At 37.0% G+C, this 72,089-nt stretch overlaps 5 protein-coding genes and 1 pseudogene across 5 annotated transcripts; 3 read left to right on the forward strand and 3 right to left on the reverse strand.

Moving 5' to 3' along the window:
* Positions 1-21,647: 21,647 nt before the first annotated feature.
* On the forward strand, positions 21,648-24,021 carry LOC107826031 (galactoside 2-alpha-L-fucosyltransferase-like; annotated as a pseudogene).
* A 5,928-nt stretch (positions 24,022-29,949) lies between these two features.
* Positions 29,950-31,067, forward strand: LOC107826033 (uncharacterized). The gene has a single exon (XM_075219231.1). It carries the CDS (start codon positions 30,000-30,002, stop codon positions 30,837-30,839), a length of 840 nt encoding a protein of 279 aa, XP_075075332.1. The 5' UTR covers positions 29,950-29,999; the 3' UTR covers positions 30,840-31,067.
* A 1,984-nt stretch (positions 31,068-33,051) lies between these two features.
* Positions 33,052-34,170, forward strand: LOC107826032 (uncharacterized). Its single transcript, XM_016652968.2, has one exon. The coding sequence runs from the start codon at positions 33,104-33,106 to the stop codon at positions 33,959-33,961; it is 858 nt and encodes a 285-aa protein (XP_016508454.2). The 5' UTR covers positions 33,052-33,103; the 3' UTR covers positions 33,962-34,170.
* Positions 34,171-37,584: 3,414 nt separating this feature from the next.
* LOC142163078 (secreted RxLR effector protein 161-like) lies at positions 37,585-38,433 on the reverse strand. The gene is made up of 2 exons (XM_075220331.1): positions 38,395-38,433; positions 37,585-38,265 (listed from the first exon to the last, which is right to left on the reverse strand). Exons 1-2 carry the CDS (start codon positions 38,431-38,433, stop codon positions 37,585-37,587), a joined length of 720 nt encoding a protein of 239 aa, XP_075076432.1.
* Positions 38,434-61,991: 23,558 nt separating this feature from the next.
* On the reverse strand, positions 61,992-63,020 carry LOC142163079 (uncharacterized). Its single transcript, XM_075220332.1, has one exon. It carries the CDS (start codon positions 63,018-63,020, stop codon positions 61,992-61,994), a length of 1,029 nt encoding a protein of 342 aa, XP_075076433.1.
* A 585-nt stretch (positions 63,021-63,605) lies between these two features.
* LOC142163080 (uncharacterized) lies at positions 63,606-64,151 on the reverse strand. The gene has a single exon (XM_075220333.1). The coding sequence runs from the start codon at positions 64,149-64,151 to the stop codon at positions 63,606-63,608; it is 546 nt and encodes a 181-aa protein (XP_075076434.1).
* Between the last annotated feature and the right edge of the window lie 7,938 nt (positions 64,152-72,089).

The raw sequence follows: 72,089 nt of genomic DNA on the forward strand, positions 1-72,089 counted from the left end.
AATTTGCATTGATTATAGGCAATTGAACAAGGTAACAATTAAGAACAAGTATCTTTTGCCTCGTATTGATGATTTATTTGACCAGCTTCAGAGAGCGAGAGTGTTCTCCAAGATTGATATCCAATCGGGTTATCACCGGTTGAATATCAGGGATTCAGATATTCTTAAGACTGCTTTCGGGACCAGATATAGTCATTGTTCTTTGTGATGTCTTTCAGGCTAACCAATGCCCCAGCAGCGTTCATGTATTTGATGAACAGCGTGTTCTGGTCTTATCTTGATTCATTCGTTATAGTATTCATTGATGATATTTTGGTGTACTCGCGTAGTCAGAAGGAGCACGCAGAGCATTTAAGAGTTGTGTTGCAGAGATTGAGGGAGGAGAAGCTTTATGCAAAATTCTCCAAGTGTGAGTTTTGGCTAAGTTCAGTGGCTTTCTTGGGGCACGTGGTGTCCAGTGAGGGTATTCAGGTTGATCCAAAGAAGATAGAGGTAGTTCAGAGTTAACCCAGACCGTCCTCAGCCACAGAGATTCGTAGCTTTCTTGGTTTGGTAGGCTATTATCGCCGGTTTGTTCAAGGATTCTCATCTATCACATTTCCCTTGACCAAGTTGACTCAGAAGGTTGTTTCATTTGTATGGTCGGACAAGTGTGAAGAGAGCTTTCAGAAGCTCAAGACAGCTTTGACCACAGCTTCAGTATTGGTTTTGCCATCAGCTTTAAGTTCATATATTATGTATTGTGATGCTTCGAGAGTTGGGATTGGTTATGTATTGATGCAGGAAGGTAGGGTTATTGCGTATGTTTCTCGTTAGTTGAAGCCCCATGAGAAGAACTACCCCGTTCATGATTTGGAGTTGGCTGCCATAGTTCATGCATTGAAGATTTGGAGGCATTATTTGTATGGCGTATCTTGTGAGGTATTCACCGATCATCGCAGTCTTCAGCATTTGTTCAAGCAAAAGGATCTTAATTTGAGGCATCGGAGATGGTTGGAGTTGCTTAAGGATTATGATATCACTATAGAATACCATCCGAGAAAGGCCAACGTGGTGGCCGATGCTTTGAGCCGAAAGGTAGTGAGTATGGGGAGTTTGGCATACATTCCAGTTAGGGAGAGACCTCTTGTAGTTGATGTTCAGGCCTTGGCCAATCGGTTCGTGAGGTTGGATATTTCGGAGCCCAGTCGGGTATTGGCATGTGTGATTTCTTGGTCTTCCTTATATGATTGTATCAGAGAGCGCCAGCATGATGATCCGCATTTTCTTGTCCTTAAGGATAGAGTTTAGCATGATGATGCTAGAGATGTGACCATTGGTGATGATGGGGTATTGAGGATGCAGGGCCGGATTTGTGTGACCAATGTGGATGGGCTTAGAGAGTTTATTCTGGAGGAGGCCCATAGCTCGCGGTATTCCATTCATCCAGGTGCCGCGAAGATGTATGAGGATTTGAGGCAGCACTATTGGTGGAGAAGAATGAAGAAAGATATTGTGGGATTTGTAGCTCGGTGTCTCAATTGTCAACAGGTGAAATATGAGCATTAGAGACCGGGTGGCTTGCTTCAGCAGATGGTTATTCCTGAGTGGAAGTGGGAAAGGATCACTATGGACTTTGTTGTTGGACTTCCACGGACTTTGAAGAAGTTCGATGTTGTTTGCGTGATTGTGGATCGGCTGACCAAGTCCGCACACTTCATTCCTCTGTGTACTACCTATTCTTCAAAGCAGATAGTAGAGTTATACATTTGGGAGATTGTTCGGCTTCATGGTGTTCCAGTTTCTATTATTTCAAATCGGGATACTTAGTTTACTTCCCAGTTTAGGAAGTCTGTTCAGCGAGAGTTGGGTACTCAGGTAGAGTTGAGCACAGCTTTTCATCCTAAGACGGACGGGCAGTCCGAGCGTACTATTCAGATATTGGAGGACATGTTACGTGCTTGGGTTATTGATTTCAGAGGTTCATGGGATAAGTTTCTACCGCTTGCAGAGTTTGCTTACAACAACAGCTACTAGTCGAGTATTTAGATGGCTTCATATGAGGCTTTGTATGGGAGGCGGTGTAGATCTCCAGTTGGTTGGGTCGAGCCCGGCGAGGCTAGGCTATTAGGGACAGATTTGGTTTAGGATGCCTTAGAGAAGGTGAAGGTGATTCAGGAGAGGCTTTGTACGGCGCATTCGCGATAGAAGAGTTATGCGGACCGGAAGGTTCGAGATGTGTCCTACATGGTTGGCGAGAAGGTTCTGTTGAAGGTTTCACCCATGAAGGGTGTTATGAGATTTGGGAAGAAAGGAAATTGAGTCCTCGGTTCATTGGTCCTTTTGAGGTGCTTCAGAGGATTGGGAAGGTGGCTTATGAGCTTGCTTTGCCACCCAGCCTATCGAGTATGCATCCGGTATTTCATGTTTCTATGCTCCGAAAGTATATTGGGGATCCGTCTCATGTTTTGGACTTCAGCACGGTTCAGTTGGATGAAACATTGACCTATGATGTGGAGCCAGTAGCTATTTTGGGTCGTCAGATTCGGAAATTGAGGTCAAAGGATATAGCTTCAGTGAAAGTGCAGTGGAGAGGTCGGCCCGTGGAGGAGGCTACTTGGGAGACCAAGCGGGATATGCGGAGCAGATATCCTCACCTATTCGAGGCTTCAGGTACATTTCTTGACTCGTTCGAGGACGAACGTTTGTTTAAGTTGGGGAGGATATGACGACCCGGCCAATCGTCTCATGAGTTACCACTCCGTTTCCCCTATTTCTGCTTCCTTATGTTTCGTTATCCGCATTTTATGTGATCGAGTTGATTAGTTTGCGTTTGGGGTGGATTTGGTAAGAAATGAGACACTTAGTCTCTTTTAAGAAGGTTTAAGTTGAAAATGACAACCGGATGTTGACTTATATGTTAGAGAGATCGAATGTGAGTTCCAATGGTTCGGTTAGCTTCGAGAGGTGATTTATGACTTAGGAGTATGATCAAAATTGGTTTAGGAGGTCCGGTGTAGAATTAGGCTTGAATTGGCGAAGTTAGTATTTTGGTGATTTCCGGTTGGTAGGTGAGATTTTGATCTGAGGGTCGGAATAAAATTCTGAGAGTTGTTGTAGCTTCATTATGTCATTTGTGATGTGTGTGCAAAATTTCAGGTCATTCGTACGTGGTTTGGTTGGGTTTTTGATCGAAAGCGTATTTCGGAAGTTTTTAGAAAACATAGTCTTGAATTCAATGTGAATTGATAGATTTTGTGTTGTTTGAGGTGTTTTGATGATTGGAACAAGTTTGAATGAGGTTTTATGATGTGTTGGTGCTTTTGGTTGAGGTCCCGGGGGCCTCGGGTGAGTTTCGAATGGTCAATCAGACCATTTTGGAGTTTGAAAGTTGCAGAAAACAATCTACCCAGCTGTTGCAAAGAACTATCTCTTCGCGTTCGCGTAGAAGAATTTGAGGAAGGCCAGAATTAAGCCTTCACATTCGTGAGAGGTGCCTCGCATTCGCGGAAGGTTAGGAGTTTGTGTTACGCGAACGCGAGAGGGTGACCGCATTCGCGAAGAAGGAAGGGTCAGACCTGGGCAGAAAGTTTATAAGTTATTTCATCCGCAATTTTGGGCCATTTTTACTCCACAGTTGATCATTTTGGGAGCTCTTTGAGGGAGATTGAAGAGGGATTCAAGGAGAACTGATTGGAGGTAAAAAGTTTGAACCTAAAACGTGATTCTACTATGAAATTAACCTAAAAATTCATGGAACTTAAGCTAAAAATGGAAGAACTAGGGCTTGGGATTTTGAACTTTGGAATTGGGATTTGTAGGACCATTTGAGGTCGGATTTGAGAACTTTTGATATGTATGAACTCGTGGAAGGATAAGGAACCCGTTGATGTAAAAATTTCTGAGTTTTGAGAAGTGGGCTCGGGGCTCGGGTTTTGCTAATTTCGAGATTTTTGATATTTTTCGATTGTTTTTGCTTGGGCTTTGTTCCCTTAGCATATTGTGACGTATTCGTTCTGCTTTTGGTTAGATTTGACGCACGTGGAGGCCAATTTGAGGGGCAAAGGCATCGTGAGCTAGAGTTGTAGCCGGTTCGAGGTGAGTAATGATTGTAAATGATGTCCTGAGGGTTTGAAACCCCGGATTGTACATCGTAGTGCTATGTTGAGGTGAGACACGTGCTTGATGATGAGCGTGGGGTCGTTTACTATTGGGGATTGATGATTTTACCGCGTATTTGACTAAAATTTACTTGTTATCATCATGATTGTGGTTGATTGCCATATTTGGGTTTCGTGTCAATTATTTGAACTCTTCGGGGATTTGTTTTCACTAATTCCTCATTGTTTTGACTTATTACTTGAACTCAGTCCTGTTGATATTTACTGTTTTACAAACTCAGCCGTTGTTACTCATATTTGAAACTTAAATGATATTTCTAAATGATGTTTTAGGCTGAGAACTATTGTTTTACTAATGCCCGAGGGGCTTGTGATAATTTTTGGACTGAGTAAGGCCGAGGGCCATATGTGAGGATATGTTGAGTGATGTGAGGTCGAGTGCCGAGTGATGTGAGGCCGAGTGCCGAGAGATGATGCCATGAGGTGGCTTGATATAGTGCTTGGGCCGTAAGGGGCCCCTCCGGAGTCTACACACCCACAGTGAGTACGGGTACCCATTATGATCTGAGAGTGAGCCCGAGAGGCTGATACTGTACTGAGAGTGAGCCTGAGGGGCTGATATTGTTCTGAGCGATTGTTACTGTGCTCGAGGGGCGAATTTCTACTTGTTAATTACCTGCTAAATTACCTGTTTTACTTGGTTTAAAGGGATTCCATTTGACTTCTTCATTGATTTACTGTTTTAAGTGATTTTACTGCTTGATATAGAACTGTTTTGTGCCTTTACGTGTTTTCTTGCTTTCAGCCATTATTTATGATTATTACTCACTGGGTCAGAGTACTTACATTACTCCCTACACTGCGTGTGCAGATTCAAGCATCGCAGAGTCCTCTCCTAAGAGTTGATCCTCCCAGTCCAGGCAGTGTTTTTCGCAGACTACGAGGTAGTGTTGGCATCCGCAGCCCCCGTGCCTCCCTTTTCTTATTACTTTTATATTCTTCAAACAGTTGTACTAGATATTATATCTAGTAAACTCGTATCAGGATCCTTAGTTGCTCATGATTTGTGACACCCAGGTTTGGGCTGTGTCGGGATGGTTTCTACTGTTGTTATCGTAAATTTTGCAAATTATGGTCATTATATTATGTTTTAGAACTATTTATGGTATTTAACTATTTAAAAGAGGTGTTCTGTTTTGGTCTGGCTGGCCTTGTCTTCACGAGAGGCGCCATCACGACCGGGTTCGGGGTTAGGGTCGTGACACTGAGTTAGTGTACTTACGTTACCCCCTGCACCTTAAGTGCAGATCCAAGTATCTCAGGTCGCGGTAGCAGCTGTTGACTAATCCAGACGCGGATTTCACCAGAGATAGCGAGGTAGCTGCTTGACGTTCGCGATCTCGTCTTTCTCCTTCTCTATCTTCCTTCTAGTATATTTTGGCTACTTCTAGACTATTTTGGTCTTGTTATGTTTCGGAACAATTGTAGTATTGCTCATGACTTAGTGACACCCTAGGTCGGGCTTTTATTTCCGCATTTTGGTTTTTTTTACCTTATATCTTTTATGGAAATTTTAGTTGAAAAAGGTTATTATTTAAGTTTTAATGAAATGTTGAATTATTTTGGGAATGTGTCAACTGTCCTAGTTTGTAACGACCCAGCCGGTCATTTTGAGAATTAACGCCCCGATCCCCTATTAACTATTTTCCCATGTCTATTTTTGTTATTATGATTTTTCGGGATGGTTCATCTTGAGTTTTGAAGTGTTTTAGGACACTTAGTCCCTAAATGAGAGTTTAAGTATTAGAAATTGGACCGTAGTCGGAACAGTGTGAAGACGGGTCCAGAATGGAATTCCATCGATTCCGTTAGCTCTATTAGATGATTTCGGGCTTAGGGGCGTGTCCGGATTGTATTTTGGAGGTCCGTAGCTTATTTAGGCTTGAAATGCCAAAAGTTGAATTTTTTAAGTTTCCGGATCGATAGTGAGATTTTGATATCGGGGTCGGAATCTGATTCCGAAAGTTGGAATAGTTCTGTAGTGTTGAATGTGACTTGTGTGCAAAATTTGAGGTCAATCGGACATGGTTTAGTTGGTTTCGGCATCGGTTGTAGAATTCTTGAGATTTCAAGTTCATTAGGCTTGGATTGGAAGGTGATTCGTGGTTTTAGCATTGTTTGATGTGATTTGAGGGTTTTACTGAGTCCGTATGATGTTTTAGGATTGGTTGGTATTTTTGGTTGAGGTCTCGGGGGCCTCGAGTGGGTTTCGGATGCTCAACAGATCATTTTTGGACTTAAGAAGATGGCAAATTTTGCTGGTATTTTATTGGTTTGTTCTTCGCGTTTGCGAAGAAGAGCTTGTTCAGGGGGAGAAGATGCTCTTCGCGTTCGCGAGTCAGAGGACACATTGGCGTAGGTTCGGACTCCAGTGAATCGTGAATGCGTGAGTGGCGTCGAGTTCGCGTAGGGAAGTTGCAGCACCTGGGACCCTAGGAGTTTGCTCATCGCGTTCGCGTAGGAAGGGTCGCGTTCGTGAAGGCTCTAGCAGCTGAAGCTTCGCATTCGCAAGAAGGAGCTCGCATTCGCGAAAGAGGAAAAAGTGAGCAGTGGAGTTTTGTTCTACGCGAACGTGAGGTGGTGGATGCGTTCGTGATGAAGGACACATCTAGTCAGAATTTAATTCCAAAATCGAGGGTTTGAGTTCATAATTCAAAAATTGGATTGAGAGCTCGGTAGGAGGCGAAATTTGGAGAGATTTTCGAAGGAAGTTTGTGGGTAATGATTCCTAACTCTTTTTTGATTATATCTCATTAATCTAAACATGAATTCATCATTTAATTTCGGATTTAGGGTGAAAATTTGGGGAAAATTGAGAAAAGTTCTTAGGCCTAATTTTGGGATTTTGATCGAGACTCTGGTATCGGATTTGAGTGAATTTGGTATGGGTAGACCTATGAGTGAATGAGTATTCATAATTTATAATTTTTATCCGATTTCGTGTTGTGGGCCCAGGGAGGATTTTTGGCCATTTTCTTATTTCTCGTTGTAGCTTCAAATTCATTAGTTAAATTAGTTGCTTGTAGTTTTATTTACGTTATGTAATTGGTTTGTTTAGATTTGGGCGACTCAGAGTTGGATACTCGTGGCAAGAGCATGATATCGGGTTGATTTTTGAGCTGGTTCGAGGTAGGTGGCTTGCCTAACCTTGTGTGGGGGAACTCCCCTTAGGATTTTGGTACTGTTGCTATATGAATGTTGTGTACGTGAGATGACGAGTGCGTATATGTGCTAATTATTAAAAAACCCAATTTTCATTAAGTAAATATATTTTTTTCTTTTAACTGAGCAACACTAGTATATGAAGTCTCCTGTTTAGCTTAGGAAAGCATGCTTATATGACTTAACTGTCTTACCTGCTTTAACTGCTTACTTGGATTTTGTGTAGCATGTTTAGAGTATAAATTTCTTGTTTTCCTTATACGAACTTGAATAGAATTGTAGGATTCTTTCTTGAGATTGCTGTGTATTTACTTTGGGACTACGAATCTGTATTCCGGGAGATCCCTCTGCATGTTTACTTTGGGACTACGGATCGGTATTCCGAAAGATCCCCCTACACATTTATAATTGGGACTACGGGATAATATTCTGGGAGATCCCCCTGTAGTGGATATTTACTTTGGGACTACGGATCGGTATTTCGGGAGATTCTCCTACATATTTACGATTTGGACTATGGGACGATATCCCGGGAGAACATCTACGTTTGGGATTACGGGACGTTATCCTAGGAGATCCCATGTTGCTATATCTGTATACTGAGTTATTTCTTTCTGTGATTTTATTCTTTATCAACTATTAGTATTTTAATTATACTGTCACATTTCATACTATTTTACCTTGTTATATATATATATATAACCACTAGGGCCCTGACCTTCCTCGTCACTACTCGACCGAGGTTAGGCTTGGCACTTACTAGGTATCGTTGTGGTGTATTCATGCCCTTTTCTGCACATGTTTTTCATGTGCAGATCCAGGTTCTTCTGCTCAACCATACTATCCGTGAGGCGAGGCGATTCAGAGACTACAAGGTATATCTGCTACGTCTGCAGACCTAGAAGTCCATCTCTATTCTCCCTTCAGTTATAGGCTTTTCAGACCTAGAAACCTTATGTATTTTTCTTAGCTTGTGATTCATGAGATTCCGGGTTTTGAGAGTGTTATTATTGGTCGAGAGTGTTGTTATTGTATATGCCGAGCGGCATTTTAAACACTTTATTTATATTTACCTGTTAGATGGATAGTTTGTACTTTTAAATTCCTTTTTCCGCAAATTATTAGGCTTACCTAGTCGTAGAGACTAGGTGCCATGACGACAGTTCACGGAGGGAGAACTTGGGTCGTGACATAGTTCCAAGATAGGTGCCATCACGACCGGGTTGGTTTTAGGGTCGTGACATTCCCATCATAACGGGTTTCACTAGTTGAACTATCCTGTTAATTTCCATCATAGAGGTTGTCTACGGGCTCGTCATTGTTGTTTGTCCCAACATTGAGTGAGTTATTGACATCACTAGGTGCCATAACTATTTTGCTTATAAAAGAAAAATTTCAAAGTACGTTAGTAAAAGATGAGCAGATCAAAATAACACCACAATTGTCTAGGCTCCGTTGTGGATGCCAAACTGTCCCGTAAAACGCTACAGTTGTATTTATATCGTGATTTATAGACACATGGATTAAATCGATCCGATAAAATAAAATATCGAAGAGCAAAATTGAGTAAAATAAGATAATTAAAGAAGAGACAAACCTGAGCTTCAGAATATCCCTATCGGGATTAATAATAATTGGAAAATCTTGAACCCACTTGTATAAAGCTTAAAAGAATGAGAGAAAGAATATTAGTCTTTTGCTATCAGTATTTTTTGATGTCTTACAATAGAATGAAAGGCTCTATTTATACTAGAGCTATGGGGTGTATGATCTACAAATTATGTCCATTAATTATCAATATTAGTACTGCAATAAAAGTTAATTAAAAGGTGGTAAATAATAAAAGGTAAGAAAGCCTAATGAAGGCCGGAAAAATCTTGGGTTTTTTTGTAACGTTTCTATAACAATCATAGTTTGAATTGCTTCTTATCCGACCATAGGTTTTGTATCCGATATCATCATGGTTGAGTCATTGTTATGATTATCCTTGACGCGTGTCGCTTCCTAATTCACCCGACTCTTAAGATTGGTTTTTTACCGTATACAAATATATCGTCACATCCATCTGATAACCAAAAAACAATTCTCTTTCCTCTTAGTTCGCAGATAAACAAAATAATTGCATTTAATGGACAGTTCAATGAGAGATTAACAATCAATTATAAGATGATCTGCTCTTATTTTAATTATATGTGAATGAACTCAGAGGAGCACGTGTTGGGCTTGCTTTAGTTCATAATGATGCCACAGGATTATTTGAATCAAGTTGTCATTTTTTATTCAAATCAATTAGTGCGATGATCTGCGAACATAATCTTAGTACTTTCTAATACTGCTGAAGGGCCATGTTTCAAAATATAGTAGTTAAAATACAATGCTGTTTCCAACTAATATGATAGTTTTACCGTTATTAATTAATACGGAGTATGAGTTAATTAATAGAGAGCATCACTTGTATTGGCTGCCGTGATTCTTATTATATTCCTACCATATGCTATATAGACACCCGTATTGATCTAAAGCTGGATTCGTATTTCTCAAAAGATAGCATTGCACACTAGACTGCTTTATGAACTATATATATATATATATATATATATATATATATATATATATATATATATATATATATATTGCGGCCAAACGCACACGCAAGTATACACGATCGTCAAGTAATAAAGTGATTAAAAAGTTTGATGTCGAACTCACAGAGACTTAGATTAACCGGTAACTAAGCAAACTAAAATCAATTTAATGTCCAAGATAATCAAAAGTTGGTTTTTTCTATTATAACTACTATTGCGAAATTTAAACACGTAATCGAGGGAGATATAGATTTCAGGGTTGTGGTTGGTTTATTAATCCTAATGAGTTTGTACTTACACATGTTAATCCGAATTATCTATGATTGCTAGTTGACCGGATCATTTATATAAATAGCATGTGCCCACAATACTATCCGTCTATCCATAATATATCAACCCTATATTCCTATGATCTTGAATCTATCATGAACGAATATAATATGACATTGAACTAAGCAAGACTGTTAGGTATATTCCTATCCTAACCGCAAAATCTTTCCCCAAGCCACGGGTTCAGAAACAAGCTCTCTCTAATTCTACTCTAATCTAAACACGGTTTTCCCTGGCATAGCATAGATAGTAAATAGAACTCAACTGCTGGCCAAACAATTAAGTAATTATGCACAGGATTAGAGAAACAACCAAAGATGATAACTCGAATTAATGGTAATATAATTAATAAACTTCAATATTCATGACAGCGCCACAACCCTAGAGCGCGAAGTTTAGCTCCACATAGACATGGTGGCAAAACAATAATTCATCTAAAGAAACATAAAGATTGCTAAGTTTGATGGAAGAAAAATAGAATCTGATGAATTCTGTCCTCCACGGCGGCTTCGTGCTCTCCCTAGGTCTAAAGCATATCAAAAGTCCTCCAAATAATATTTTTACATGTATTTATACTAAGTAGGGTCGCGCCCAAATAAAAACACTTTTTCCTTCGCGAATTGGGCTAGTAACTCTGTAAAACTTTCACAGGCACGCCGCATGGGGCGACGCGCCAGGCGGGGCAGTAGTGGACTTTATCAGAGAGCATGCAAAATCATCCAGTAGCAAAAATGGGCAGCCACGGCGCGCCACGCGCGCGACTGTGGGTTCTTCTCAGAGTCTGCCTTTTTGCTTCGTTTTTGAAGTCCAGACGTGGTTCTCAACTCCCGAACGAGATCTCGGCTTAATCCCTTGGGATTTTACTCAAACTTCAAAGCTCAAATAGCTTGAATTTGTTCCATAACATCTACATAGCTCGAAATCACTCCTACAAGGCATAAAATATGTAATTAGTGCAAAACACTAGAGATTAAAGCTCAAACTCAATTAAAGTGCAGTAAATTAAAGTGTGATAAGAGACTAAAATATATAATTATAGTCTATCATCAACACTCCACACTTAAATAATTTCCCGTCCTCGAGCAGTCAAACTACACTTTATATACACACGACCTTTTTAAGCAATTCTCCTAACTCATCACACCAAGAATATTTAAAATAGACTAAGCACAAGAGTGTAACATCTTCACCTCAAGATTTGACTCACAAGTACCACGCATTATTCACAACTCACTCACTTACTCTAACCTAGAGGTCAATGACATTACCTTTCCTTCATGAATCGAGTGCCCTCACACAACAAAAGAGAGTAGTTCCACACACAATAAAATTTAAGAACAATTAAAAACTCAAGATAGAATGAATTCACTCACTCTCAGAAATAACATTCATATGCCACAAATGATGCATCATAGGCTTTTCCATAGTGTACTACTCTACTAATCGAGCTCATTCAGTCTAGGATCAAGTAGGACTTTAATTAGTTGTAATATAGGTTGCGGGTCGGGTAGAATACATTTGAATATAAGAGTGAATACAACTCTCTAAGTACTTTAATACATATACTTTAACATTTAAAACCCCACACTTATGTCAAATCATAACTCCATCTTCACATCAATGTATATTAACTCCCTACTTCTTTAAGCACAACTACATCAAGAGTCACCACTATCAATGAATATTTTTCATAACAATACAACTATTTTTCTTTCTTTTTCAATTCAAGTGGCTCTTACTTTTTTAAAATAGTGTATTTTTTTCCTTATTTTATTAGTTCCACTCAAAAGTCAAACCAACCACCCCACACTTTAACTTTTACAAAGTTCATAACAATTCAAGTGCTCATGAGAGGTGAAAAGGTTCAAATAGATGGCTAACTGAAACAAATGGGTAAGGCTTGTAATGTAGTTGCCAAAGAAATAGGATTACAGGCTTAAAAGGTTAACTACGATACATAACAATTAGACGGGTAAACTATATATATCTGGCTCAACAAAAAAATACCTATATCACTTCCAAGACAGAACAAAACTACTATTTCGCTTTGCAAACACATGGGGCAAGTTCTAGACATCAAATGAAATGCACAGAATAACACACAAACCTCACACACACATGGCACATAACTCACTCAGAATTGAACTCATCAAGACACTCTAGTCAAAGCAGTTAAGCAAAGTTAAGATCATACAATTTAAGGTACTTATATAAGAGTCAAAAAACTGAGCATACACATCACCACCAAAGTACTCACTATTCTCAAGGCATATCAAAGTCAAAAGATATTGCTTTAATTCCAATCACACATAATAGCTCATACTCCCAAAAAACTTAACTACACCCAGTTCAAACGAAACCCTTGGAAAAGAATCGCGACACAAAGAAAAACCAAGGGATAATTACTATACTACCAACAGAGAAAATCTTTTTGTCCTTTTTCGTTAGACTTAAATTCCTCAATAAAACTGTCTAGGAGATCCATCGTCGGGAAAAGTCAAATTTTTCTACTTTTTTTTTTGATTTTTCTTAGGAGCTACTAAAATACTGCACAACTACGAAAATAAAAAATAAGAAGTTAACATTTTTCTAACATACTACTACTAATTATCTAGAGAAATTCTCTCACCCCATACTTGAAGGAGTGCAGTATCCCCAATGCACAAATAAAACAAAACAATAACGAGGGTGGACAAGAAACTCCCTAAAAGGCCAAAAGCCGAAGCAATAGCGGGTCACGGGCACTCAGACATCCCTCAGGCATGGTCCTTTATATGGGCACCCCACACTTAGTTCTCGCCATCTAGCTCGCTTTTGCACTCTTCCAATGGCTTTGTTTCCTATGCTTATAATCCTACAAAATCAAAACAAACACTACAAAAATAATATAATAAAAATAATAATAAAAGAAAGCAGTAAAGCTGGGTTGCCTCCCAACAAGTGCCTGATTTAACGTCGCGGCACGAAGTGAATGACTTTTTTTCCTCCACCTCGAACTTATGAATTGTGCCCCCAATTTGGCTTCAAGATTTTTACTATGCTCTCGGGGTGGTGGGACAAATGTAATTGGGCCAAGTAACCAATTTCGTATTCTACACTTCTTGACCTTCGGATGAGGTATGTAATTCTGTCTCTCTGGCACAACAAATTCCAGAATGTAAGCACCTTGCTCCCCGTCCGTTGGCTCCTCCAAAGGCTCGAATGACTCAATTTCCATATCATCATCCAGACACAATATCGAAAAATGCATGGAATGAGGACCAGTACGCCCCAACTCTAAAATTGCGTTACTATTTACATCCTCGTATGTACACACTAGAGTCTTCAAATATAATATTATATACTTCCTCACATGACTCTAGAGTGTTTTCCTCAACATGGAAATCATCAATATAAGTATGGTCGAATGTATGACTCTCCACTTTTAGCTCATCAATTTGGTGTATAAGCTCCTTTTCAGTTTTACACAACTCAGAACTATTTTGTTGGGCGCTAGACGCATCACCCTTTGCAATAAATTGAGCTCCCAAGTCGTGAATAGCAGTGCCAAATTTTCCGATCTCTTATCCCAGTTCAGTTCTTCCTTCTATTAAGTCTTTTATTCCATCTGTAATTTTCTCACGTTGAGCTTCATATATTTCTAGTTGTTCAGCTTGTTCCATTAGCCAGGTTTGGTTCAAAATCACCTCTTCTTTGAAAGTTTCCTCTAACTGGAACTCACTCTCTTGTCCAATTTTAGGCTCTTCCTAACTATCAACTAATGTTGTAGCTTGTTGATCATTAGATATTTCAGCCCATTCTTCTACTTTGAAATTCATTCTCTTCATTGTGGCCTTGAGAATTTCTATCTTTTTTTGACATTCATGAGTTTGCTCCATTAATTGCCTCAACAGGTCCGTAGTCTGAGCATAATATTCCACATTCTCCACTTTGTTCCTATCAAACTCACAAAAGTTATTAGAAACATCACAATAAGGGCTCGAAGACGGATAAAAAGAATTAGGACAGTCATCCCAATGGACACCTTGACCACCACACGTATTATAAATATTTCACTCATAAAATTGAGATGGTGTACCGAACTCGCTCTCAGGAATATTTTGATAATTTTTCCAACAGTAGTGTCCTCCACAATATGGACAAGGATCATTATAGTAAGAATAACCATCATTCAAAATAATTTTCATTTCAAGATGCCATGTGAAAATAAGTTAAAAAAAGATATTAACTAAATAAGAAAACAAAAAACTTGAATAAAAAATCAACTAAAAGCTGAACATAGATAAACAATCAATACTAAGTCCCCGGCAATGGCGCCAAAAACATGTTGCGGCCAAACGCACACACAAGTATACGCGGTCGTCAAGTAATAAAGTGATTAAAAAGTCAGATGTCAAACCCATAGAGACTTAGATTAACCGTTAACTAAGCAAACTAAAATCAATTTAATGTCCAAGATAATCAAAAGTTGGTTTTTTCTATTACAACTACTATTGCGAAATTTAAACACGTAACCAAGGGAGATATAGATTCCAGGGTTATGATCGGTTTATCAATTCTATTGAGTTCGTAATTATACCTGTTAATCCGAATTATCTATGATTGCTAGTTGACTGGATCGTTTATATAAATAGCATGTTCCCACAATACTATTTGTCTATCCATAATATATCAACTCTATATTCCTATGGTCTTGAATCTATCATGAACGAATATAATACAGTATTCAACTAAGCAAGACTGTTAGGTATATTCTTTTCCTAACCGCGAAATCTTTCCCCGAGCCACGGGTCCAGAAACAAGCTCTCTCTAATTCTACTCTAATCTAAACACGGCTTTCCCAAGTATAGCATAGATAGTAAATAAAACTCAACTGCTGGCCAAACAATTAAGCAATTATGCACAGGATTAGAGAAACAACCAAAGATGATAACTCGAATTAACGGTAATATAATTAATAAACTTCAATATTCATGACAACCACAACTCTAGAACGCGAAGTTTAGCTCCACATAGACATGGTAGCAAAACAACAAATCATCAAGAAAAAGTAAAGATTATGGAAGAAAGATGGAATCTAAAGATGGAATCTGATGAATTCCGGCCTCCACGGCGGCTCTGTGCTCTCCCTAGGTCTAAAGTATGTCAAAAGTCCTCCAAATAACGTTTTTACATGTATTTATACTAAGTAGGGTCGGGCCCAGACGAAAACACCTTTTCTTGCGCGAATTGGGATAATAACTCTGTAAAAATTTCACAGGCGCCGCCCCATGCGGGGCAATAGTGGACTTTATCAAAGAGCATGCAAAATCAACCAGCAGCAAAATGGGCAGCCGCGGCTGTGAGTTCTTCTCAGAGTCTTCCTTTTTGCTTCGTTTTTAAAGTCCAGACGTGGTTCTCGACCTCCGAATGTGATCCCGGCTAAATCCCTTGGGATTTTACTCAGACTTCAAAGCTCCAAATAGCTCGAATTCGTTTCATAACATCTACATAGCTCGGAATCACTCCTACAAGGTATAAAACAGGTAATTAGTGCAAAACACTAGCGATTAAAACTCAAACTCAATTAAAATGCATTAACTTAGAGTGCGATAAGTGACTAAAATACGTAGTTATAGCCTATCATCAATATATATATATATATATATATATATATATATATATATATATATATATATATATATATATATATATATATATATCTTAAGATGTATATTTTGACAATTAGATCAGAGGTTTCCTGATTAGCATCGCTTCAGCGATCAGAATCTTCCCAACAATTGAATTTAAAAACCAATAGGATCAAACATGGCGCTAGATGCATTCATCACAAGAGCAGCACTTGTTATCTTTATCTTTGCGAGGGTATTGAATTAGTAATGGGGTTAACCAACAGGTAGAGAATTAATCGTTTGAAAAAATTTACAAAATGCAAAAATGTATTAAAGACTTCTTTAACGTCCAGCATATCTGCACTAGAAACCAACCATTTCTTCGCTTTCCAAAATTTATCATATATAAATCAGGGAGACATGAGCATTAAATATTATAAGCTGAACATATGGAAAGTCCTCTATTTGAAGTAAGTCACACCAATTAATGGGATTTATTCATTTAATTGCCAAACCACCATAAATTATGGATCTTGATTAACAATAATGAAGCAAAATATTTTCAAATTTTTTTTTAAACCACATATACAACCGACATGATCAACAGAATTCGATGAAGAGGCTGTTGAAGTTTGGCAAAATGCCAAAGTCCCACATTGGTTGGGAGTTAAGTTTGGAGGGGATTTTTCCCCTATAAAAGAAGGCCTAATGTTTAGGATTGAGATACACCTCTCATTTGCCTTCTCATCTGTTTAAGGCATTTGTATCTTCTCTCTTTAGTATTATTTCACTTGTATTTTTGGAGTGGAATAAAATATTGGTTGTGTCCGAGGAGTAGGCAAAATTAGCCGAACCTCGTAAATTCTGGTGTTTCCTTTATTGTTGTTTTATTGTCTTATTTATTATTTGGTGGCTGTCATAATTTTTGGTATAGTAGTTGTGACTTATTCACACTATATACATTTGGCTTCCGCAACAATTGGTATCAGAGCCAAGGTACTGTCTAAGTATGCTCTGTGGTTGCAGCATAGTCTGATCTTCCATATCAGAAAAGATTTATCTTGGTAACTGAGTCAAGGTTCTGTCTGAGTATGCTCTGTAGTTGCAGCTTAGTCTGATCTTCTACATCAGAAAGGAAATAATCTTGATTTGTGTCGTCAGCTATTAAATAATATTTGTGTCAAATATGGGAGACAATAAACAAGAAGAATCTACATCAAATGTCAACAATACGTCATCATTGGCATCTTCGCTTATGACAAGAATTGTGTCAAATGCGAAATTTGCGGTAGAAATTTTTGACGGGTCCGGACATTTTGGGATGTGGCAAGGCGAGGTTCTAGATGTCCTTTTTCAACAAGGGCTAGATCTGGCCATTGAAGAAAAGAAACCAGATGTTATTGGAGAAGAAGATTGGAGAATTATCAACCGTGTTGCTTGCAGTACCATTCGATCCTACCTTGCTAGAGAGCAGAAATATCCATACACAAAGGAAACTTCTGCAAGTAAATTATGGAAAGCACTAGAGGATAAATTTTTGAAGAAAAACAGTCAAAATAAATTGTACATGAAGAAGAGACTGTTTCACTTCACCTATGTTCCTGGTACCACGATGAATGAACATATCACCAGTTTCAATAAGTTGGTCACAGATTTGCAAAATATGGATACAACTTATGATGATGGTGACTTGGCCTTAATGTTGTTGGCGTCACTTCCTGATGAGTACGAGCACCTTGAAACTACTCTACTCCATGGAAATGACGAAATTTCTCTCAGAGAAGTTTGTTCAGCTTTGTACAGCTATGAACAAAGAAAGCGAGAAAAACAGAAGGGCGGAGAAGGAGAAGCACTGTTTGTGAGGGGTCGTCCTCAAAATCAAACGAGGACAAAGAAGGGAAGATCCAAGTCAAGATCCAGACCCAGCAAAGATGAATGTGCCTTTTGTCGAGAAAAAGGGCACTGGAAGAAAGACTGTCCGAAGTTGAAGAATAAGGCCAAACATAACAATGGAAAGGCTATTATGGATTCAAATGTAGCTGATTGTGATGATTCAGACTTCTCATTAGTTACAACAGAGTCATCAACATCATCAGACATATGGTTGATGGACTCGGCTTGTAGCTATCATATGTGTCCCAACAGGGACTGGTTCATGGAATTTCAAGAAGGAGAATATGGAGTCATCCACACAGCGGATAACAGCCCTCTTACCTCATATGGCATTGGTTCAATACGATTAAGGAACCATGATGGAATGATCAGAACATTGATATATGTTCGATATGTACCGGATTTGAAGAAGAATCTCATCTCTGTGGGAGCCCTAGAATCAAAAGGGTTCAAAATCATTGCAGAAAATGGAGTGATGAGAGTATGCTCTGGTGCACTAGTGGTAATGAAGGCTAATCGGAAGAATAATAATATGTACCGCTATCGTGGCAGTACAGTTATTGGGACAGCGACAGTAACATCCAGTGACGACAAAGAGGCAGAAGCAACCAAGCTATGGCACATGCGCTTGGGACATGCTGGAGGAAAATCCTTGAAAACTCTATCAGATCAAGGATTGTTAAAAGGAGTAAAGGCTTGCAACTTGGAGTTTTGTGAGCATTGTGTTAAAGGGAAACAGACAAGGGTTAAATTTGGTACAGCGATCCATAATACTAAAGGCATTTTGGATTATGTACACTCTGATGTTTGGGGTCCTTCCAAAGAACCTTCATTGGGTGGGAAGCACTATTTTGTAACCTTTGTTGATGATTTTTCCCGAAGAGTATGGGTGTATACAATGAAGAGCAAAGATGAAGTGTTGGGAATTTTTCTCAAATGGAAGATGATGGTGGAGAATCAGACAGGCAGGAGAATCAAGTGTATTCGCACAGACAATGGAGGTGAATACAAAAATGATCATTTCAATAAGGTCTGTGAAAATGATGGCATCATCTGACACTTCACTGTTAGACATACACCACAACAGAATGGAGTGGCAGAACGTATGAACCGGACCTTGCTGGAGAAGGTACGGTGTATGTTGTCCAATGCTGGCTTGGGCAAAGAATTTTGGGCTGAGGCAATTACATATGCATGCCACCTCATTAATCGTCTACCATCTGCTGCTATTGATGGCAAAACACCATTTGAAAAATGGTACGGAAAACCTGCTGTAGATTATAACTCTTTGCACGTGTTTGGCTCAACTGCATATTATCATGTGACGGAGTCAAAATTGGATCCAAGGGCAAAGAAGGCTATTTTATGGGAATTACTTCTGGAGTCAAAGGATATCGCTTATGGTGTCCTATGACAAAGAAAGTAATGTTCAGCAGAGATGTTACCTTTGATGAATTTGCTATGGTAAATAAGGTAACAGAAGATACCAAACAAAATGAAGGTGCTTCTAAGCAGGTGGAGTTTGAGGGAAAATTTATTTTTCCTACACAAGAAGCAGAGGAGGAAACAAATGAAAATTACCCTCTGGAAGGAGAGCCAGTAGAGGAGATTCCAACTCAGGAATCTCAACAACAACTTGAATCAATAGCAACCAGCAGGCCAAAAAGAACAATAACGAAACCTGTTCGTCTCATAGAGACGATTGCTTGTGCAACCTCAATTGTAGCTGATGATGTTCCTACTACTTACAAAGACGCTGTCCAAAGTTTAGAAGAAGATAAGTGGAGGATTGCCATGAATGATGAAATACAGTCCCTTCATCAGAATCATACATGGAGATTGGCCAATCTCCCGAAGGGAAAGAAAGCAATTGGGTGCAAATGGGTATTTGCAAAGAAAGAAGGATTTCCTAACCAATTAGATGTTCGCTACAAAGCAAGATTGGTGGCCAAAGGATATGCTCAAAAGGAGGGAATTGATTACAATGAAGTGTTTTCTCCAGTTGTAAAACATTCCTCCATTAGAATTATGTTGGCTTTGGTAGCACAATTGGATTTGGAACTAGTTCAGATGGATGTAAAAACTGCGTTTTTACATGGAAACTTGGAGGAGGAAATCTACATGACTCAGCCAGAAGGATTCAAAGTTGCTGGAAAAGAAAATATGGTGTGCAAACTTGAAAAATCGTTGTACGGATTGAAACAATCTTCTAGACAATGGTACAAGCGATTTGACGAGTTTATGTTGCAGCAAGGGTACAAGAGAAGCAAATACGATCATTGTGTGTATTTGCACAAGCTTAAAGATGGTTCCTTTGTATATCTTCTCCTATATGTTGATGATATGTTGATAGCTTCCAAGAATTTGGAAGAAATTGATAAGTTGAAGATTCAACTGAAGAAGGAGTTCGAGATGAAGGATTTGGGTGAGGCAAAGAAAATTCTTGGCATGGAGATAATTAGAGATAGACGTTCAAAGAAACTCTGTTTATCTCAAAAGGAATATTTGAAGAGAGTACTTCAACGTTTTGGCATAGATGACAAGACTAAGCCAGTTAGTACTCCACTTGCTTCCCATTTTAAGCTAAGTACTACTATGTCGCCAATGGATGAAGCTGAACGAGAGTATATGTCAAAGGTACCATACGCAAATGTTGTTGGTAGCTTGATGTATGCAATGGTTTGCACAAGGCCTGACATTTTACAAGCTGTTGGAGTTATTAGCAGATATATGCACAATCCAGGGAAGGAGCATTGGCAAGCTGTGAAGTGGATTCTATGGTATATTCATAATACTGTAGATGTCGGGTTAGTTTTTGAGCAGGAAGACAATCAGTCTGTAGTTGGATATTGTGACTCAGATTTTGCGGGTGATATGGACAAATGAAGATCAACTACTGGTTATGTGTTTACTTTTGCAAAGGCACCAGTTAGTTGGAAGTCTACTTTGCAGTCAACAGTTGCTTTGTCTACAACAGAGGCAGAGTACATGGCTATTACAGATGCTGTGAAAGAGGCAATTTGGCTTCAAGGATTGCTAAAGGAGCTTGGTGTTGAACAAAAAGGTATCACAATTTTTGTGATAGTCAAAGTGCTATTCAATTAGCGAAGAACCAAGTTTATCATGCAAGGACGAAGCACATTGATGTTCGGTATCATTTCGTACGAGAAATCATAGAAGAAGGTGGAGTCACGGTGAAGAAAATTCATACTACAGAGAATCCTGCTTATATGCTGACAAAGGTGGTGACTGCGGTCAAGTTTCAACATTGTTTGGATTTGATCAACATTGTTGAACACTGAAGATTGAAGATGAAGACACAACCAAAATTTGTTATTGAGAGAGAATTGAAAATGTGGAATTTTGCCAAGGTGGAGATTTGTTGAAGTTTGGCAAAATGCCAAAGTCCCACATTGGTTGGGAGTTAAGTTTGGAGGAGATTTTTCCCCTATAAAAGAAGGCCTAATGTTTAGGATTGAGACACACCTCTCATTTGCCTTCTCATCTGTTTAAGGCATTTGTATCTTCTCTCTTTAGTATTATTTCACTTGTATTTTTGGAGTGGAATAAAATATTGGTTGTGTCCGAGGAGTAGGCAAAATTAGCCGAACCTCGTAAATTCTGGTGTTTCCTTTATTGTTGTTTTATTGTCTTATTTATTATTTGGTGGCTGTCATAATTTTTGGTATAGTAGTTGTGACTTATTCACACTATATACATTTGGCTTCCGCAACAGAGGCCATATTTGCTAAACATATTAAAAGGTAGAAGTAGTTAAATTCTAAATACTAGTCACTTAAGTGGCTGCCCCGTGCAAATACCATATTAACAACGAAGAGGTTGAGTAAAAGCTTCAGTGATCAGCCACAGCAAGTGGCTTTACATCGGAAGAATAACCTGTTTCTATGAGTTCAGAAGCGAGATGGGATCTGAATCCCATCAAATTTATTGGTGTTCTAATTGTTTGTGTAACGGTTTTGACAGTTCTGTTGACGGCCTCTGTTATACTCAGGGCCTTTGCTTCTGATAGCCTTGAGACTTCGACTGAAGCTCGAATCTTTGATGTTAAACCTCCAAATGGTACTTCATTTTTCCATTCTTTAGCTTTTTGTTTAACTTATAGTAAATTCTACCTGTTTTGGGTGAATCAAGCTTGCCATAAGTAGAATAGCTACAACACATATACATATGGACTTTCAGCGTACTTATGCAGCCTGTTTATGTGCTTTTGGTTTTTATTTCCTAATTACTAGTTACAGGTGCGCGCTCTCTCTCTCTCCCTGTGTCTGTGTGCATGTGTGCGTGTGTCTGTGTGCATGTTTTGCGTGCAAGCTTGCTCTTCTAGTTTGATTGTGGATCTAACAGTTGGATACATGCTTGTGATCTGTTTGTTATACTGATAAAGTATGTAATCACGTTTCTTAATTGTTTAATTTCTTTCATCTTTTTTTTGTTTTTTTAAGTCACAGTTTCTGAAGAATATGGTAGTCATCAGCCAGTCACGGTGCAAAAGGATAAACTGCTCGGTGGACTTCTTCCTGCTGGAATTGATGAAAAATCTTGTCTGAGTAGATACGAGTCAGCCTTATATTATAAAGAACTGCGTCACAAGCCATCGTCTTACCTCATCTCAAGGTTACGAAACTACGAGGCTCTTCATAAGCAATGTGGACCTCATACAGAATTATACAATAAAAGTGTCGAGCTTATCAAGTCTGGTCAATACATATCAGGTTCTGCAGATTGTAATTACTTGGTTTGGATTTCCTACAGTGGTTTAGGAAATAGGATACTAACCTTAGCTTCTGCTTTCTTATATGCTATTCTTACAAACCGAGTCCTACTTGTTGATCGTGGAGTTAATATGCCTGGTCTCTTCTGTGAACCTTTTCCCGAGGCTTCCTGGTTTCTTCCTCAAGATTTCCCAATACTTAATCAGTTTAATACCTTTGATCAGAAATCTCCTCATTCCTATGGTTATATGGTGAAGAATGATATCATTATAGGCAATTATTCAACTGGCTCAATATTACCTCCTTCCGTCTACCTCTATTTAGCTCATGACTACGATGATCAAGATAAATTATATTTCTGTGACCAGGACCAAGGTTTTCTCCAGAAAATTCCTTGGCTGGTCATGAAGTCAGATGAATATTTCGTGCCTTTTCTTTTCTTGGTACCATCGTTCGAGCAAGAATTAAGTAATCTTTTTCCAGAAAAAGAAACAATATTCCATTTTCTAGGTAGATACCTGTTACATCCCACAAATTCTGTATGGGGGCTTGTTTTGAGATACTATCAAGCTTATTTAGTCCAAGCTGATGAAAAATTAGGCATTCAAATTAGAGTCTTTGAATCAGATGTTGGCCCTTTAAAGTATGTATTGGATCAGATATTAGATTGTACAATGAAGGAGAATCTACTGCCACAAATGAATCAGGGGAGCCAATAGTACTCAACCCGACGGGGAACAAACAGAAGAAGAAAATAGCCGTCCTGATGACTTCTCTAAGCCCCGGATACGCTGAAGAGTTCGGCAACATGTATTGGGAGCATCCTACCGCGACAGGAGAGATTGTTGGTGTTTACCAGCCGAGTAAGGAGATATATCAGCAAAGTGAGAATCTCATGCACGAAAGAAAGGCGTTGGCAGAAATGTATCTACTGAGTTTAACTGATAAATTGGTTACAAGTGCGCGGTCCACTTTTGGATATGTGGCTCAGGGACTTGGAGGTATGAAGCCCTGTATCCTATACAAGCCTGAGAACAGGACAGCGCATAATCCGCCTTGTGTTCGAGCTGCATCGTTGGAGCCATGTTTCCATTCCCCACCTAGCTATGATTGCAAAAAGAAAACGGGAACAGATACGAGCGAAATTGTTCCTCATGTTAGGCACTGCGAGGATGTGAGCTGGGGCTTAAAGCTATTTGACCAAAATGGTGAATTATAACCATGTAGCCGTGTAGGTTATTAGCAGAGGCGTATCTCAAGTTAATATACAATAACTGGATTCACAGTCAAGTATTTATATATATTTAGCGGATTTTTCAATACATATATAGTTTACAGGGTCTAGACAAAAGTTACTGGATTCGCGTGAACTCTGCCCTAATTGTTAGCTGTACTCTTAATTCTGTAAAGGTAAGTCAGAATGATTTTCCTTCAAGATGTAATTTGCTTCCTGGTGAGCTGAAGGGTGAAAAGGAGTTGATCAGATCTTGGTTTTCAGGTTTGCATTCTTTTTTCACTCTGCATTTGAGAAACCGAAACCTTTTTAGGCGCTGATCCAAAGAGGGTGAGGAGCGATTAATTTTGTGCAAATTATTATAGTTGAATATAGTGCAAAGCGCTTGATAGCATCATTAATTGAGTTCTTAGTTTTTGCACCAATATAGAAAACAATTTATATATTATCATCAAGTTAAGTTAGAGGCAAAGCAAATGGACCAAGGTAGACAAAAACCAAACGGTTTGGACCTTAACCATATTGGAGAAAAATCATCCCAATAAAAGACTCTCTTATGAGGGATCACTCCTTAATACACAATAACATGGGTAAAAATTTACCCGCACCGAGTGTTTACACCAAACCAATAGATATATGACATGTGTCTTGCATATGGACTTCAATCATTTAACCATGGTAAATTACATACATTCTCATCTAATTAAATTAATTAACCATAATGAGTTAATATAATTTGGTGTAAACACCCAATGTAAATAAGTATTTACCCTATAACATGTCAGAGTCAAACTAAAGACAATTGGTTTATTTATAAGTTTTCCCAAAATCAATTAATACCATCAAATTAGTTCCTAAACATATATCAGATAGATATATTTCTTGAAAAAGATAGGAAAAAACATGGAAGTCCATAACATCTCAGCAAGAAAAACACCCAGAAAGTGGTACAGAAACAGATAACATAAGTACTATAACAATTAGAGTACTATAGGAAAATTTATGAGTAAATTTCATGGGTGGTTCATTCAGCTTTGTTTTTATTACCCAAAAATTATTTTTTTTTGTTACACAAAGTCATTCAACTTTGTGTTCATTACCTAAAGCCATTTTTTTTTATTACACAACAATTATTTTACTGTTATATAATTATCACAATAGTCACTATAGCCAGATTTTATAAAACATTCACTTGAAAAGTTTATTATGCCCTTGATATTATAAAGTCTCCCATTTATGTAATACTATCTATATTATATACTATATAATATATTTTTACCTAGGTATTTTAACTTATAATTAAAATAAATTTATATTATTTTGTTTATTATTTTATAATATATCTGTACATTTAATTTTCTCTGAACGTTAATTTTTCCAGATATATAGATAGCATTATTAAATTTGTCAGTAACTTTACTATGAAAAAAATCCCAAGTCAATGTTCTTAACCATGTCTAATGAAATATTTTGTGAAAATAGCACGAGCTAGCTAGTTTTCGGACTGGTAATTAAAAAATAGTCAGGGTTGCAAAGTTATTAAAAAATAGCCACTATTTTGCTGCAACACGGAAAGTTTCAACATAATATGCTAGAGATTGGTGCACCTGTGTATGAACTTCCAGCATATTATGCTGGAATTCCAACAGACGAAAAATTCTAGCATAATATATTGGAGATTGTAGCACCTATATATGAACTTCCAACATATTATGCTGGAACTCCAGTATATTATGCTGGAAGTTCACATATAAAAAATTTGAACTCCAGTATATTATACTGGAATATTTTTCGAATTTTGAACAATGTTTTCGTTCCGATTTATCTTTCCATGAAAAGTAGCTAAATTTCGATTACTTTTAAAACTACTGCTATTTTTCAATTACCACTTGTAAATCTGGGTATTTTTGAATTTCACCCAATATTTTTAATGAAAACTATAAAATCAAAGCTCACAGATTTATCAGCCAAACCATATTCTTTAATCCAATAAACAAGATACTCACATTTAGCACACTGACACATCAGACTAACACCTTCAAATAAATAATATTAACAAATTTTTTAAAACTTAATATTAAACATAAATATATTTGAATTTTTTAAAGAGTTTTACTGACTGTAGAAAACTATCGTTTGTTAAAGAAATTTGCTTTTATTATTCAAATAAATATATATTTGTTTCATTTTTATATTTTAAAATATGTTCATGTTTGAATATGATTAAACAATTTAGTGCTATGGGAAAAGTAAATGTACGGATATACTATAAAAATAATAAATAAAATAAAATAATGTTATTTAAATTATAAGTAAAATATCTAGGTAAAAACATATTTTATAGTATGTAATATATAAGATATTACATAAATGAGAGAATTTATAATGTCAAAGGCATGATAGAATTTTCGGGTGAAAGTATTGTAAAATCTTGTCAAAATGAATATTGTGACATTAGAGCAAAGTAAAATAATTTTTGTGTAACAAGAAAAGTGATTTTTTGGGTAATGAACACAAAATTGAATGGCGTTTGTATAATTAAAAAAAATTGGGTAATAAACACAAAATTGAATAACTACCCATAAAATTTACTTGAAGATTGATTTTTAATATAGTTTTAGGATCTATATTTTTTTGTCTTTGAGCAAAAAAAAAATTAATTACTTTGAACACCCCATATTCGAAGTCCACTAGTCTTACTAATACGAATTCTCACTAAAATACTTAACTAAGGAAGTAAAAATATTTTTTGTTTGGATGACGATTATCCATACAGATGGCCTATAATTAATCCCCTCAATATTTTTTGGGTCGAGCCAGTCGCACCCAATTAGAAACATGAGATAGTGGCAACAAGGAAATTGATCCTTGAAAATTAGGCTGAGGAGGACGTAAGAAATGATGTAGTCCAAGGAAGATTAGAATTTTAGAATGTCAAGTGCTAGCTATGAAGACGTGGGATTGGAAAGCTAAGGTACCACTAAAACCAAGCAAAGCAAGATGGAGAGGTCCCACTTAGGCGGTTTCTAGCATGTGAAACTCTAGAAGGTCCTCCATTTTTTATGTCTTTAAAATATTTTTCAACTTTGCAAGCTTATCAGCAATAGTGATATACACTAATAATATAAAAAAAATTATACAATTATTATGTTTTAATATGTGAATTAATGAATTAGTGACTATCTCTTTCTTGTAAAAATTATAAAATAAAGCTGGATACATAGATTCTTGTGATCCGACTTTTCCTAGCGAGAGCTTAGTGCACTGCGTGTGCTGCCTTTGTATCTTTATTATTAAATCACTAGTTAATGTTTACAAAGGGATTGTGTTAATATGTTTTTTTACCCCTTTAATGCACAAAACTTTAAACTCTTCTATATAATTATTCCTAAAGGATGAGATCATTCGGATGTCATATATACGAATAAAAAGGAATTCTCTACATCGCTAACCTTCCAATGATCATTTCTCCTTTCAACAAAAATGGATTCAAACGAGGCTAGATATCCCATTATATATTCACCGTATTCGATAAATCACAAGAGATGGCTTAACGTGATATATAAATCTTAGTTATTGTTGATTGACATGAATGTTTGAAGTCTTATAGCTTTTTATTTCCAAGACCATTAATTAGCTCCACCACATTAGGATTAGGGAGGGGAATTATTAGAGGAGGAGAATGGAGAAACTATCTCACCTCGCCTTAAGTCTCTAATTGCGTGAAGATTGAAGATAAGGTCTAGATGATGCAGAACATGGAGAATAGTAAAATACCACGTCTTGCACTGTTATGGACCTTATGGTTACAAAGCCCCACATATCCCTGAATTATTATGCTACCTGAATTATTATGCTTTCTTCTCACGTTAGAAGTTTGGACGAGATATCTTCAACCAAAAAATTTATTAAAAAAAACAAAACTATCTATTACATGGAGAAGGAAGGAGAAATAGAGGACATTGAGCATTAAAAATGTGGAAGATTTCTACATATTACTAAACTATATATCAGGCTTCGGCAATTGCTTATCATTCAAATTAGGTTCTTTAATTTTGTTACTTGTATATTTCACTTGATATAAGTTAATTTGGAGCAGTACTATAGTAATCAGTGAATAAGCAAAAAGAAATATCCAACCATCACCATCATCACGAACTAAGAAAGAATGGATATAAAGGTGGTGAAGAATCAAACACAGTGCTATGTTCACATTCTCAGTATATGAACAATTATATGTTATTTATCGTTGGTTAACTAAATTTGATGGTATAAAAATTTATATACTGTTAGTTCGAAAAACTAAAACATAGAAAAAAGAGGTACTCCTATTACATTGAGCTGGAGACAAACATTGAAAAATAATTATGCAATGCGGTTGCGGATAATTAGAGTCGGAAATAGTGGGCTAAGCATCCAAATCCAGTGATATTAAAGTCGATTCAAAATGCTCAACTTGTATTGGTGGAGTAATCGTATCATTCCAGTTATTACTATTTTATTTCTCATAATGGAAAACTTCCACTCATATCACTGCTTAAATCGATCGGATTAACCTAGTTAATGTATTGCTTAATCCCACATTGTGAATCTAGCTAATTATTGCCTGATCTCCTTTATGGGCACGTTGGATCGCCCTCTTAATTATTGTTGATTCATGGCTTTAATAAAACACGTACCAGCTTTCACTGGAGATAGACAACAACTTAACCAAAGTTATGACTAATACACCTGCAAGCATCTTGCAAAACATAAAGGGAGGGGTTAAAGAACTGTAATAAGTCCGCACTCTTTTAAGGAATTTCTTTCAAAGTACTCTGATCGGATAAATATTTTAATATGCTAATATTAAAAAATATTATATATACGCCATTAGGTCACCTAAAAATTATAATTTTAGGTGACTATTCATATTAAGTGAAAAATAGCAACCGGAAAAATGAGGTGGGTAACTAGCAACAACTATTCGTAAATACATATCATGTATCTATTATCACCGAGGGGTGTGCTGGGCCTCACCCTTGGAGCTGCCTGACCTGGTGACATCCCAGGGAAGAGAATTATTATTGTATAACCAAAGTTCTCGAGTTCAAGCACGCTATAATTGGTTTGTCTGTTGCAAATCTGAATTAGTCGGACCAGTCATGAGCTTCGAATATCGCATGACTGAACAAAAAAATATTATGCATTGATTTAGTGTAAATATTAGGCGAGGGTATATTTTACTGCAAGTGCATATAAGTTAAATTCATTAAAGCTCAAAAATTAGCAAGCACCGTTTGGATAAGATCTCTACTCTTAATCGGCCTAATTCAATGGAGTCCGAAACTGAAATAATGTCATTTTTTGTACAAAATACGTTTCTACTGTTAAAAAAAAGTTATATTTCTACATAAAACGCAGTATAATATTGCGTTTTACTTTAACGGAAAGTTAGCCGTTAAAGTTAAACGCAGTATTATACTGCGTTTCATTAAAAAATTAATTTTTTATAGGAAATAGTGTCAGTGTCTGCTAATTCCTATAATCTTCTGAGGCCCATATTCTTCGAACGATTTTTGACAGACCATATGTGGGCAAAACGCAGTATAATACTGCGTTATTCCGTTCTACTTTAGCACCCTATATTTTATTATAGGGAAACGCAGTACAATACTGCGTTTAAGGAAAACGCATTATTGTAAAGCGTTTTTCTATAAAAAAAATAATTTTTGAATAAAACGCAGTATTATACTGCGTTTTATGTAGAAATGTAACTTCTTCTTTTTTAACAGTAGAAACGTAGTTTGTACAAAAAATTGCATTATTTCGATTTCGGACTCTAATTCAATGACGCATCACATTTTTCCAATTCAAATTAGAGAACGTGACACAAAATAAAGCATATTAAACATAAAGAACCGTATCGATTAAGTGGAACTAAAATATATAATTAGAGTCTGGGGGGAATTCATGAAACTGAGTCGGACTTCCAACTATATATATAAAAAATAAAGAATTACGAGAAGTAAAGAATTAAGAAATATTTATACTGTATACTTAACGAATATGGGAGACAGCACAAGCACACTAGCTGGTCTACTTGGAGTAGAGATTGAATTAAGACGAAATGATGTCAATTCTGTGAGGATGTTAGTGAAGTGGACCACTTAATTTGTAGGGACAAAAAGAGTTTCCTTTTGTTCTTTTGCATGTGATTTGTACATATAGACGCGTTTCTACATCTATAAATAGCCTCCGATCCTTGCATTCTGTCACAAGTCGATTTTGTGGCATTCAACTACATCGCAATGGCGAAGCTTAAAGTTGTTAACATTGTTTTCTTTCTGTTATTGGGTATAGGAATATGTTCAGCTGCTAGAACACTCCTCACTTATGATCATGTAGGTGTTGGAGGTGAGGTAGGCGCCTATGGTGCAGGCCATGGCATTGGTGGCGGCGCTGGGGGTGGTGTTGCTGGTGGAGGCTATGCTGGTGGTGGTGGAGGAGGTTCCGGTGGAGGTGGTGGATATGGAGCTGCAGGTGACCATGGTTATGCCAGTGGAGGTGGTAGTGGAGGCGGAGACGGTGGTGGTTCTGGCTATGCCGCTGGAGGAGAGCATGATGCTGGTTATGCTGGAGGAGGTGGTGGTGGAAGCGGGGCAGGAGGTGGCTATGCTGGACATGCAAGTGCTGGTGGTGAAGGTGGTGGTAGCGGATATGGTGCTGGAGGAGCACCGGGTGGTGGTTATGGTGCTGGAGGTGGTGGAGGTAGTGGTGGCGGTGGAGCAGCTGCAGGTGGAGCACATGGTGGTGGATATGCTGAAGGCGGAGGAGGAGGTAGTGGTGGCGGCTATGGTGCTGGAGGGGCACCAGGCGGTGGATATGGTGGTGGAGGTGGGCATGGAGGTGGTGGCGGTGGTGCTTATGCAGGAGGAGCAGGGGGAGCAGCAGGTGGTGGATACGGTAGTGGAGGAGGAGCCGGTGGTGGTGCAGGAGGAGCACATGGAGGAGCATATGGAGGCGGTGGAGGCGGTAGTGGTGCCGGTGGAGGTGGAGCCTACGCTGGAGGAGGTGAGCATGCTGGTGGATATGGAGGAGGTGCTGGAGGTGGTGAAGGTGGTGGACACGGTGGTGGCTACGCCCCTTGATTGCTCATTCTAATCACCATTTGAAATCTAAAAATTTCCCTATTCTTGCCTACACTACTAAAAAATAATGCAATCAAACTGTGGTGGGAAGATGATATATCGTGAAGGCAAAAGAATTGCAGCAAAGAAATGCTGCACCTTAAGTGTATTATCGTTTTCTTTAATAGCAAATTAAGGTATGATGCTTGCATTTTAAGTATTAATTAAAGTGGTCAGCAAATTTCTGTACTCTATATGTTGCATGCATGCAATAATAGGCAATATTGGTTTGGGCACATTCGTAAACCTTTGCAAGGACGATCACAAGGGAATTGATCATAATACATACAAGGAAATAAAAGAACTAGCTAGATTGACAAGAAAAGATATTAAATAGAACGTACGATTGAACAAGGGAAATCTTTGCTGCCCTCAGTGTTAAGAAACCAAAAATGGACAGACCTTGTACTGTCAATATACTCATATAATACGATGGCTCACTTATCACAAAAAATCTGAAAACTTTAAAAATTCGGCAGCTACTGCAAGATTGGAAAATTAATTTATGGGGTATAGCTTATTTAGGGCAGAACTGATATATGAAAAAAGAAAAAGAAATAAAGAACTCATCTACATCAGGTGGTTGCAATTGGAGATGAGACAGTCATGTGATAAGAGAAACAAAGTAATGCCCGAGTGGAAGGCAAAATAAAATATCTTAGTAGCTTGTATCAACAGTTAATTTGTATTTGTACTACAAATGAACTATGTGAAAGTTTCAGTTAATGGATGAGAACAAGAAATGTGTCGCATGTATATATAAAATACAAACAACAGAGAAATTGAACAATTGGACTCCCTCATAGTGCCAAATTTGCTTAATTACACAGCAGTTAATTGCAAACTCAAAGCATTTATAGAGGACACCGGCCGCATAGATTTTAATCTCCAAGCAAAATTTTGAGGTAAATCACTGATCGATTTAGATAAGCAAATCAAGTGACGGATGGTTTAGCTAAACATGGTTCCTGGCTTCCTGCCTTCAAGATTCCTCTATCCTGTTTGATTATCAGGATATCCCTATTATAGGATCTTATCAGTTGGATAAGTAGCAACTTATATCGCTGTTCTCCAAATTAAACCGAGTCAAGCTAATCTACTTGATTATTGCCTGATCTCGTATATGGGCACATTGGTTCGCCCTCTTAATTATTGCTCATTCATGACTTTAATAAAATATGTACTAGCTTTCACTGGAGATGGACAATAAATTAACCAAAGTTATATATGAATAATACACCTGCAAGCATCTTGCAAAACATAAAGGGAGGGGGTTAAAGAATTGTAAAAAGTCCCCGCTCTTTTAATTAAGAAATTTCTTTTAAAGTAGTCTGATTAGATAAACTATTTTAAATTTTACGCTAACAATGACCTGAAAAATAATTATAGGTGACTATTCACATTAAGTGGAAAATAGCAACCTGAAAAATAAGGTAGGTAACTTGCAACATTTATTCGCAAACACATATTATGTATCTATTACCATCAGAGGTTGTGGTGGGTTTCACCCTTGGAGCTACCTAACTTGCTCACATCCCAACGAAGAGAACCGTTATTGCATTACCAAAGGTCTCAAGTTCAAGCACCCCATAGTGGGTCTGCCGTCGCAAATCTGAATTAGTAGGATCAGTCAGCTTCGAGTATCGAATGATTGAACAAATAATGTATCTACATCAATTGATTTAGCGTAAATATTAGGAAATATACATTTACCGCAAATGCATATAAGTTAAATTCATAAAAGCTCAACAATTAGCAAGCCCCGGTAATTCAATGACGCATCACATTTTTCCAATTCAAAATTAGAGAACGTGACACTAAATAAAGTATATTAAACATAAAGAACCGTATCGATTAAGTGGAACTAAAATATATAATTAGTATCATGAAACTGAGTCGGACTTCCAACTACAAGATATATCAAAAATAAAGAATTAAGAAAAGTAAAGAATTAAGAAATATTTATACTGTATACTTAACGAATATGGGAGACAGCACAAGCACACTAGCTGGTCTACTTGGAGTAGAGATTGAATTAAGACGAAATGATGTCAATTCTGTGAGGATGTTAGTGAAGTGGACCACTTAATTGTAGGGACAAAAGGAGTTGCCTTTTGTTCTTTTGCATGTGATTTGTGCATATAGACGCGTTTCTACATCTATAAATAGCCTCCGATTCTTGCATTCTATCCCAAGTCGATTTTGTGGCATTCAACTACACTGCAATGGCGAAGCTTAAAGTTACTAACATTGTTTTCTTTCTGTTATTGGGCATAGGAATATGTTCAGCTGCTAGAACCCTCCTCACTTATGATCATGTAGGTGTTGGGGCTGAGGTAGGCGCCTATGGTGCAGGCCATGGCATTGGTGGTGGCGCTGGTGGTGGTGTTGCTGGTGGAGGCTATGCTGGTGGTGGTGGAGGAGGTTCCGGTGGAGGTGGTGGATATGGAGCTGCAGGTGACCATGGTTATGCCAGCGGAGGTGGCAGTGGAGGTGGAGCCGGTGGTGGTTCTGGCTATGCAGCTGGAGGAGAGCATGGTGCTGGATATGCTGGAGGAGGTGGTGGTGGAAGCGGGGCAGGAGGTGGCTATGCTGGTGGAGGACACGATGCTGGACATGCAAGTGGTGGTGGCGAAGGTGGTGGTAGCGGATATGGTGCTGGAGGAGCACCGGGTGGTGGTTATGGTGCTGGAGGTGGTGGAGGTAGTGGTGGCGGCGGAGCATCTGCAGGTGGAGCACATGGTGGTGGATATGCTGAAGGCGCAGGAGGAGGAAGTGGCGGCGGCTACGGAGCTGGTGGGGCACCAGGTGGTGGATATGGTGGTGGAGGTGGGCATGGAGGTGGTGGCGGTGGTGCTTATGCTGGAGGAGCAGGGGGAGCAGCAGGTGGTGGATACGGTAGTGGAGGAGGAGCTGGTGGTGGTGCAGGAGGAGCACATGGAGGAGCATATGGAGGCGGTGGCGGCGGTAGTGGTGCCGGTGGAGGTGGAGCCTACGCTGGAGGAGGTGAGCATGCTGGTGGATATGGAGGAGGTGCTGGAGGTGGTGAAGGTGGTGGACACGGTGGTGGCTACGCCCCTTGATTGCTCATTCTAATCACCAATTGAAATCTAAAAATTTCCCTATTCATGCCTACACTACTAAAAAATAATGTAATCAAATTGTGGTGGGAAGATGATATATCGCGAAGGCAAAAGAAATGCAGCAAGGAAAGGCTGCATCTTAAGTGTATTATCGTTTCCTTTGATAGCAAAATTAAGGTATATATGATGCTTGCATTTTAAGTATTAAAGTGCTTTGCAAATTTCAGTACTCTATAAGTTGTATGCATGCATGCATACAATAATAAGCAATACTGGTTTGGACATCGTAAATACATACAAAAAAAACAAAAGAACTAGATTGTCAGGAAAAATTATTAAATAGAACGACTGAACAAGGGAAATCTTTGCTGCCTCAGTGTTAAGAAACCAAAAATGGACAGACCATGTACTGTCAATATACTCATATAATATGATGGCATCACTAATAAAAATCTGAAAACTTTAACGAAATCGGCAGCGCTGCAAGATAGGCAAATTAATTTATGGGGCATATATATATATATATATATATAGCTTATTTAAGTACGAGTCTCTCTTCTTAATGTCCAAAAAACGTCGTATCGTAAGTAATGTTGATTGCAGGAACAAGGGGAATTCTTTGTACCCAGACAATGGACAGCAGAAACGATATATGAAAAAAGAAAAAAGAAAAAAAAAAAAGAACTCATCTACATCAGGTGGACGTTGCACTTGGAGATGAGACAGTCATGTAGTAAGATCGAGAAACAAAGTAATGCCCGAGTGGAAGGCAAAATAAAATATCTTAGCTTGTATCAACAGTTATTTAATTTGTATTTGTACTACAAATGAGCTTAGGGCTTGGCATATATCCGGTAAAACTGATAACCCGTACCGTTAATTATTTATTGAGTTATCGGTATCGGATTATTGGATTAACGATTCGGTAACGGTTTAGAATTTTTTCACTATTGGGTTATCGGTTCGGCCTCGGTTTACCAATTTTGCTAATGGGTTAACCGATAACCCAATAAGAATTAATAAAAATACGACTTTACCCTTAAGTATATACATATGCTAGGGCTTCAGTTCATTCTCTTGTATTCTTTCTCAGTTGCACTCTTCAATTGTTTTATCTTTATTCTTTATAGACCTTACTAGTTACTTCTAGCATAAGTCTTTAGTCTTATACATTAGGCTTTTAATTTCTATAATAAAATTCATCTTCATATTGGTATTTTTGACTGTTAATGATTCTTTATTTTTTTATTTTCGTTTCTTAATTTTGTGAGCTCACGTTGTGCAGCCTATACCTACTACCAATTTCTCTTCGCACTTATCAATTCTAAATCGACAATCTTTGTCAGTTTCGGTTATATTTTTGAACATTATTCTTCTGTACAGTACGTTGAGCTTTGACAACAGGATAACATTTTCTTGCCTTCTAGATGTTTTTCATTTCTGTGTTAGTATTGCCCATGCACAAATCAAGGTTTTGCTCTATAGTTTCTTTTTTCAGGTTAGGCATTTGACAAACAACATCCAGTTTATCTTGGACTGTTAGTACTATATGTTTGGACTTGTTAATTTTAAGGTGAAATTACTATTTGGACAACTATTGTTGAAGAATTAATATTATTCTAGTTGTGGCTACTGAACAGAACGCATAAATGGGTAGTATATTATATGTGAATTCTTCTCTTTTTTGCTTAACTCCAGTAAATTATCTTCTCTTTTTTGCTTAACTCTAGATTGAGTTATCTTATCAGGTAAACCGATAACCGAACCAATTGTGATCAATAACCGATAACTGATATCTTATCGGTTTGGTTATCGGTTTATCAAATTTATAAACCAATAACCGATATGCTAAATCGATAAGATTCAGAACCGAACCGACCGATGTCCACCCCTAAATGAGCTATGTGAAGGTTTCAGTTAATGGATGACGATTACAAGAAATGTATCACATGTATATATAAAATACAAACAACACAAAAATTGATCAATTGGACTCCCTCATAGCGGCAAATATGCTTAATTACACAGCAGTTAATTGCAAACTCAAAGCATTTATAGAGGACACCGCAAAGATTTTAATCTCCAAGCAAAATTTTGAGGTAAATCAGTGATTTAGAGAAGCAAATCAAGTGCCCGATGGTTTAGCGAAACATATAGTTCCTGCCTTCAAGATGCCTTTATCCTGTTTGATTATCAGGATATCCCTATTATGGGACCTTATTGTAAGAAAAATGAGTAAATAATATTGACTAAGAACACTGCCTTGAAAGTGATTTTGGCCCGATTGGATGCAATTCGTTAAGATCGGTCGCTCCCCAGAGTTCTACAGCACCTCCAAACACGTGCACTCATGACTGGAAGTTTAGAATTTGCACAAAGCAGTTGCCCAGAAAGAAGAGAAGATGAAGGTATTTTTTGTAGCTGTTACAGAAAATTAAAATGTTGTAGGAAGAAAATAATGATTAGCAAGATGAATTATTGGTTAAGAATTGAGTGAATATAATGACTAATGATCATCCTATTTATAGGCAATTAGGGAGGTTGCATGTATGACAAGTGTGGAGAGTCTTTTAACACTTGTCCAAATATATTAGTCCACTTGGCTTCAATATTAACAAGTGTACTTAGTCTTCCATGCATGAAGACACATGATAGATTTGCATAGCCATTTGTCAAAGCTATTCAACACTTGGCTTTAAGGCTTCATGCAAGAAGCCACTTAGAAATAGATAGAACACTTGAAAAATAAAAAGACTCATGGCTATTGGTTGTAAATGGATTTTCAAAAAGAAATTTTTGACTTTGCATTATAAATAATACCAACAGTCCCCCACTAATGCAAAGACAAACATAAAATAATTCTGGGCAAAAGAAAGAACATGTACTTAAGTGTCAATATCTTTCGATTTGAATAAACACGTAGTGAAATGAGGCAACAACTAACATCCACAAAGTGAAGTACTCTTGAACTTAATGGAATTAGTTGAGACCCCCACAACATATACTATATCCTTAATTTTATGCAAACTTCGCGATACTAACAAAGTGCTTTAATGGCCATGCACATACCTTGGGTCTCAGGAGTGCTCTAGAAAGACATTTCAAGTCTTTCATAAAGGGCGACCGTACCTTTACACTCACATAGGTGATTCCATCAAGTCTATCTACACATAGACTGCCTTAAGGCTATGGAATCATTAAGAGCAAAGTAAGTTCAACCTTATAAAGTACTACCATACGCCAGAAGGATAGGAAATGTAGTGCATATTGAGGTCTCATATGGCTTTGTTTGACCACAAACAGTATCCGTCATATTTCCTCAATCCATGGGCTTTAGCCCCGTCCCCCTCGACGTTTCAAGGATAACTCTCCTTGCCAAACCCTTTGTTAAAGGATCCGCCAAATTTCTTTCGGATCTTACATATTCTAAGGAAATAACACCATGTTTCAACAACTATTTTACCGCGCCATGCCTAATGCGGATATGTCTTTTTTTTTCCATTGTACACACTATTTTTGGCAATTCCAATTGTCGCCTGTGAATCACAATGTAAAGAAACTGGTGAATCTTGTCTTCCCCACAAAGGCACGTCTGCCAATAAGTTTCTCAACCACTCGGCTTCTTACCCTGCCAACTCAAGAGCAATGAATTCAGACTCCATAGTAGATCGTGTTATACAAGTCTGTTTTGAAGACTTCCATGAAATAGCACCTGCACCCAAAGTAAACATATAGCCACTAGTAGAGCTAACTTCATCATTGTCAGTAACCCAGTTTGCATCACAAAATTCTTCTAAAACAGCATGAAATTTATTAAAATGCAAACACCAATCCATAGTACCTCTCAAATACCTTAGCAAACGATGAAGAACAATCCAGTATTCACTACTAGAGTTGTGAGTATATCTACTCAATCTACTAACAGCAAAAGCAATATCAGGTCGTGTATAATTCATGAGAAACATTATACTACCAATTATCTTAGCATACTCAGTTTGAGAAATACTAGATTTCTTATTCTTTTTCAGGTGTATGCTAGGATCATAAGGAGTTCTCACAGGTGCTACATCAAAACAATTGAACCTTTTCAACATTTTCTCAACATAATGAGACTGAGACAATGAAAAACCATAAGAGGTTCTTTTGATTTTAACCCCTAAAATCACATCTGCTTCTCCAAGATCTTTCATTTCAAATTTAGAAGACAAAAAATTCTTAGTCTTATTAATGACATTCACATTAGGGCCAAAGATTAATATGTCATCCACATACAAACATATAATAACACAATCTGATCCTATCATCTTGGAATAAACACAAGTATCAGATACATTAACAACAAAACCATTAACCACTAATGTGCTATTAAACTTTTTGTATCATTGCTTAGGTGTCTGCTTTAGACCATACAAAGACTTTCTCAATTTGCATACTTTATTCTCTTGGATCACAAATCCCTCAGGTTGAGACATTTAGATCTCTTCCTTTAAATCACCATTTAGGAAAGCTGTTTTAACATTCACTTGATGTATCACTAAATTATTAATAATGGCTAAAGCAATAAGAGTTCTTATAGTTTCTATCTTAGTCACAGGAGAATAAGTATCAAAGTAATCAATGTCTTTCTTTTGGTTAAAACCTCTAATAATAAGTATGGCCTTATATTTCTCAATTGTACCATCAGGTCTCAATTTTTTCTTAAATATCCACTTGCTACTTATGGTTTACAACCTTTAGGCAAATCAGACAAGTCTCTTGTGTGATTAGAAACTATAGAGTCTAATTCACTTTTAATGGCTTCTTTCCAAAAACTAGCATCTTTTGACCCCATTGCTTCACTATATGTCTTAGGGTTTTCTCCTATTAAATATATTGACACTAATTCATCACTCAAAACATCAAGATCAATATTTTCAGTCAAGAAAGTAGTAATAAAGTCAGCACCAAAGCTAGCTTCAATTCTACGCCTCTTACTTCTTCTAAGTTCATTTTCATATTCATTAGCAGTAACACTAGAAGAAGGCACAATATGAGAATTAACAGATATAGATGTAGAAGCATTATTAGGCACAACACTAGGCACATTATTTTTCAATGGAAAAACATGAAAAATTTTGCATCTCTAGATTCACAAATAAAACTATCATTCAAAGACATAAATCTATATACAACACTATTTTGAGCATAACCAATGAAAATAGCATCAAAGGTCTTAGGTCCAATAGTTACTTGTTTAAAATCTGGTAGACCAAACTTAGCCAAACACCCCCACACTTTCAGAATTTTCAAGTTAGGGGCAAACCCTTTCCATAACTCATAGGGGGTTTTATCTAACTTCTTATGAGGGACTTTATTAAGAACATAGCATGCAGATAAAACAGCTTTCCCTCACATATTATCAGATAAACCCGAACTCAAAAGTACGGAATTCATCATTTCCTTAAGGGTTTCTGTTCGGCTACACCATTTTGTTGGGGAGTATAGGGAGCACTAATCTCATGTATAATACCATTTTTCTCAAAAAAGGCTTCTAAAGTATTAGTACTATATTCACCACCCCTGTCAGACCTAAGCCTCTTGATTTTTCTATCTAATTGATTCTCTACTTCTGCCTTGTATTTCAAAAATATACTTTCAGCCTCATCTTTTGACTTAAGAAGATATACCTTAGTGTATCTAAAAAAGTCATCTACAAAGGTGATGTAGTATTTTTTTTTCACCCTTACTAATAGTGTTCTTGAAATCTGCTAAGTCTGAATGTACTAGTTCAAGCAATTCTATTTTTCTACTAGTTACATTTTTAAAAGACTTTTTGGTATGTTTTGCTTCTACACAAACAGGACACTTAGAAAAATTATCAACATTAACTGCAGGAACTAATTCTATTTTTCTAAGTCTTTTAATAGAAACAATATTAACATGACCTAGTCTACCATGCCACAAATCAATAGACTCAACAATATAAGCAGAATTGAAAGTACTAGCATTATTAGTAATCTCTTGAGCGATGTTCAGTACAAATAAACCCCCACTAAGGTAATCCTTCCCAACAAAGTCTCATCCACGAGAAATAATAACTTTATCAGATTTAAAAACAAGTTTAAGGACTACTTTGTTGAGAAGAGCACCAGAAACTAAGTTTCTACGAAGGGAGGATACATATAGAACATTGTTCAAGGCTCAGGTTTTTCCAGAAGTTAACTTAAGGAGAATTGTTCCTTTACCCATAACTCTAGCTATAGTGGAGTTACCCATGTAGACACACTCGCCATCAGTAGATTACTCAAAGTCGTGAAACAATTCCTTGTTGGCGCAAAGGTGTCTTGAAGCGCATGTATCCAGTCAGTCTTGTTAGCCACCATGTTCGCCTCAACAACCACAGCAGCAATGACATCACCACCCTCAGTAAGGTTAGCTTGGATTGGAGCTTTTCCTCCAATCTTTGAGCTTTGTCCTTGTCTCTGGTTGCACTAAAAAGCCTTGTGACCAATTTTACCGCAGACATAGCAATGTCCTTTCGACCTTTGAATATGGCCCTTCGGCTTGTTGAAGTAATTCTGCTTCTTCACATGTCCTTTCTTCTGACCTTCCTTCTGTTTTCCTTTAAACCTATCTTTCACGAACGTACAAGAAGATTCCACAAGGTTAGTTTTAGAAGAATTAAGAGAGAGAGATTTCATCTTATCCTTATGTCGTTCAGATTCCTCATCTTTGAGACGGTTTGTTTCCTCAGTCCCCATGTGACTGATTAGTTCTTGAAGAATTAAGTTTTTCTTTTTGTGTTTCGTTGATTCTTGTAATCACTCCAAAAAGGTGGAAACTTTTCAAGCAGAACATTAGCCTGAAGAATCTCACACATCTCCATTCTCTCGTTCAAAACATCAGCAGTCAAGTTCTCATACTCGTGAACCTGTTTCATGATTGGCTTATCATCAACCATCTGAAACTTGATCCACTTTCCAACGACATACTTCTTGTTTCATGCGTCATCAGCACCATATTTCTTCTCCAAACTGTCCCATACGACTTTAGCAGATTTATAATTTATAAACAAATCAAAGAGAGGGTTAGTCATATGGTTAAGCAGATGCCCTCTCATAGTTTTATTATCCTTTTCAAATTTCTTCTTAGCATCATCATCAACAACAACAATATTGGCAGAATTAGAATTATCAGAAACAATATCAGCAGGAGGATCGTTAAACAAAATATAATCAACTTCTAATTGTTCAAAGAAAATTAAAAGTTTCTGGGACCAATGCTTATAGTTGTTACTATCACACCCCTTTTTACCCCTCCATAAAGATAATTTATGGATTTTGTGTGTTAAAAAGTTTTTCCAATTAAAGAGACAAATTTTGAAATAAGGATTATTTTTGTTATTCAGAGTCACCACTTGGAATTGATTTTTGGGTATTCCATGTCACCTTTTTATTTGAATCCCTAGTCAAAGGAAGGTTTGACTCTATTTTTATCGGTCTGCGAAAACAAAGTTCGAGTAAGGAATTCTGTTGACTGGGGAGAAGGTGTAAGGCATTCCCGAGTCCCGTGGTTCTAGCACGGTCACTTTATTGACTACATTTGGCTTAAATTAATTTTGGGTAAAACTGTGATTTATTTGATTTTTTTGCTTTTCTTATGTCTGCTTTTATTTATAAAAATAAAATAAAAAATAAAAATATTTTAATAATATTAAATTATCAAAAACGCGCCTACTAGTTGCCTAGCGTTAAAAAAATTGTGCTTAAACTCATTTTTTATTACTTATTCGACAAAAAAATGATATTATAAGAATTATTTTTTAACTAAGGCAAGACATTAAATCTAGGAAAGTTCATGCTAAACTTTTATGGTATTGTGCCACTTATTTTATCTAACAAAAGACAAGCTGTCGATTTTAAAGAAAAGCTCAACTTACTTTCTATTGTCATTATACCACATATTTTAGCTTATTTGACCCATGTTGCTTAAACTAAGTAAACTTGACAGAATAAAATTTCAATCACATACATAAAGAAGAACAGATATTTTAACTAATTTCTAAAAGATTTACATGATAATAATACTAATATAACATTCATCTTGAAACAAAATCAGATCTAACATGTTCCGTCAACCCAAACCAAATCAAATCCTTCTTATTATCATCAAGAATCTGCAATATAAGAATTTGAAAGTTACCTGGTTTGTAGAATAGTAATATACAACAGTGCAACAACAGAAATATAACAGCACATACAGCAGAAACAACAACAACTCAAGTGTTAAGACAACCCGAAAACCTTACAGAAAGACCTAGAACCAACTCTAAAGAAGACTTATACTTTTCTAAAAGTTTGCCCTCTAAGATTCACTCACCAAGCTCACAATTTCAGCTTGCTATCTTTATGTTCAGCTGCTAATTTTTCTCTCAAGTTTTTTTTGTCTATCTCGATCTCTTGTCCGTGTTAGAGTAAAACAAATGTGTCTCCTTTATGTATCAAAACAACCAGCTATTTCAAAAATTAAAAATCAATCTTTTTGACAGATTTTTCTACAAAATCTGCTCTTAAATTCAAAAAGCAAGACTTTCTAGTTCAAATCTTGTCAGGTATTTTAAAAGAAAATCTGCTCTCCACTATTCAAAGACAGACTTTTTGTCACGACCCAAACCCCGCTCCGGTCGTGATGGCGCCTCTCGTGAAGACAAGGCCAGCCAACAAACCCATATCCCCTTTTCAAAAATAGTTAAACATTAATAAACAGTTTAAATATGATTTAATGATATAATTAACGGAAGCACAACCCGACACAGCCCTAACCGGGGTGTCACAAGTCACGAGCATCTACTAGGGTATAAATACAACTGAAAGCCTGGAGTGTACAAATACAGACTAATGAAATGAGGAGAGAGAAAAGCAGTGCTGCGAACGCCGACAGCTACCTTGCTAAACCCTGATGACTCTGCCTCCGATCAACCAAAACATACCTGAATCTGCACACAAGGTGCAGGGAGTAATGTGAGTACTCCGACTCAGTGAGTAATAATAATAAATAAAGACTGAAGGCAAGAAATCACTTTAAACAGTAAAGCGGTGAGAAATCAACTGAAAATCCCTTTTTTTCAACAAGTAAAGCAAGTAGTTTACAAGTGAGTAACAAAAATGATAAAAATATAAATAGCCCTTCGAGCAAAACATGTACAACAAACCGCCCCTCGGGCATAATATCAACAGAACCAGCCCCTCAGGCTCAGTATCAGAACAGTGTCAGCCCCTCGGGCTCAATATCAGAACAGTAACAACCCCTCGGGCTCAATATCAGAACAGTAACAGCCCTTCGGGCTCAATATCAGATCAGTAATAGATCCTCGGGCTATTTGTAAAACAGTAGTTCTCAGCCCAAAATACCATTTAGAAATATCATTTGAGTTTTCAAATCTGCATAAAAGCGGCTGAGTTTGTAAAACAATAATTATCACCAGGACTGAGTTTAAATATAAGTCAAAACAGTGAGGAAATAGTGATAAAAATTCTCAAAGGATTCAAATAATTGGCACGAAGCCCAAGTATGGCAATCAGCCCAAATCATGATGATAACAAATAAGTTTCAATCAAATATGCGGTAAAATCATCAATCGGGATGGACCAAGGCACAATCCCCAGTAATAAAAGACCCCACGCTCATCATCCAGCACGTGTCTCACCTCAATATAGCAGTACGATGTGCAAATCCGGGGTTTCAAACCCTCAGGACATCATTTACAATCATTACTCACCTCGAACCGGCTAATCCTCTAGTTCGCGATGCTTTTGTCTCTCAAATCGACCTCCGAATGCCTCGAATCTAGCCACAATAATTCGATTCAGTTAATAAAAATTATAGGAATTAATTCCATATGAAATTCTACATTTTCCATTAAAAATCCGAAATTGCCCTCAAAATTCGCCCGTGGGGCCCACGTCTCGGAACCCAACAAAGATTACGGAATATGAAACCTCATCCAACCACGAGTCCAACCATACCAATTTTACTAAAATCCGACATCAACTCGACCCTCAAATCTTCAAATTAAACCAAGAGGGTTTTCAAGATTTTCTCAACTAAAATCACCAATTAAATGCCAAAACTAGTAATAGATTCGGGTAATCTAACCAAAATTAAGTTAAGAACACTTACCCCGTTGTTTTCTCTGAAAATCTCCCAAAAATCGCCTCTCCCCGAGCTCCAATTTGGTAAAAATGGAAAATGGGATGAAGTCCCATTTTCAGAACTCAATATTCTGTCCAGAATTTCCGTGGTTACTATTCACGCATTTTACTGTTCATGGGTATTGTATACGGGTTACTGTTCATATGTACTGTACACGGGTACTGTACACGGATAATGTTCATGTTTATTGTACATGGTACTGTATACGAATACTGTTCGCGCAGGTGCGATTACTGTTCACACGTGCGAAAAATGCAGAAACTGCCCAGAAAATTGCAACAGCTTTTCTTTTCACTAAAAAGGCTCTAACTCCATCATACGAACTCGGAATTCGATGATTCTTGTTCCTATGAGTCACAAATAATAATACTAACATAACCCTTCAGTCGAAGCTCAATTAGGAGCTCATTTGCTCAGTTCAATACGCATTTCGCTCGTTAAACAATTAACTCATGTTTCGTGTCAAAAACCCAATCCCGACTTGATAAAATTAGACCAAACTTTCTAGATCAGCCCTATAATTCATTATCAAAATTCCAAAAGTCCCGAAATCAAATTTCAATCAATAGAACTAAAAATGGACCTTTGGATCATTACATGCTTATGCTCAAAACGGCAAAATCTTCCAAAAACTCTTCCAAAACATATCTGAGCCTCATGGGACCCCGACCAAACATTCCAACACATCCAATAACATAATTCAAACTTGTTCCAACCTTCGGAACGCTCAAAATAACATCAAAACATCAAATCACCCTCGGATTCAAGCCTAAGAATTCCAAAACTTCCGAAATCCGAATTCGATCAAAAAGTCGACCAAGCGACGTCCAAATGGCCTAAAATTTTGCACACACATCAAAAATGACATAACGAAGCTACAACAACTCTCGAAATTCCATTCCGACCCTCGGATCAAAATCTCACCTATCGACCGGAATTCGCCAAAATATTAACTTTGTCATTCAAGCCAAATCTTTCCACGGACTTCCAAAATGCATTCCGATCGTGCTCCTAAGTCATAAATCACCCAAAGAAGCTATCCAAATCATAAAATTTTCTATCCGAGCTCATATACAAATAAGTCAACTCTTAGTCAAACCTTTCAAATTCAAAGCTTTCAACTGAGACTGTTCCTTCAAATTCATTCTGATTTTTTTTGAAAACCAAAACCAACAATCTACATCAGTCATAATACGTTACACGGGGCAAGTCATGCCCAGGAACTGGCGATCAAAGTGCAAAAGTTCAAAACGACCGGTCGGGTCGTTACACTTTTATTCAAACACTGTCCAAAAGTCTATATTTTCTTATCAAACAATTTGACTTTTGAGTGTTGTACTCAAAGAGTCTTGAAGCAGTAAATAAACAACCAAACAAGTACCATATACTCTTGAGTATTCTTCACTACCTCACTTTTATCAATACAAAACTATTTTACTACTTCAACAAGTGTAAAAACAGAAAATTTAACATTTCAAACTTCAATAACTAATACTAAAATAATTAATAATAGACAAAATAAAATCTGAAAAATAAAAATAAAATAAAAAATCAGCCACGAAAAAGAATAAGATTTTTACCATTTTACAATTCAAGTGGCCAAAAAAATGGTGGTATGCCAAAAGAGGGTATTCGGGGAGGTCGCTGGAATTTGGCCGAATTTTGGTAGCCGAATTTTGGGGTAGAATTGACATCAATAGGTAGGTCTTGAGGAGCTCTATCCATTGATGTAGATATTGTGGGGTGGTAGTGGTTGGAGCTTCAAGAATTTGGGCAAAAAAGCAACAGGTAAAATTTCCTAGATCTAAGATTCAAGGAGTTTGAGGAGTTTTTGAAGGATTTGGTTTGGAGATATGAAAAGAGGAGGTTGTGGAGATTACATGGTGTGAATTTGAAGGTGTTTGGAGGTGGTCTGCCGCCGGTGGGTGATTTCCGGCGGCGGCGTAGAGGCGACACAGAGAGAGTGAAGAGAGAGAGAAGAGAGAGGAAGGAGAAAAGAATTATCGGTGAAAATGGGGACAATTTTCAGATTTTTTAGGCTTTAAATACCTAGGCCAAGAGTGAATGAGAGTCATTGGATCAATATGGAATGGATGGGTAAGATTTGATCTTGTTTCATTTAGTGAAACTGCGTAGTTTTATTATGAAACTACGTCGTTTTGATCCGGGTCTTGGCAAAACAACAATTGGACTGGGTCAGCCAAATTGGGCTAAAAAATTGGGCCTGATTTGTGCATAACTCAACTGAAAATGGCATTAATCCAAACCTTAAAAACCCCTTAATAATCCAATGCTAGAATCTATAAACACACATAATAAACCTATGAAAATATAATGCAGGAGAAATAGAAAGAGCAAAAATTAGATGTTTACAGTTACCATCTAAAGGCTCAAACTTTGAGAGATCAGGAAGTGTTTTGTTCAAAGTGGTGGCCATTAGTCAATATTATATGCGAAATCGTTTTCAAATTGTAAGAATAATGAGTAGATAATATTGACTAAGAACAAGAAGGAAAGAATAACTTATTAAAAAAATATTGTGTCGTGGCAAGCCACTGCCTCGAAAGCGATTTCGGCTCGACTATGTGCAAATCGTTAAGACCGGTCGCTCCCAAGGTTCCACAGCACTTCCAAACACGTGCACTCATGGCTGAAAGTTTAGACTTTGCACAAAGCAGTTGCCAGAAAGAAGAGAAGATGAAGGTATTTTTTGTAACTGTTACAGAAAATTAAAATGTTGTAGGAAGAAAATAATGATTAGCAAGATGAATTATTGGTTAAGAATTGAGTGAATATGATAGCTAATGATCCTCCAATTTATAGGCAACTAGGGAGGTTGCATGTATGACAAGTGTGGAGAGTCTTTTAACACTTGTCCAAATATACTAGTCCACTTGGCTTCAATATTAACAAGTGTACTTTGTCTTCCATGCATGAAGACACATAATAGATTTGCATAGCCATTTGTCAAAGCTATTCAACACTTGGCTTTACGGCTTCATGCAAGAAGCTACTTAGAAATAGATAGAACACTTGAAAAATAAAAAGACCCATAGCTATTAATTGTAAATGAATTTTAATTTTTTTTTTTTGACTTTGCATTATAAATAATACCAACACTTATCAGTTGGGTAAGTAGCAACTTCCTATTATAAGGATCAGATATGATAATACAAAATTATTTGTGACCTAAGTTGTTGTATAATCTTTGTTCTGTGTACGTACCTTGTATCGACTACTACACATTTTTGTATTGAAGTCTCTTTGTATATTCTGCTGGTATATATAATGCAACCCAGTCACTATATAGACGGGAACCTTATTTTTTTCAAAAAAAGTATCGTCACCACTATTGGCAACTTGAGTGTAATATTGTTGACCATATGGTCTGACGCAACCTAACACATTTACTTGCACTCTATCACTAGGATAAATAACATGATGCGCCCCACCATTAATATTTGTTTGTTTTCGGCATTATTAGGGACATAGAACTAACATAATCTTGAGATTTAGATCTGGTTTAAATTAAACTTAGATCATGGAATGGCGCGATGTAAAACATCGACCTGAGGCTTTAGGATACAACAAACTCAGTATCCAATTATAAATATTCTTTTAGTCTTAGGTTAATGATCTAACTAATCACCTACGTACATATATGTATTGGCCATAGGAGTGAAAATGGTTTGAATAGGTCGGATAGACGTTCATTGTCAAGGTTAATGTACAGACGAAAATGCATTAGGCTGTGAATGGCTGTGATAATCAAGTGGTTGATGACAGCAAAAGCACACAACTATTGTCTAGTATTGTTTGATGAGTGCTCTTTTTGGTATACTTCTTCTTCCCTTTTTTCCGTGTTGCGTGTGTTTTTGTGATGATTGATTTTGGCGAGGCACTAAATCTCTTGCTGCATGTGCTCCTCCAATAGAGGTGTCAATTCTAATCCATTTATGTGTAACCCACCCAAGTTTAAACGGGTTGGATCAGCAGCTGAGGAATACACGGGTCAAAATGGGTTGAACCCAAAATGACCCATTGGATTAGGATGGGCTAAAATTATGTAACGGGTAAAAATTCTGCCCAACCACTCTGCTTAGTTCAAATTAATTTGAGCCAAAGAAAGTATATTAGCCTTTAACTAAAAATTGATTCAGCTTCATTTTCGGATCCAATTCTTAAACAGAACGCCAAAACGATTGGCCATTATCAACCAAATAATTAGCGTCTCAAAGTAATATTAAATGGGTAAAAGAAAAGCTAAAACAACTCATGCAATCTCAGAAACATCAGTTCGTAACAAAATCCCCCATTTTCTCTTACGTTCATTAATGCATGAAGGGCCGAAATTTAAGATAATTGAACAACGTAATTAAAGACTCATCTTCCTTTTTTCTTTCTCTCTTTACAGGCTATCCTAATTCTATAATCCACACAAGCAATCTTTCCTTATTCTTCTTCTTCTTTTATATATTCAAATATGAGTCTCAGCTGCTTGACCTGCAAGATTCTGAGGACAGATTCAGAAAATGAATTAAAGGCAAGATTCAATGTTGATAAAAATATTAAAGAAAAATCTGATTGCTACAGGGCTGAAAGGAGCTGGTCAGGGAATTTAGCACCTAGGCCTGAAAACATGGCTCATTCGCCTCGGGGCCCGGGGGACAAGGTTAAAAAAGGTTCTCTCCGGCTTCATAACAGCGGTCCGGTGGAGTTTCCAGGTGGTCCGCCCAGGTTAGTAAGGAGCCCTGGGATGAGAAGGGATTGGAGTTTCGAGGATCTGCAACGTCAACTAGTTAAATAAAATAGGCGAATCCAAGATTTAGATTCAATGGATTCAGAAGGATGATAATCTCATTCTTTTTAATTGTTACAATATATATAGTTCAAGTCAAGCAATAAACCGTTCAATTGAACTCTTAGTGGCTAATAGACTGGATATGTTTACAGGTTATGTACGTACCAGTTCTTTGTTGAAATTAATTTATTTTTTTCACTCTCATTATCAAGATATTTTTCCTTAATAAAAGGAGATATCAGCATGTTTGGTCATTAATTAGGGTGAAGTTGTATTAGAATGGCGGCAGGGACATGTAGTATATATTGGGGTAAACTAATTTTGGATTTCGTTCACAAAATTGTTCATTCTTTGGAAATATATCGAGTGGACATTAGCTGCATCTTTGTTAAATTCTAGGTGGTGATATTGGTAATACTATTAAACTGGTTTTTTACCATTAATTTCCAGCTTAATTAACAATTTGTATGGTAAATTGTTTTTTCTTTTTCTTTTCTTTTAATCTATCTCATTATATTCCTGGAAAATGATAAAAAAAAAAATCGAGCTTATGAAGCTGTAAATTACCGATGCTGCAGAAGTCATTGTTACATCATGCTTGGATAGAGCATGCACCATTCTTACGCTTCGGTAATTTTATGGGATTTTTATATTCTTATACACTATATGAAACTATATTACCCTCATTTTCTTCACGCCTTTGATCCTCGTCTCTAGCCCCATTTGGTTCCCTATTGGGACTCTTCTCTTCATCGCCGTTTCTGGATTTTTATCCGTCTTTGGATTTGGGGCGTCAACATTTGCTGCTATTTCTTGGGCCTACAGGTACTTCAAGAGAAGCAGGATTGCAGATACTGCTAGCCATATGAAGGATTAATACCTGAGTTTGTCGAAGTCACCTGCTGTTTAATTTTAGTGTCATTGTTCTTTTTCGTCGATCAAACTTTTGTAACATTCTCATTTTTGTAGGGGTATTTTTTGTTCGATTTGAATTGGTTTTTCTCACAAAAGAAATCTTTTCTCACAAAAGAAATCAAACCAATTTAGTTGGTTTGTCTTTTGGTTTCTGTTAAGTAATTTCCTTTATTTACTCAAGTCAAGTTAGCTTTGCTAATAAAGTGCAGTAGTGTGTTAAGTAGTTTTCTTTATTTACTCAAGTCAAATTAGCTTTGCTAATAAAGTGGTAGTGGGTTACAGGTCCTAGATATTAGGTCTGTTTTGTTTGTCTAAGCCTATATACATGTGGACATATGTTGTTATCTCCTTAAGTCAAGTAATATTAAAAACAAAGTTGACAGCTTTAAGTTCTTTTCTTCTCTATTTCTGCTTATTTTCTACTCTCTGCTCAACAAGTCAAACGGGGAAAAATATATCAATAAATTCGCAAGAAAAAGAGACAACATAAACATGATGAATAATAACAGGTAAAACAATAACATGCTTTAAGGTGTTAAAAGAACAAGCTATAAAGGTTATACAAACAACTGCAAAAATAAACATAAGTTTTGACATCACTACCAATCAGTACACGTGTATTGAGGTCAAATTTCCGAGACAACAAGCTGCTATGAGAAATGCAAAAGTAGAATAAGTCTTAGCACATATCCGTAATACAAATCATCCGAATTGGCGGAAATAGAAGGTAGCACATGTGCATAACAAAAATCATCAGGTAATATTCTGATATATTTTCTGTATGTTCCAGTACAATCTCTTTATTTTTTTATTTTATTCCTGTTGGGCAAGAAGACAACAAAGAGATTAAACTTTTATTTGGTAGCATAAGTGTACAATAACTAATTTGTTGACAGCAAAATAAACAACTCAAAAGAAAGAGAAATAGAAAGAAAACATTTATCCAAAGAAACTCCATTTTAACATTGCCTTTCCATTTATAAAATTCTAATAATTGTATACACTTTGCATATGAATAGTTATAAGATACAACAACAAATTGTTGTTAAGACCTTTCACTTGCAAAGATCCTTAATTGAGAACCACTTCAAACATGAGAGAACATTCAATCATCATTTAAATGATTCTTAAGGCAGATTTTCAGCCATTGTAAATATGTAACTTAGCCCCAAGCGAAAAATAGGATCTGAAATGGTGAAGATGTTAGCTCTTTCATTGAATTTCAGCTTTTCTCGAGAAATAATATAACCTAATTATGGAAAAATTCATCTTTGGATCATATAATAAGATATGGCAAAGAAAGATGTACCGCACCAGCATGAATAGGTATTTTAGATGGACAGAGAATGATGTACAATTAGTTCAGTCGTCATGTGACAAGTTGTTGGTAAGTTCCCAATTATAGAACTATAAATCCAATAACAATCCAGTTATATAATTATCACCGGCATTTAAAAAGTGTAGAGAATAATGTACAATTAGTTCAGTCGTAATGTGACATGCTGTTGTTATATAGAACCATAAATTCAATGACAATCCAGTTATATAATTATCACCGGCATTTAAAAAGCGTAAATAATACCGCAAAGCACAACGACTTACAGCTACAGATAGACGATAATGGCCATAGTCAGGGGAATCATGGACAATGATGAGATCTTCATTCCCCTGCCACAGAAATACGTTAGCAACTAATAGAATTAGTTTAAGTTTGGATCATAATTGGCTCTTTTTTATGCTTCATATGGACAAATAAGCTGAAACATTCGGTTCCTACTTGTCAATATTCACTGATTGTGTCGACACCAATGATGCCAAGGTCTAAATCACCTGATACCAACTTCCGAACAATGTCTTTTGGCCGTTGAAACTAAATCTGGACCAGACTGGATATTTGTAACTCACAAAGAAAAAGAAGGCGTGTAATTAAAGTAGACCATGTGTTCTCCTAAATAATAAGTCTAGATTCCAAAGAGATGATCCAAAAAAAAACAATGCTTAAATAAGACATTTCAATCGGTGTGAAAATGCTAAATATTCGATACTACAGTCCTCCATAATATCAAATTTACTGTGAAGTACAACAACCAAGATAATACACCATACCTTGCTTTAGAGAATTACAGGTAGCGACAATGTTACCACCAGCAGAAGCGTGATGTTACTACCCTTCAAAGTTGAAGAATAACTCAATTACTACTCAATAGGTTGATAGAGGTAACCTGAATTTAAAATAGTCCAGAAGGACACTATTAGGAAAAGTCTTAAAAGAAATTTTAAACAATGATTTACTCTAGAAAATACTTTCAATACCATAAAAGCAATTTCGGAATCATTTTTCAAATTTTTGTGTAGCTTCGGCAACTTATTCACTTAAATACAACATTGTGATGAAGAGTTTGTTGGTAAAACCAAAGCAACCAATTTAACATAAAATCATGGTTTTCATTGGTGGAAATGCAGTTCATACTCTATATAGAAAATGAAAGTTTTTATGAGGAATCTTAATTAGAACTGGACATAAATGTTTCTCTAAAAAAGCATAGTCTATCCTACTTTTTTAGAAGCTTACTTCTGGATAAAAATCCCAAGAAACATTGGCTTGGGTCAACAACATCCGCTCTCCTCCAAAATAAAATTACTGCTTCAAAAGACTAAAACATAGAAAATAATGCTTTAAGGAAACCAAACTTTTCTTTGTCAATATGAACTTATATATGGAACATTAAATAGTCCAATAAACACTTACTACAATCTGAGAGTATTGTCTGTTGCATCAATTAGCAAATGATAAATCTTTAAACTATGTTATCTCATCTAGATAAAACGGAAAGAAAACGAAGAAACAGACATAGTCAAGGGAAATAGTCTATCATCAAGACAGAAGGCAAGATGGCGAGGTCCAAGAGAGAAATAAAATGGCTCAACGTTAGAATATTCAAAGCTTAACTTCTTATAGAAATTAGTTATCTACATGGCAGAAATTTTGAACTTTGACTATGTGAGCACATGGAATGACTATCTTTCTAACTCATACAATCAAATGTGCGCTTAAACATGTTGTATGATGATTCATAAGTTTATCCATGTAATCTCATTATTTTAGTGTAGAATAGAAAGAGGAGCACAAGGACGGAGGAAGCTTCTAAATACTGATTTGTAACTTTTACAAAAAAAAAATAGTCAAATTACTAAACATATTAAAGCTTTTATACCACACAGACAAATAAAAATTACTTTCAAATTTCAAATACTTTTAAGTTGATTAGAGGACAATACATATGCTATGGGGGTGGGACAAATTACAAAAATTCAGAACAAATTATAGGAGACATGAAAATATTAAGACGCTAGATTATGGCATTTTTGTTACCTTTTGTATGAAAACCCAACTATTGCAGAAAAAGTTCAAAAATCAAAGCAGTTTTAAGACTGAAACCAATAACTTCAGTTCAAATTTATTCCCAGAAAGCTTCTCCAATATACAACTTCAGTGTTCAAACAAAAGTTAAATTGAGGTATGGAAAAGACTCAGATTTTCTCTGCTTAATCAAAGAGCAGAGTGAAAACTGCCATGGCTGCACCATTGGTTGCCTCGTGAGAAGGGCAATAAGAAACTTAATTCTTTGTCATTCTCCTTCACAACCTTCCAAGTGCCAAGCAAGGACTTAACTCAGAAAAATATTGCAGTTTCCCTAACAATAATCTTCACGCCTTGGAAATTTTGGATTCTCAAGATCCGGAAAAGGCATAAATATTTGAGCATGAATACATAATACTTCTCTCTTCATCAATCAACCCCTCTTACAAACACACATTCAAAACTTCAAAGTAAAAACTCCATTGAACGAACACACAAATTTTCAGTAATTTGTACTAATAATTTCGTTTTATGCAATTCTCTCAACTTTCAACGACTCTTTTCTTTTTTCCTTTGTGACAATCAATTTCACAAAAAAAAAAAAAACTAACACAATCTTAAATCTAAATAACACTTATAATAATAAACGGTAGGGAAACAAAGAATTTTTTTTGAAAAAAGTCAGTTAAAATTGTACATGCAACTGACCCGGAGAGGGAAGAGCTTTCTCCTACAACAAAGTATTGAACTTGCAAACCTGAATAGCAAAGGAGGGCAGAGCAACTGATATGGCTTTTTCAAATGTCAAACTACCAAGCCTTAATTGTAGGCAATTTGTAAAATTTTACGGTATCTTTGAACTACTTGAAAATCTTAAAACTATCCTCATGCATTTAAAGCAATGTTAAACTCTACTTTTAGAAAATCTAAAAAAATCTCTGTTTTCTCGATTAATAAATAGAATTGTGTAAAAATGAAGTATCTCCACAACTCCATGAAATATTAAAAAGAAACACAATAGTTTTGCCTATCTACGTTAATCTAGAGTACAACGTATCTGCACAAGCGAAACATAAATTGACTTATAAAAAAATTTCCCAGGTAAAGAAGCATTCAGAGCAGCTAATCACAATCTTGAGTATCAAAAAGCCCAGGTCTCCTAACGGGGAATCTGAAATAACAATTGTGGACTTCACTCTAAAAATGATGAGTCAGGCATATCATCTCTGTGGGTGCATAGGTCGCTTCAATGATAATTATTATTATTATTATTATTATTCATAATCACTCTATGAAAAAGGAAAAAACAGAGATTGAAACTCAACCTGGTAAAGCAATCATACCTGGTTGTTGAATTTGACAAATCTCACATCGGTGGTTTTTTGGTAGGGAATTTTTCCCTATAAAAGGAGGCCTAATGTTTAGGATTTAGACACACCTCTCATTTGCCTTCTTATCTTGTTAAGGCATTTGTATATTCTCTCTTTAGTATTATTTCACTTGTATTTTTGAAGTGGAATAAAATATTGGTTGTGTCCGAGGAAGTAGGCAAAATTGGCCGAACCTCGTAAATTCTGGTGTTCCTTTTATTGTTGCTTTATTGTATTATTTATTTTTTGGTGGTTGCCATAATTTTTGGTATAGTAGTTATGACTCATTCATACTATATACATTTGGCTTCCGCAACAATTGGTATCAAAGCTAAGGTACTATCTAAGTATGCTCTGTGGTTGCAACATCGTCTGATGTTCCATATCAGAAAAGATTTATCTTGGTAGTTGAGTCAAGGTTCTGCCTGAGTATGCTCTGTGGTTGCAGCTTAGTCTGATCTTCCACACCAGAAAGGAAATAATCTTTATTTGTGTCGTCAGCTACTAAATAATATTCGTGTCAAAGATGGGAGACAATAAACAAGAAGAATCTACATCAAGTGTCAACAATACGTCATCATTGACATCTTCGCTTATGACAAGAATTGTGTCAAATGCAAAATTTGCGGTAAAATTGTTTGACGGGTCAGGACATTTTGGGATGTGGCAAGACGAGGTTCTAGATGTCCCTTTTCAACAAGGGTTAGATCTTGCCATTGAAGAAAAAAAGACCAGATGTTATTGGAGAAGAAGATTGGAGAATTATCAACCGTGTTGCTTGCTGTACCATTCGATCCTACCTTGCTAGAAAGCAGAAATATCCATACATAAAGGAAACTTCTGCAAGTAAATTATGGAAAGCACTGGAGGATAAATTTTTGAAGAAAAATACTCAAAATACATTGTACATGAAGAAGAAACTGTTTCATTTCACCTATGTTCCTGGTACCACAATGAACGAACATATCACCAGTTTCAATTAGTTGGTCACAGATTTGCAAATATGGATGCAACTTTTGATGATGGTGACTTGGCCTTGATGTTGTTGGGGTCACTTCCTGATGAGTACAAGCACCTTGAAACTATTCTACTCCATGGGAATGACGAAATTTCTCTCAGAGAAGTTTGTTCGGCTTTGTACAGATATGAACAAAGAAAGGGAGAAAAACAAAAGGGCGGAGAAGGAGAAGCACTGGTTGTGAGGGATCGTCCTCAAAATCAAATGAGGACAAAGAAGGGAAGATCCAAGTCAAGATCTAGACCCAGCAAAGATGAATGTGCCTTTTGTCGAGAAAAGGGACACTGGAAGAAAGACTGTCCGAAGTTGAAGAATAAGGCCAAACATAACAATGGAGAGGCCATTATGGATTCAAATGTACTGATTGTGATGATTCAGACTTCTCATTAGTTACAACAGAGCCATCAACATCATTAGACATATGGTTGATGGACTCGGCTTGTAGCTATCATATGTGTCCCAACAGGGACTGGTTCGTGAATTTTCAAGAAGGAGAATATGGAGTCATCCACACAGCGGATAACAGCCCTCTTACCTCATATGGAATTGGTTCAATATGATTAAGGAACCATGATGGAATGATCAGAACATTAACAGATGTTCGATATGTACCGGATTTGAAGAAGAATCTCATCTCTGTGGGAGTCCTAGAATCAAAAGGGTTCAAAATTATTGCAGAAAATGGAGTGATGAGAGTATGCTCCGGTGCACTAGTGGTAATGAAGGCCAATCGGAAGAACAATAACATATATCGTTATCGCAGTAGTACAGTTATTGGAACAGCGATAGTAACATCCAGTGACGAAAAAGAGGTAGAAGCAACCAGGCTATGGCACATGCGCTTGGGACATGCTGGAGGTAAATACTTGAAAAATTTATCAGATCAAGGATTGTTAAAAGGAGTAAAGGCTTGCAACTTGGAGTTTTGCGAGCATTGTGTCAAGGGGAAACAGACAAGGGTTAAATTTTGTATAGCAATCCATAATACTAAAGGTATTTTGGATTATGTACACTCTGATGTTTGGGGTCCTTCCAAAACACCTTCATTGGGTGGGAAGCACTATTTTGTAACCTTTGTTGATAATTTTTCCCGAAGAGTGTGGGTGTATACAATAAAGAGCAAAGATGAAGTGTTGGGAATTTTTCTCAAATGGAAAATGATGGTGGAGAATCAAACAGGCAGGAGGATCAAGTGTATTCGCACAGACAATGGAGGTGAATATAAAAATGATTATTTTAATAAGGTCTGTGAAAATTATGACATCGTCCGACACTTCACTGTCAGACATACACCACAACAAAATGGAGTGGAAGAACGTATGAATCGGACCTTGCTGGAGAAGGTACGATGTATGTTGTCCAATGCTGACTTGGGCAAAGAATTTTGGGCTGAGGCAGTTACATATGCATGTCACCTCATTAATCGTCTACAATCTGCTGCTATTGATGGCAAGACACCATTTGAAAAATGGTATGGAAAGCCTGCTGTAGATTATGACTCTTTGCACGTATTTGGCTCAACTGCATATTATTATGACAGTAGTCAAAATTGGATCCAAGGGCAAAGAAGGCTATTTTTATGGGGATTACTTTTGGAGTCAAATGATATCGCTTATGGTGTCCTATGACAAAGAAAGTAATATTCAGCAGGGATGTTACCTTTGATGAATCTGCTATGGTAAATAAGGTAACAGAAGATACCAAACAAACTGATGGTGCTTCTAAGCAGGTGGAGTTTGAGGGAAAATTTATTTTTCCTACACAAAAAGCAGAGGAGGAAACATATGAAGATTATCCTTTAGAAGAAGAGCCAGTAGAGAGGAAGATTCCAACTCAGGAACCTCAACAACAACTTGAATCAATAGCAACAAGCAGGCCAAAAAGGACAATAACAAAACCTGTTCGTCTTATAGAGATGGTTGCTTGTGCTGCTTCAATTGTAGCTGATGATGTTCCTACCACTTATAAAGACACAGTCCAAAGTTCAGAAGAAGATAAGTGGAGAATTTCCATGAATGATGAAATACAGTCCCTTCATCAGAATCATACATGGAGATTGGCCAATCTCCCGAAGGGAAAGAAAGCAATTAGGTGCAAATGGGTATTTGCAAAGAAAGAAGGATTTCCTAACCAATAAGATGTTCGCTACAAAGAAAGATTGGTGGCCAAAGGATATGCTCAAAAGGAGGGAATTAATTACAATGAAGTGTTTTCTCCAGTTGTAAAATATTCCTCCATTAGAATTATGTTGGCTTTGGTAGCACAGTTGAATTTGGAACTAGTTCAGATGGATGTAAAAACTGCATTTTTTCATGGAAACTTGGAGGAGGAAATCTACATGACTCAGCCAGAAGGATTCAAAGTTGCTGGAAAATAAAATATGGTATGCAAACTTGAAAAATCATTGTACGGATTGAAACAATCTTCTAGACAATGGTACAAGCGATTTGACAAGTTTATGTTGCGGCAAAGGTACAAGAGAAGCAAATATGATCATTGTGTGTATTTGCGCAAGCTTGAAAATGGTTCCTTTGTATATCTTCTCCTATATGTTGATGATATGTTGATAGCTTCCCAGAATTCATAAGAAATTGATAAGTTGAAGATTCAACTGAAGAAGGAGTTCGAGATGAAGGATTTGGGTGAGGCAAAGAAAATTCTTGGCATGGAGATAATAAGAGATAGATGTTCAAAGAAACTCTGTTTATCTCAGAAAGAATATTTGAAGAGAGTACTACAGCGCTTTGGCATAGATGCGAAGACTAAGACAGTTAGTACTCCACTTGCTCCCCATTTTAAGCTAAGTACTACTATGTCGCCAAAAGATGAAGCTGAACGAGAGTATATGTCAAAGGTACCATACGCAAATGTTATTGGTAGCTTGATGTATGCAATGGTCTGTACGAGACCGGACATTTCACAAGTTGTTGGAGTTATTAGCAGATATATGCATAATTCAGGAAAGGAGCATTAGCAAGCTGTGAAGTGGATTCTACGGTATATTCATAATACTGTAGATGTTGGGTTAGTTATTGAGCAGGAATGCAATCAGTCTGTAGTAGGATATTGTGACTCAGATTTTACGGGTGTTCTGGACAAACGAAGATCAACTACTAGTTATGTGTTTACTTTTGCAAAGGCACCAGTTAGTTGGAAGTCTACTTTGCAGTCAACAGTTGCTTTGTCTACAAAAGAGGCAGAGTACATAGCTATTACAGAGGCTGTGAAGGAGCCAATTTGGCTTCAGGGGTTGCTAAAAGAGCTTGGTATTGGACAAAAAAGTATCACAATTTTTTGTGATAGTCAAAGTGCTATTCAATTAGCAAAGAACCAAGTTTATCATGCAGGGACGAAATACATTGATGTTCGGTATCATTTCATACGAGAAATCATAGAAGAAGGTCGAGTCATGGTGAAGAAAATTCATACTACAGAGAATCCTGCTGATATGCTGACAAAAGTGGTGACTGCAGTCAAGTTTTAACATTGTTTGGATTTGATCAACATTGTTTGGATATGAAGACACAACCAAGATTTGTTATTGAGAGAAAATTGAAGATGTGGAATTTTGTCAAGGTGGAGATTTGTTGAATTTGGCAAATCCCACATCGGTGGTCGACACTTTTGTTTGGGAATTTTTCCCTATAAAAGGAGGCCTAATGTTTAGGATTTAGACACACCTCTCATTTGCCTTCTTATCTTCTTAAGGCATTTGTATCTTCTCTCTTTAATATTATTTCACTTGTATTTTTGGAGTGGAATAAAATATTGGCTGTGTCCGAGAAAGTAGGCAAAATTGAACGAACCTCGTAAATTTTGGTGTTCCTTTTATTGTTGCTTTATTGTCTTATTTATTATTTGATGGCTGCCATAATTTTTAGTATAGTAGTTGTGACTCATTCACACTATATACATTTGGCTTCCGCAACACTGGTAAAGCAATCATACCAGACGTATATTTGCGGTAACAACAGATCAGCCCGTCCTCCCTCTCTCCGTGCTCGTTTCCCATTTCAGAATTGCATCTTTACACAGATTAATTTGCAGAAAAAATAACGTAAATTAAGAGATCCAATCTTCGAACGAATATTGAAACAACAAAAATTTGATAGGACTGTTTAATCCTGAACTGATTAGTTGGCAGCAAAAGAAAAATTTCATCAAAAAAACATAGAAAATGTGCAAATGAGGAACAACTACTGAAAACAGCAGAAAACGAACAGATTTCATCAAAAGCACATAGTAAATGTGGAAATCAAGAATATTTACTGATATGTATATAAAAATTCTAGCAACAATTATGCAAAACAGCAGAAAACGAACATTTACCAACCAAAATTTAGATTAGAAATAGAAGAAGTGCAATAAAGAAAGAAAATTGCACAAAGATGGATAAAGTATCTGCATATGTCAACAAGAGAATTCACAGAGAGAGATTGAGAAATAAAGGGAAAATAAAGAGGTATACAGGTGAATAGACGATGGAGTAGAGTAAGGCAGATGTAACAATGAAAAGGCTGTGCGGGTCATGGCGCTTACTCAACAAATTTTAGGCTACGTGTATAGCGTACAAAAAATGCAAAATGGGAAATAGCAAGAAATACCGTTCAGATCGATGCACATTCACCTGTGATGTCAGAAGTAGCAGCAAACTTGAGATAAAAAGAAATCTGTACATGAAGCAGAAAAAAACAAATAAAGAGAAACCCAAACTGAGGAAAGAATTTATACAGAATAGCGTGGATAGATAAACAAATAAAGAATCCTATGAAGAAAGAGGAAGACATATGACCATCGAATATAGAAGAGAAAGAGTCAGAGGAATCAGTAGAAGAACAAAAGAGAATTGATCATTTTGTGACACGAATACTAATTCTTCCACCACGTGAACGCAATCTCAACCATATTCAAAGATCTCCAGCTAAACTCCGTCAAAAGCAAAGATGGCATTCGCAACCAAAAGATTGTAAGTCATGAGTTGTACCCTGCGTAAAACAGAGGATTCAGTGATTATTGAAATAAGGAATAAAAAATATTAATTTCACTTTCGCAAGCAAGAGTACCTTCTGTTTGGCCCTCGTGTCATCGTTATTATCTTTCTCATTGTTATGATCTTCATCCCTGTGATCTTTCAAGTCAAGTGAACCCTCCATAGGTCAGGTTTCATTTGGAACCGCAATAACGTGAACCACATTTAAAGTGAACTAGGAATATGAACTTATCTGAATGATCGGAGATTATTTTATGAGCTTTATCTCCTTTAACGGTATCCAAAATATTACTTGAAGAAAAATAATATTAAAATCTAGCCAAATTATAACCATGAAGATAACTTAAGGAAAAAAGGACCAGATATCACATATGTCAAACATTATAACTTTTCATAATAGAAATCTGCCACTTCACAGAAGCCAAGGTTGTAAGCACAAACAAAGAGCATAAATATCAAACAGAGCTTCTTTCACACATGTAACATAATTTGGTTGACATTGGAGTAGAGTTTCTAAGCAATGTTATGGTGGCGCATGATGACTTCATTATCTGGCATAAAAGAGAAGAGGTAGGGAATTTTTGAAGCAGCAACAGCGCACTGCTGCTTTTCAGCTTGCTCCTCCTCATCCAAAATAAATAGGTTATCTTTTTCAAACCCCGAACCCACAGGGTGAGACTTGTATTACTCTTCTGAAGAGATGAATCTCTGTTGGCAGCTCAAGAATCAGTGATGTTATCAAGTATAACAAACAGCAAGATGAAATCATTCTGAGTTACATAGGATTAGGTACAGATTTGTTCGGGTTCAGTACTTCATATCCAATATTCTAAAACCAGTAGTAGCTGAATTTGCACCCAAAAGCCACATGCAACTACAAATCCAGCACCATTTGCGATACTGTCAGTGAAAGTATAGAATAAATTGTAAATCCTCAAGCAGATTGAGGCATTGTTAGCAAGTATCAGATTTTCCTAATGTTTTACATAGAGGCCCTCGACAATCTGTAGTCAATCACTAAAACTGGATTACCATCCAATGATTTTTAGCTCATGATCATATCAAAGCATAGGCAAATTTTCAATTGTAGATAACATAGTAAAATTAAGAGTAAGAGAATGAAAAGCCATGTAGTTGGCACTTGGATTACCGAGTTAACTAATTTGCCCAGTAACCTCATTTTGACATTTCTTTTACTTTATTTCTTGAGTTGAAAGCTATTGTGTCGGCAACTGGAATAAGAAAGAAAAAAGGTTACACAAAATACTTTATCAAAAGTAAGACATGGAAACATGTGCATACAGAATAATAAAGTACGGAAAGAACAGAAAACCTACAGGATCATCTTATGTCGAAAACATCAGCCCGCTGCCTTTTGAATGATTTAATCATAAACAATGTTACATGTAGAATGATCATCATCGCTTATTGGCGCAGGTGGTCGAATCAGCAGCTTTACGCAGTTCGAACTTTTAGCTTTCAATAAAGCAACATAAAGTTGATCATGCAAAAATACAGGTTCCCACAAATAAATTCCTACAAAATCTAATGTCTGATCATGTGCTTTATTTATAGTCATAGCAAAGCACAATCTTATTGGAAATTGTATTCTCTTAAATGGAACGAGCATTTTTTCATCCCGTGATGATAATAACAGTATTCTCGGTATAGATACATGCGTATTTTTGAAGTTACCTGTTGAAATCTTAACACTTATCACATGGGTTTTAAAATCACAGCAGGTCAGTCGTGTGCCATTACATAAACCTTCATATGAATTTAAGTTACGCAGTAACATAATCGGGCAATTCTCTTTCAAAGATAATTTATAAGGATGCAAGCTTGGAGGATTTAAACTGTGTAATAAATCTTCAAATTGTGTTTGATTATTTAATTCAGTGGTCTCATCAATACCGATAAATGTTCTTAGTATTCCTGGAAATTGGTCAATAAGCATGTCATTGATTTCATTGACAAAATCATTTTTTGTAGTCAAAATTACACGAGAATTTGTACAAAATGTGTTGGAGTTGAACGAATTCAAATTTGGATATGTCACTGTGAATAGCTTATCTAAAGATTCTCTTTCAGTTGTGAAAGGGATAACCAAAGAATCATAAAATTTAATCTTGTTTGTTGAGCTAGCTTGTTCTTGTCCATTTCCAATTCTCATTAAATAATCACAAAATGGAGGATCTATTTTTGCTCTCATATTCTCAGACAATTTTAATTTTTCAAGTTCATACCAAATTCTATAATATAACAAACTTTCATTAATGAAATCTTCTTTCTTTCCATTTCGCACAACAGGAAGAGTTTGTCTAAAGTCACCTCCTAAGACAACGACTTTCCCACCAAATAAAACATTTGTATTCATGAGATCTTTTAAAAGCAAATCAAAAACTTCTAGCATTCTTTTATTTTCTATAGATACTTCATCTCATACAATCAATTTTGCATCTCGTATTAAACCTGCTAGTGCACTTTGTTTGCTAATGTTACAACTGAAATGTTCATCAATATAAATAGGAATTTTAAAGCGTGAGTGTGTAGTACGTCCACCCGGGAAAATAGAAGCAACAATACCTGAAGTAGCTGTTGCCAAGGCTATATATCCCATAGATCGTACAGTTGCTAATAAAACACGGTATAAAAAAGTTTTTCCAGTCCCTCCTGGACTATCGACAAAGAAAGCACCTACTTTATTCGAAAATATTCTATCAGTAATCACATTATATGTTGTCAGTTGTTTCTTGTTTAATCTCATATGTAATAACACGTCTTCTTCACTTATAGTAATAGATTTTTAAAAATGAACTTCTTTTGCTTCTTTTGCTGTTGTTGAAGGCCAGATAGTTTCTGGGATGAGTTCATACTCATTCACATCGTGGCCCATCGAATGTAAAATATCGTTGATATGATTCAAAGCTTGGTATCGTATTTCTTTTCTTTCATTAGTTTGCAGTACTTTATAGTCTTCAGTCATCAATTCTTCAAATTACTCCCATAATTGTCTTGGATTAGTAGGATTACAATAGACCAATAATTTAGCAAATAAACGCCTTAAGCTGTATGATAGTTGATAACTTGCTGCTTCAGACATGCATTCTTCCAAACTATTATCACAATGTAACAATCCTCTTTTCTCCGCGGACTCTCTGAAAGTACTCCAAGATTCTCCGTTTACTGTCAAAAGATCATTATATGATTTCGGTCCACGCACATGCATTAGTAGTAATCTGAGATAATACTGTTCACCTTCTGTTGGATGACACATTACGATTCGACTAATAGCAGAGCGTTGTTTTCGAAGTGCCCAGAATTTGTCACTGGAGGACCATACAAAGTATTCAGGGAATTCCTTGTACAGTAAATTTAGCTCTATAACATCTTCATCAGTTTGGTTCATATAGAAGAATTCTGTTAACATCGTTTTTTTAATTATCGGATTGTTCACGATTGTATTTATATCAACATTATTCTTGAAGGAAACAAATTGTTGGCCTTCAAGATGTAGCTGAAGACGATAAACGCTTAGAGACATTTCACTAATCGAAAAACCAAAGAGACGCCATAAGGCTTCTGGAGGTGATACCCATCTGGCAGTCCGGTATTCTTTTACTTCATCTATCTCTATGTAAGCATCATTATTGTCATGACCCGAAATTTCCACCCTCGGGAGTCGTGATGGTGCCTACTTGTAGAAGCTAGGCAAGCCACAAATCCTAAATCCCTAACTCCTTTACTTTTAATCCTTTTTATTGAGCATAACATCAAGCGTTAAATATTAAAATAACAGCGGAAATATGGAATTAAAGTGAAAGATTTAAATTAAATAAGATGAACAATAATGCGGAAATCAACATATGCCTCTACCCAAGAACTGGTGTCACATCACTCACGAACTACTAAGAGTACTAAATACAACCGTTTGAAAGAAATATAACACTGTTTGTCTCGAATACATGAGATAACAGAATGGAATATAAGATAGAGGAGACGTCGGGCTTGCGGACGCCTGCAAGGCTACCTCGGTATCTCGGTGGACTGAAGGCTGGCTCTCGCACTACTGATGTTGTCAAATACCTGGATCTTTGCAAAAGAGCATAGAATGTAGTATCAGCACAACCGACCCCATGTGCTGGTAAGTGCCTAGCCTAACCTCGGTGAAGTAGTGACGAGGCTAGGACCAGGCTACCAAATAACCTGTGCAGTTCAAATATATATACATGTACAACGGAAAAGAAATATAGGAAATAACCAGTTAGTGTGGGAAGGGGAAACATGTTGGCGGAGGTAATAGTTCCAAATAGAAAACCTCGATAAAAGGGGGAAGAAACAAAGCCAGAATGTCAAGAATAATCAGAAATCAACAATTTGTACGGCATCACCCTTCGTGCTTTTACTCTCATCCTCACACAAACAATATCAATAATAAAAATGTGCACGACATCACCCTTCGTGCTTTTAGTCTCATTCTCACCAAATCAATCGTATCATAATAATGTGCACGGCATCACCCTTCGTGCTTTTACTCTCTTTCCTCACCATATAGTCAATGAATATCGGTACGGGATGGTACATCGTACGGCACGACATCACCCTTCGTGCTTTACGCTCTTTACTCACAATAGCAAACAATTCACGGCATCACCCTTCGTGCTTTAACACTCTTCCTCACCCAAACAACAATCACAAACAAAGGGGCAAGAGAATAGACAAATAATAGTAGAAATCCCGGCAAGGGAATACAATTAAACAGCAAAATCCCGGCAAGGGAACAATATCAATAAATCTCAACATTCCGGCACGGGATATAATCAACAAAGCAACAAACATCCCGGCAAGGGAGATAATCAACAAAGCAACAAACATCCCGGCAAGGGAACAATTCAATAACTCTTTCTCTTTCTTTCACTTATTACTTTATAACTCACTTTACCACTTGAGTCAATGCTCCAAAGGGTTTAATTATCTCATATACTTTCACAATTCGTATTATAACTCGAGCCAATGCTCCTCGAAGTTCAAAGATCACAATTTCTTTCACATGCTTTTTACAATATATAGAAATCATCATTAAGGCATGAAAGATACAACAAGATCAGAATATCTGCAATATAAAGACTCACAGTCATGCTAGACACCAACGTATATATACTCGTCACCATGCCTATACGTCATACTCGACAATTAGCACGTAGCAAATAGGACTCAACTCCTAATCCCTCAAGCTAAGTTTAGACCAAACACTTACCTCGAAGCTTTAAACACCACTCAAGCCTCAATTATAACTTTACCCCCTTGATTCCACCACCAATCCGCTCGAATCTAGTCACAAGTTACTTAATTACATCAATAAGTACTAAATGAATCAACCCTAATGCATGAAAATGAGTTTTCTCAAAGTTTTACTCAAAAAGTCAAAATCACCCGGGCCCACGTGGTCGAAACCCGAGGTTCGGACCAAAACCTAATTACCCATTCCCCCACGAATCCAAATATATAATTTGTTTTGAAATCGGACCTCAAATTGAGGTCTAAATCCCCAATTTTTGGAAAACCTAGGTTCTACCCAAAACACCCAATTTCCCCCATGAAAATCATTGATTTTAAGTTGAAATCATGTTAAAAGATGTTAATGATTGAAGAAAACTAGTTAAAAATGACTTACAATTGATTTGGAGAAGAAAGGTTGTTTGAAAAATCGCCACTTATGTTTTTGGGGTTTTGAAAAGTGAAAAATAACTGAAAATCCCGTCTATTTATACTCCTCTCAAACCCTCACCGTGGACCGCATAAAAAGGACTGCGGCCGCGGAGCTCCACCGCGGACCGCATTAAACAGACTGCGGCCGCACAGGCTTCACTGAAGACCTACAGTTCAGCACCCTGTGCGGACCGCACAAAGGCGACTGTGGCCGCACAGCCTCCACCGCGCCCCGCACAAAGGCGACCGCGACCGCGCTGGCCCCTCTGCGGTGACACGCGATTTGTCGCGGACCGCACTAAAGGGTTCAGAGGCCTGCAACTTCCTGAACCTGCAACATCTGACTTTCTAAGCCTAAGGCATCTCGGAACCTACTCGAACTTACTCGAGCTCTCGAAACTCCAACCCAAGTATACACACGACCTCAAAAATATCCTACGGACATATTCGTGTAATCAAATTACCAAAATAACATCACGAGCATCGAATTAAACTTCGAGATCAATGAAATTTCTCAAAACTCTTTTAAACATCACATTTCTCAATTAAGGTTCGGATCGCGTCAAACGACGTCCGTTTTTAACCAAATTTCACATGAATGACTCAAGTCATATATAAGACATGTATCGGGCACCGGAACCAAAATACGGGCCCGATACCAACTCGTTCTAATCAAATTTCATTTCAATTTCCTTAGACATTTTCAGAAAAACAATTTCCTTAAAAAAATTCACTTCTCGGGCTAGGGACCTCGGATTCCGATTCCGGGCATATGCCCAAGTCCCATATTTTTCTACGGACCCTTCAGGACCATCAAATCACGGGTCCGGATCCGTTTATCCAAGATGTTGACCGAAGTCAAATTTATTCATTTTAACATCAAAACTTAGCATTTTTCACAAAATTTCATATTTAAGCTTTCCGGCTACGCGCCCGGACTGTGCACACAAATCGAGGCGACTCTAAATGAGGTTTTCAAGGCCTCGAAAGCACATAATGGGTAAGAAAATAGGTGATGACCCTTTGGGTCGTCACAATTATTTTGCACACTGAATGCAATTTTGTCATGTCATTTACAAATATACTTATAAAGATATTTCACGACTTTGATGTCAGAGCAAACTTCAACATTTATATGACAATTATATTTTCCAAGTAAATATGGATTGTATGGAACAACCCAAGAGTTATCTAAATCTTGCCCTCTCACATACACAACTTCTCCTGTGTTTCGTCTTCTGTATATAGGATATGAATCATTTCCTTTTGATGTTTGATCGGCAAAATTTTGCGAGTATTTGAATTTGCAGCAACCTTTTATCATACAACAATTTGTCGGGTTTAAACTACCGCAAGGGCCGTGCATCATATGCTTAAGAACAAGTTTGCGCAAATTTGGTTCTCTATTACTATATGGCAATTCTGCTTCAATTATATCATCATATGCCTCAGTTGTCAACAGTTTGTGCTCATTACTTAATATAATAAGAAATTGAGCATGGGGTAAGCATCATTTCTGAAATTCCACAGTATACATAAAAGCAGCAACTTTTCCAAAAATATTTCGTTTTAATATATCTGTTTTCAGCTCTTCTATTTTGGCCTGAAACACTCGACTAATCAAATCAGGTCTATTTTGTGCCTCATCACTTGATGATAAATGTTCTTCTATTTCCATCCAAGATGGGTTACATGTCATAGTTATAAATAAATCAGGTTTCCCAAAACGTTGTACCAACGCAATAGCATCCATGTAACGCTGACGCATATCTCTAGGGCCACCTATAAAGGAATTTTGTAGAAATGTTTGTTTTCCAACGTTGGAAGCATCCCTTTCACCAAGTCGTAATACATCAAGAAGTCCGTGTAGTACACTCATTCTAAACAAATCTTGATTGAATGAAACAAAATCCAATCTTTGTGTCTCCAATTTTATATACTCATCAACTGAATATTGCTGAAATAATCTCCGTGTATGTAAAATTTCATCTTCATCATCATTTCTCATTTGGAGCTTATAACAATAGTATTCACGAACTGAAACAACATCTCTTTTGCGTTTTCCTTGTTCAAGATTTTGAGCTTCCATATCAAGATATCCATCAACAGAGCAATTTTTTTTATATTTGGCAATTGTTCAAATTCAAATAACGTACGATTTGTACGAATATTTTCTGGGTCGCGAAACTTTTTAATACCATAATGCCATCCGCCTTGGCCAAATGAAAATAACAACGGGTACTGTAAAGGATCATAACATCCAAAATAATAGTACTTTATGTGTGTTATCGCTATGAGTATAAATCTGAACATGTGGTGCATGAGTAGCACCACTATCATTCTCATCAACCCATATTGCTGCAATCTCAATTGTAGTAGGCAAATTATATACTCGTTAATCCAATCCAGCATCACAACTCAATGCAATATGAAAGTTTTGCAAGTTTGGAATGGCTGTTAAAGATCGCAGAAAAATTGAGTATGGATTATCTTTTAGTATGTCCATCAGTTCTTTCACTATTAATTCATTTATTTTGTCGAAACAAGCCATTCTATTTCCAATCTCGTTGTCATTATCATAAAAGTACAGTTGTAAGTTTCTCGGCCTTCTTTTTTTAGGATATAAATCATCTATAAAGTGATACATTTGTCCCTGAACTCTAAATGTATATATACCACGATTTTTCTTGGCTAAATCTTTGTTATAAGTAGCACCAAGTGAGGTAAAAGCAAACAGATTGTTATATGTTCTAATGTATGTCTGAAAGTGCTTGGATTTTGCACAAGTTTCTGTATATAAATTTCTCAGTCTAGGTGGCATTCTCTCAGAAGTTAACTTAACCGAACCACGGAGAACAGCAAAATCCAGGTGATTCGTTTTGAAATTTTTTTGCGAAGCACAATTTACAGTTTGGAACTTTTTTTAACGGCAAATAATCAGGGCATAATCGCATAATATTAGTCATATTTCTCTTATTCTTTACGTGAACTGCATATATCAAACAACCTTAAGGAATAGAAAAGAAGAAAACAAGGAATAATAGAGTTAAAGTGTTTTGTTGATACTAACCCTCGAGCAGAACTGTTTCAGTAGTTGGAGAACTTGATTTACCTGAAGTACTTGATGTCGAACGTAGTTCAAGATAGTTGCCAATTAAATGTTTGCGCATAGTAAATGAAGAAAAATAAATGGTCATAACAGATTTATAGGCTTACCCTTTTCAAAAATAGAAATATGATGAATCATATTTTACCCTTTGTCAAGCACATTTAGTGGCATAAAAACCTCATGATCAGTTACAACTGCAATAAAATATAATTTGTAAACATAGAGATTGCAGGAGAGTAACCACTGCGCATACGCACTCATACAGAAGATACATTGTGACGACCCGGCCAGTCGTCTCATGAGTTACCGCTCTATTTTCCCCATTTCAGCTTCTTTACACTTCGTTATCCGTGTTTTATGGGATCGAGATGATTAGTTCAAGTTCGGAGAGGATTTGGTAAGAAATGAGACACTTAGTCTCTTTTAAGAAGGCTTAAGTTGGAAAAGTCAACCGGATATTGACTTATGTGTTAGAGGGTTCGGATGTGAGTTCTAATGGTTCGGTTAGCTTCGTGAGGTGATTTGTGACTTAGGAGAGTGATCGGAAGTGGTTTTGGAGGTACGGTGTAGAATTAGCCTTGAATTGGCGAAGTTAGTATTTTGGCGAATTCCGGCTGATAGGTGAGATTTTGATCCGAGGGTCAGAATGGAATTCCGAGAGTTTTTGTAGCTTCGTTATGTCATTTTGGACTTGTCTACAAATTTTGAGGTCATTCGGACGTGGTTTGGTTGGGTTTTTGATCAAAAATGGAATTTGGAAGTTCTTGAGATTCATAGGCTTGAATTCAATGTGATTTGATGATTTTGGTGTTAGTCGAGGTGTTTTTATAATTGGAACGAGGTTGAATAATGTTTAGGATGCGTTGGTGCTTTTGGTTGAGGTCCCGGGGGCCTCGGGTGTGTTTCGGGTGAGTTTTGAGCGAGTACGGACACCCCGAAACTTAGAAAAATGGAGGGAGCTGCAGTTTTGGCGCGGACCGCGCTCCTTTTCGCGCTGGGCGCTCTGGCCTAGTGCTGGCCACGTCAAAGTGGCCGCGGCCGCGGTCGTGAAGACTGCAGGTTGCTAGTCCTACTTTGGAAGCTTATATCTTTTGATCCACAATGAATTTTGAGGTGATTCAAAAACGAAAGTTGTATCCCTTTGTGTCGAATTTCCAGAAAGGTAAAGATATCGCAATTTAGACATCTGTAGCGAAAATTATGGCCAAAATACTAAAGTCTGTCCCTGCAAAGCAAGACCTGCATGGCCGCAGTCATTTTTGCGCGGACTCCGTTGGTTTTGCGCGGACCGCGGTCATTTTTGTGCAGTCAGCGGTGTCGGAACCCGAGGGGTACTCTATAAATATGAGGTTTTGGGTTTTATTTGATATTTTGACCTAGAGAGCTCGGATTTTGGCGATTTTTTGAAGGTTTTTCAAGAAATTGGTCGGGGTAAGTGATTCTAACTCAGATTTGGTTAGAGTACATGAATCTATCACTGAATTCATCATTTAATTCGTGATTTGAAATGGAATTTGGGAAGAAAATTGTGGAACCTTTCAAAAATGTAAAATGATGATTTGAAGGACCAAATGGTATCAGAATTGGATAATTTTGGTATGGTTAGACTCGTGATGGTATGAGGATTCTGAAAATGTAAATTTTACCCAATTTCGAGACGTGAGCCCGGGGCTCGGGTTTTGCTAATTTCGAGATTTTTGATATCTTTCGAATGTTTTCGCTTGGGCTTTGTTCCCTTAGCATATTGTGACGTATTCGTTCCAATTCAAGGGGCAAAGGCATCGTGAGCTAGAGAATTAGCCAGTTCGAGGTGAGTAATGGTTGTAAATGATGTCCTGAGGGTTTGAAACCCCGGATTGCACATCGTAGTGCTATATTGAGGCAAGATACGCGCTGGATGATGAACGTGGGGTCTTTCACTACTGGGGATTGTGACTTGGTCCATCCCAATTGATGATTTTACTAAATATTTGACTGAAATTCATTTGTTATCATCATGATTTGGGCTGATTGCCATATTTGGGCTTCGTGCCAACTATTTGAACCCTTCGGGGATTTTTATCATTGTTTTCTCACTGTTTTGACTTATTACTTGAATTCAGTCTTGTTTATATCTACTGTTTTACAAACTCAACCACTTTTACTCAGATTTGAAACTTAAATGATATTTCTAAATGATGTTTTGGCTGAGAACTATTGTTTTACTAATGCCCGAGGGGCTTGTGATGATTTTCGGACTGAGTGAGGCCGAGGGCCATATGTGAGGATATGCTGAGTGATATGAGGCCGAGGGCCTGAGATACTTTATATGCCATGAGGTGGCTTGAGTGATGTGAGGATATGCTGAGTGATGATGCCACGAGGTGGCTTGATATAGCGCTTGGGCCGTAAGGGGCCCTTCCGGAGTCTGCACACCCACAGTGAGCGCGGGTACCCATGTGATTTGAAACAGTGGTAACAATGACACTGTATGATGCAATTTGTTCAGGTAACAATGGCTGACCTCCTCCGAAGTCTACGCACCCACAGTGAGAGCGGGTACCCATGTGATTTGAGACAATGGTAACAATGACACTGTATGATGCAATTTGGTCAGGTAACAATGACTGACCAGGAATAACACCGTGCGGTCAGGTAACAATGGCTGACCAGGAACTAATTTGT

Source organism: Nicotiana tabacum, chromosome 8 (genome assembly GCF_000715075.1).
Source record: "Nicotiana tabacum cultivar K326 chromosome 8, ASM71507v2, whole genome shotgun sequence".
NCBI lineage: Eukaryota > Viridiplantae > Streptophyta > Magnoliopsida > Solanales > Solanaceae > Nicotiana > Nicotiana tabacum.

Excerpts from the sequence above, each read along its gene's own strand:
- LOC107826033 (XM_075219231.1), top strand. The coding sequence starts at position 30,000 with ATGGCGAAGCTTAAAGTTGTTAACATTGTTTTCTTTCTGTTATTGGGT.
- LOC107826032 (XM_016652968.2), top strand. The coding sequence starts at position 33,104 with ATGGCGAAGCTTAAAGTTACTAACATTGTTTTCTTTCTGTTATTGGGC.
- LOC142163078 (XM_075220331.1), bottom strand. The coding sequence starts at position 38,433 with ATGTCTCAACCTGAGGGATTTGTGATCCAAGAGAATAAA. Across the intron at positions 38,266-38,394 it reads TTGTGATCCAAGAGAATAAA|ATGATAGGATCAGATTGTGT; the intron begins GTATGCAAATTG and ends GTTTATTCCAAG.
- LOC142163079 (XM_075220332.1), bottom strand. The coding sequence starts at position 63,020 with ATGCTAGAAGTTTTTGATTTGCTTTTAAAAGATCTCATGAATACAAAT.
- LOC142163080 (XM_075220333.1), bottom strand. The coding sequence starts at position 64,151 with ATGTCTCTAAGCGTTTATCGTCTTCAGCTACATCTTGAAGGCCAACAA.